This window comes from Uloborus diversus, chromosome 4 (genome assembly GCF_026930045.1).
Source record: "Uloborus diversus isolate 005 chromosome 4, Udiv.v.3.1, whole genome shotgun sequence".
NCBI classification, from domain to species: Eukaryota; Metazoa; Arthropoda; class Arachnida; order Araneae; family Uloboridae; genus Uloborus; species Uloborus diversus.
Genome location: NC_072734.1, coordinates 19,059,256 through 19,127,879, shown reverse-complemented (window position 1 = coordinate 19,127,879; position 68,624 = coordinate 19,059,256). Strand labels below are relative to the sequence as shown.

Genomic DNA, 68,624 nt, shown 5'->3' with positions numbered 1-68,624 from the left:
ACAAAAAATAATAATAATAATAATTGTAAGTGTTTCATTATCAGAAAATATTACAGATCAATATTTGAACCTGAGTAAAATCTTTAAGGCCAACATAGAATAAAGCATATGGGGACGAAAATTCAAATATTTATAAGCTTGTGTGGGAGCCATTCCTTTAAATTACTTCAAATATTCTTGTTTTCATGAATGAAACTAGATTTTGACAAAATTCGGAATGTATTTTTTACCATTCATCTTCGATGGTAGATTTCAGCTCTATTGATGAAGTAAAATGTCTCTCCTTTGCATAAACTCTTCTTGCTAAGTCACCCAATAAGTTCTCTATTGGGTTAAGATCTGGAGACTTGGTCATTTCAAAGTTTCAACATTGTTTACATGGAGCCTATTTTTTGCACTGTTACTCGGATGGATAGATGCATTGTTTTGCTGATATTTTCAATTTTCTCCATTTTTAAATTCAGCATTTGGTAAAAGATGACTTGGGAGGACATTTTGATAATGCTTGTGAGTTCATTTTACTTGAAACAAACACAACTGAGCACACACCATTGTATTCAAAGCACTCTCAAGTTCTGACAGAGCCTCCATCTAATTGGCGCTGATAGAATATTTTTTTTCTTTTCTTAAATCATGCCAATAGTACTTCCTTCCGTTTGGTCCACCCAAACTCCACTTCTTTTCGTTAGAAAAAAAATATTTGTATTTATCAAATGAATGTTATTATATGGTCATGATTTCCAAGCTAAAGTTGAAATGCTCTTTATTGTGCATTTTCAATAAATGAGGTTTAAGCAATTTTGCAGCATTAATAAAATTTCTACACTTTCTAATTGTGTTATATATCGTTTTTGACAAACATTTAAACCTATCGTCTGAATAAGTTTCCTGGTTGAGAACTTTTCAAGTAATGTAATAATTTCCAAACTCTTCTTCCATGACGCGAGGACAAAACTTTTAAGTTTTCCCGGGTTTTCTTTTTACCCTAATTGTGTTTAAAACGAACAAAAATGTTGACTTCAGTCTTCGATCTCCCTATTTTTTCCCAATAGTATGCCTACTTATCCTTGTTGAAGAAAAAGCTTCAATCTGCCCTCTTTCTTGAACAGTTGACTTTTTACCTTACCATATCATCAAAAGTAGGACAAAAACTTTGAAGAAATTAATCACAAAACTGCAAGTTGGAGGGTTTCCACAATCTTGTTAACTGAGGTGACATTTATTACAGTATAAGTATTTGCAGTTTTTAAAAAATACTAGTAGCCTTAAAGTTTTTACTCGAGCTGAAATGCTAACTTTGAATAAATCACTGCTTTTCTGGTTATTGCATGCTTTACAAATCCTGTCTGTTGCGTTATTTCTTACCAATGAACGTTAATAATTAATAATACAATAATATTAAAATCCCTTTAATTTCATTTCCCTTTTTTCAAAGAAAATTATGCTGGCCTTAAAGTTTTTACTCAGGCTGTAAGTTGACCGCTTTTTTTAGGCCCGGAATTAGCCCTTATTATATAAATCAATCTTTGTAAGTTGACCACTAAAGTAGTGCACCGCAAGTGGGCAACTTATACAGGTTTTACTGTATGAGCTAAATATCTCATTACTATAAATTGCATTGAATGAGTTACTTTTTTTTTTTTTTGTACATAATGTAAAACAAACATTTTAATACAGCCAAAGTATCTCATACATGCATATACTCCCAAATTTTGATGCCTTCTCCCGAACTTTCTAATAAAGTAAATATCTCCCAAATTTCACCTGAAATAATGAAATTTTCCAAAGAAAGGTTTTTTTCAGTCATTAGAATTAGAGGGCAAATCCAATGATAGTGATTTCAAAAACGAAACCTTTTCATACACAAGTATAAAAATTGTATGTGTCCGATTATTTTTGTAACATGTTTACTTCAATTTCATCATTTTTAAAACTTTTTGTTCCCCAATAATGTGGTAAAACTTTCCTTTTTTTTTTTTTTTTTTGAACTTTCCTAATTTTTACAGAAATGCTTCTTACAACTTATGAGACAATTTTTTTTTAAAACATTTTTTTTTTCAAACCTTTAAAGATGTAGATTTTTCTCATCTTCAAAGAAGTAAAAATTGATCCTATTGTTTGAAATTCAGGTCGTTTACAGGCTTAATTTTAAAAATTCCTACTTATGTTTGTAAAATCTATTTCACATTCAAATTTTTGTATTGAAATTTATTTATGCAAAGTCTCAGTAGTTTTACCAAAGACCATATAGCTTCTCATAAGACTGGACACTTCCGTAGAGAGCAATGCTTTCGCGTTTTCTCCCACTTTAAGGAAAGTTAGTTATCATAGCAAACAACTTTACAGGCGAGTTGGCGATTCAATTTTGGCAGAAAAAAGATTTTATATTGTGTGCGTCGATTATTCGCCAAGTTCTGCTACTGTGTGTGGTGCGTTGTATGCCTGGATCAGGTCCCTTTTCTTTTCCCTTTTGGCAAAGGGTGGTAATTACGTGGGTATTTAAGCTTCAGAGAGGGTTATCAGGAAAAAATGAAAGCAAATAAAAAAACAAAAGTAACATGGGAAGTTTGTTGTATCAATAACAGGCTGTTTACGAACATACAAAGAGTAAAACCAAGATCTCTTTCATTTATTTTTTTGCTATTTAATTTATTACTATTTTCCTTTTTTATTGCATATTTTTTTTTATTAAATTCATTTACTTTGTATTACAGTGAAGCACCGTTTATACATTTCTCTTTTATACGCTTTTATCAATTATACGTTTTTTTTAATTGGTCCCTGCGAAGTCTAATACACATTAACCTATACCTATTATAATTTTTTTCATTTGTACATTTTTTTTATACAGTCCCTTCAAAAACGGTGCTTCACTGTATTTATTTTTGAAGCTAGCTCTGAGATGTATTTTCATTTTTGTTACAATTGTTTAACTCGTAAGTTTTATTTCTCTAATCACATTTTGTAAGTTATTATATGACGACAAGTCATATGTTAAATTACAATTACGATAAAGGTGAGATAGTAGCAGAATGAAAAATATGTAAATATAATGTATTTAAGTTAAGGAAAAAGTATTCGAGCAAAACATGGGTTTATAATCTGTCGACGGTTTGGGAAGGGTCATGACCCTCATGACCCTCCCCTTGCATACCTCTGTTCAATACCAAATATTAATCCTGTGAATAACAAAATAATTTGGAAATAGAATGTTTAAGTATTTTGTCTTCAGTTCAGACAAAATTATCGACAAAACTAAAGTGTTATTAATGCACATTTTTAATTTTTCACTAATATTTTAGGTATTTTAATGCCTATTTGTTAGACCATGTTAATGATTTTTTTAATGCATATAACACAACTTACTCCATAAGCTTCTTGTGCTTACTATTAAGAAATTGTGTTCTATCGCGTGCTTTATCATCCTACTACTTTCTAAGTATAGCTTGAAAACAATGTTTTAAATAATAATTATTTCTGAAATTCGCAGCTCTTACGGTTCTTTATTTTCCTTCTGTTTATGTTTAATTCCTTACATTCAGTCGAATCGCATTTCAGATGTTTAATCAACAACCAATTGATTTTTTTTCCTCCTTTTATGGCATAGAATCAAGGCTACCTTCATAATAAAGTTTAGTAACCTAATTCCGTTCTTTAATGTTATGTCTCCTTTAACTTGGCAAAGGTGTTTCAAAAAATAAATAAAAGATAAAACAAAATACTAATAATAATCATTAAAATTATCGAACTGCTGAAAGGTTGTTATAAATCTCGTTAAATTAGGGTACATAAAGCAATAGAAACAGTTTTTGTTCTCATTCTCCGTCCATCTCAGCGCCCATACGTTGATATCTGAGCCCTACAAATTTGCATTCTACTGTAACAGTAAACCTAAATATAATTTCTCCCTTTATTTGGCCTACCTTTCATGAGTTTTTAATTGCAACTGTACGGTTAAGAAACTTTGTTCAACAGCTCTGTGGGACAAATGCAACACTTATATTGCTGAAAAGTATGAAACTGATCTCACGGGAATACGTTTTTAACGAACTAATCTTGTTACATTGCGCGTTTCAGCATTTTAATGTTTGAATAAATTTCCAAGAAAATTTAATTTTCAGGATAAAATGATGAAAAACAAAATAAATCTATACTAATATTATAAAGAGAGAGGACGAATTTTTGTGTGTTTATATGTTTGAGGTAATTTCCGGAACCACTGCACCTATTTGAAAAATTCTTTCACTGTATGAAAGGTGTTTTCTCATTGAGTAACTTGAGCTATAAATCGGAAAAAATCCGAAAAAGTTCTTTTTTTATTTCAATTTAGGCCCAAATTTCACGTAAATTGCCTATTATTGGCTATTAAAGGGGTGAAAAATTACTTGCACATATTAATATTATACATCGTTGGAAAGGGTAGAATTTTCCGCGTTCTAAGCAATTTGTTTCGATAATCTAACTTCATTACCATGGGAGTAATTTGCGTTTTTAACTCGAACTATTTTAGGCTTAACTGAAATTTAGACACTACTTTTTCCTTTAAATCTATCAATAAAAAGCGAAGGAATTATCCCACAGTTTTCTTTTTGACACCATTGAAAAAAGCGACATTTTTTACTCCAGAAATATCTAGACCTATGGTCGCAAAAATTAGCTTTTATCTTCAAAGGGAAAAAAGTTACAAGTGTTTTTAAAACAATTTCGAAATATGTCATTTTGATTCAGGTTGTCAACTATTTTATTTTCACGTTTCCACGGTTACGCTTTTTGAATCCATTGTTTATATCCTCAGTTTGCATTTAATATCTTAAACTTATGATATTTCATGTTTTCTTGGTTACGCTTTCAAAATCCATCTTTCGCATTTTAACTTCTTAAAAGTATTTTAATATCTGTCGTCATTGTTTGGAAGAGTGATTTTGCATGGTGTTTTTTTTTCTTTTATTTAAGTTATTTTTTAAGTTATTAAGTTATTCTTTTAATTAATTGTTGAATATATGTCACTTGACACAATTTTTTTTCTCAAGGTAGACCGGGCAAAGCCGGGAAACGCAGCTCTTAATATAGAAAGATTTGAAAGCTACTGTTAATGTGATTTTATACCTTTTAGTTTGTTTGGTGAAACATTTATTATTGCCAAAGAAAAAAACATCCGCTTCACTCCGAAAAGGGCTGGGTTCCGGTAGCGTGGTCGCTTGGCACGTTAGGCGCTGAGCAGGGTTCTGTCTAGGATTATTGTTTTAAGGCAACCGTTAATGTAATTCATTGTTTTAGCGATTTATTTTGAAAGAAAAGAAACTTTTGATTTGTTTTTATCCAAGTGAAATGTACGACATTTTCTTTTTTTTTCTGACGATTTTTGAATGGTCCACGGAATGTTTTTTCTTTTCATTAGACGGATGGATCATGATAGCGTGGTTGCTGGGCAAGTTTGACGATAAACAATAGAGTTATGGAATTATTTATACACTTGAAAGACATTATTTGATGTCTTTTTTTCTTCATTTGGGGAAATATTTTATATTGCAATAAAAACCGCTTCACTCGCTAAATAGAGTTTTGAAGCAAATGTAAATCTAATTTAATCATTTGAGAAAAAGTTTTAAATTCCAAAGAAACTTACATAGTTTTTTTTTTTTTTTTCTTTGAAAAGGTTAGTACGCATTTTATACAAAGAAAAATGATCATTTCACATCAGAGGGGGAGAGAGCGTCAATTTTTTTTAATTCAACGGACCTCCATTATATTTTTAGCACGGACATCGCTGTGCGGGTACTGCTAGTAAATAAATAGAGCATTTGTTATAAGAATAAATGATTAGAAAAGAATGTGTGTGCGTGTGCTTAACTGTTTTAATTTTTTTATGTATATAAAGATAAATTATTCAAAACGGTGACTACTGCTTATTCCAAGGGACTATAAATTCTATATTTACTCGATTATCAGCATTCAAATGTGTTATTCCGAACTTTATGTATTTCGCTCGCTCCTAAAAGAATTTGACCATCAAATTAACTACTCCGAAGGCCAGAGCCGTATCCTGAGGGGGGGGGGGGTATCCCCCCTCCAAAACCCGAAATGTTTTGTAACGTAAATTGTAATGAGCTTATGGATGAAAAGACATCCCACAAAAGCTTTTGTCGGATGTCTTTTTATCCATAAGCTCATTACTTTTTGCATTGAAAAAGTAATGAGAGTCCCTGTAACGCCAAAACACGTATCTGCAGTAATCTGCGAATTTGTGCTTTTCTGACGTCGTTATTTCTTACTTTACTATTCAATACGGTTTTTTTTATTTTTTTTAACACTTTTTAAACTCGACTCTTTCGAAATAGTTATTTTTATCGATGCACATGTTGCACTCAATATCTTTGGCCACTTACATTCCTTTGCATCCAACCACATTAAATGTTCTATGTGCCAAAAAAAGAAAAAAAAAACTTTCTACTTGAGATCTTAATGTCCATCTTTCAAATGCTCCATGTTTGTTTTTCAAAATCAGTTTTTAATGTAATATTACACTTCAAAATTTCTTGCTTACATTTCATAATTACCAATGGTGATACATCAGAGTCATAGTCATGTTTTTATGGTTTAATATTAAGTAAAAGAAATCATGATGACTTATTATGCTGCTTGGAAAAGCAGGTTCTCCGTTTTCCTGTAATAGAGAATGAAAAATATATGTACAGAATATAGAAACACTCATATCACAATTGCAAAGAAAAGTAACTAAAAGCTTAATTGCAAATAAGAAATTTCAATATTCATTCTTTTAACCAATTCCGTAGTTCATCTATCAAATGCATTGCGTGAATATGTAAAAACAAATGTTTCAAGTTGTATCATGCTCACTCTATTTGCAGGCGTGGGACATTTTTAGGTAATTGCACCTGATTTGCCAAATTTTTTAACTGCAATATATTGGGATAAAAGAAACCGTTATGTATCATAGTAAGAAGCATCAACTTTCTAAAAAAAAATTTTGTACTTGAAAAATCATGAGTTTTGCAGGCGTGACCATACGGTGATGTTTTCATAGAATGTAACTCCTGATTAAAAAGAGTCTACGAGAATAATGTTTCAGACTTAAATTTTGGCTGCCCTTAGTTAGAAAAATTACACTACAGATTCTTGGTTGCTCTTAATAATATTCAAACGTTGCTTTTTTTTTTTTTTATGTCTGAAATTGGTGCCCCTATTTCTAAAATATTTTTTTGGATGGGATTAGCACCTCATCTTTCCTGTTGATGCGGATGCTGTTTAAAGTTTTTTTTTTTCTTTTTAAATACTGGCGCCCTTTGGGTTTCTTATCCACCACCCTTTTAGATATTCCAGTCTGTCCTTGGTTAAGATCTCTCATGAAGCCCCATTGGAAAGAGTGAGGGAAAAAGTTCATTATGAACATCCATTGATGAACATTGTTTGTTCAAAAAAATTAAAAATTCTCGCGGAACAAAGTGAACTGTCAAAACAGAATAAACCTGGGCTGCGGAATCAGAAGAAAAACTTCAGACTTCGACTCCAGAATTTTAGAACCTTCAACTCCGACTCCTTTACCCCAAAATCAGTCCAACTCCGACTCTGCAACACTGGCAGAGTTGCCAATTCTGAGGCAAAATGATCCACTCCGACTCTTGGAATTTCGAAACGTTTGTCTCTCGACTCCAACTCCTCAGCCCTGGAATAAACGATACAATAACGGTAAGAATCTAGATCTTGCGGATATAGATATCTATCAATTTTGGTTTCAGAGAAATATTTCATAATGACAGTTTATCTTCATCTTTCACCAGGGTCGGGGCAACAATTTGGCACTCTAAGCAACATTAACAAGTTTTGTCTTAGATTTACAAAAGCTTAATACATTTTATGCCTTTATAGAAATTTATTTTCTAACAAATTGAAAAATTTAAAAGAACAGTAATAAATACTTACAAAGCATGTAATTTTGAAAACTTCTGAAACTATGAACTTCATTTGTGTTTGTCTAGACTTTCGGACACTGAAATTAAATATAGATATACATCAATAAAATACAAATAAAACATAGGTACCAGTGCTGCGATGCCCATATCCCCGTACGGATGTTTCCCGTTATTGCCATCAATGTCTTCATAGACCCTGGCTTTTGGAAGCGTGGAAAATTATTAAAATTAAACAATTCACTAAGATAATAATTTAGTTATAAAATTCAAAACCAGGTAGATAGGCTCATAAATTGCATACATGTCGAAATAAATCGCTTACTATTTTTCAAAGTGAGAAACATAAATAAAAATAAAGCAATGCTAAAAACCACGATTAACAGGCATTCTGGTCGCAGTATAAACTTTAAACACATGTATAATTTCAAGGATTTTTCCTAAATTCTCAGAAACTGATTTACATATCTCTGGGCCTTGGGAATAAAACCATTTGTAGTGGCAGAAAAAAGTTGGCAAATTCCAGTTATAAACAAGGTTCTGAAGTTATTCAGGGTGGCGACAGATCAGGGAAAAGTCAGGGAACTTTATCATTCGGGGAATTTAAAAAAAATAACAAAAATTCAGGGAAAATTGATCAAATGAAGAAAAAAAATTTTTTTCCTTGCAAAATGAAGTACTTTGATTCCCTACAAATTTTCCGCCAATTATTTGTTTTAAAAAAGTAAAATTAATGAGGTGCGATTATACAGGGCCGCATATTTGTGCATTTATTTTCCTCAAGGTCAAAGTATTCAATCCTGGGATGAGCTTCCTAAGATTGCTTCTGTGTAAAGTTGTTTATTTTACCTTGCTTGAATTTTCCTTCCAAGCACTCCAAGCTACTACATAAAATAAACAACCCTATAGGCAAAGAGGAAGCCCTTGCCTTTACTCATTGTCTTGAAGTAATTAGCATAGTGTTATCACGATTTCAATAAAAAGTCTTTGTTTAAATAAATACTGAAAAATCTTAACAGTTATCTCTGGGTGTTTTTAATTTAGTTGCTAAAATTGAATTTTGACTGAAAATCTCTCTCTCTTTTTTTTTTTTTTTTTTTTTTTTTTTTTTTTTTTTTTGCCATGGTATTATTTGCTGTCACTTCAGATTACACGAAGGTTTTTTTTTTTTTTTTTTTTTTTTTTTTTTTTTTTTTTTTTTCCCCAGACTTTGAAACTCTTTTATTTTAAAACCATATACATTTTGAAATTAATAATTGTTTTTAAATTTCAATGTTGTTTGTTACTAAAGTAATCCAAGATTTTTTTTCGGCAACTAATGAAATCAACTGAAATTGAGTTGTGTACATACAGTAAATATTTTTATTAATTTTAATAGTTAAAATGCTGTATTCATCCATTAAAACGTAAGTTCTTGATTAGATAATAGCTCAATATGATTTGTTGTTGAAGATTTCAATTTGTTTTACATAAATATGTCTATTCTGCCGGTGCAAGTAAAGGGCAATAACTGCACTTTTTTTTTTTTTTTTTTTTTTTGCAGTTTTGTCATCTATTACACGTTAATCTTTATTATACTTACTCACTTATTTGGTTTCTGCTGAAAAAGAGGTGCGAAAAAGACGTCTAATTCCAACATTTTCTTATTGTTAGTACTGAATCCTCCACACATTTCTACAAATTATCTCGAAAACTAATTTCTGCAGATACTACCGTTTACCTGTGCACGTTAGTATTATTTACATTAGTAAAACTACATTACTTTTATACTTTAACTATCAATTGTTATTCTTGCAGCAACAATTGTCCTGCTTGAAAATTCAGTTCAAGATTTTTTCCATTCATTTTTTTTTTTAGTTTTATCATGATTAGGTATCTCTTTAAAAATGGTTTTAATAATTTCTTAGAATTCTTATGTTAACTGATTCCTGGAAGAAAAATATTTGTTTTAAATTTCCTACAATATTTCTCTGTCGATAATTTAATATACTATTTTTACCAAAAAAAAAAAACGGAGCATCTTTTCAAAGTATATTCTAGAGATGTACCGGGAAGCACTTTGGCCGAGTTACCGAGTACCGAGTTCCAATTATGTTTTAAGAAGAACCACAAACACACAGGTGACGAATTTTGAACTCATTGGAATAGTAGTATAGACCCCCATGTACAAATAATATTTTTAAAACAAAATTCCAGCTGAAATTTAATTACGCATTATTTAAAAGATTTTGTTTGTGTCAATGATTTTACAAATACGTTTTTTTTAAGTTGAAAATTAAAAAAATACAAAAACGGTGGGATTAATCCAATTGGAATTAAAACAAATTATATCAAATCTATACTTCTAGTCCTTCAAACGTAAAGAATTTTTAAAAGCAAATGAAAGAAGGTTAAAAGCACAAATAAGCAGCACTGCAGACACGTGTTTCTGCGTTGCAATGAACATCTTTTTCAGGGCATAAAATGTAAGCTAATGAATGTAAAGAAATCCGACTTTTGTCGGAAGTTTTTAAATCCATAAGCTCACATTTTGTGCATTGAAAAAAGCAATCCTTATAATGGCAAAACACTTGTCTGCAGTGTTCCTGCGCATTTGTGATTTTAACGTTGTTTTATTTTTTAAGAAAAGGTATTTTTATGTTTCTTATAAATAATTTTGTTTGTGGCAATAACATAAAAATTTCATATTTTCTGTACTTACCTTTTCTGCCCCATTTTTAATAAATAAGTTTCATTGATTTCGGGGCATTAAAATATAAAATTTACCCCATTGAAGCATAACAAACTTCATTATTCTCAAAATTTGAATTTGACTTGTAAATTTGAATTGTAAATGATTGCAGTATATTATATGCTTGCACTTTTTTATTCATAGTGAAATCTGCTTTGAACAATATTCAATTTTGTACGACTACTCGGTATTGGCCGAGTACCTGATCAAAATTTGGCCGAGTACTTACCGAGTACTTACCGAGTACTCGGTATGTCTCTAAGTATATTCTTAACTAACAGCTTAAACCATTCTGAATACTGTATTTTATTTAATATGCAATGCTTTTCAGATTGGGCAAAGAAAAGGAAACCATTAGCATTGGTAACGTAAATCAGGGAAATTTGGTGAACTTAATCAGGGAAAAGTCAGGGATTTTTTTTTTTTTTTTTCAGTTCCTGTCGCCACCCTGTTATTTGAATGAAAACCAAATGAAGACGAAAAACATAATGTAAATGAATTCATTTTAATAACTTTGGTTTAACAAATTCTAAAGTTATAGATAAGAATTTAAAAGAATAATCATTAATCATTACCGAAACTAAGCGTTTGAAGTTAAATAATCTAATAATGCTGCAAAGAGCATCCATACCGAAAGAAATTGCTGAAGAATAAAAAAGAAGAATCAAGAAGATGATTTAGCTTCTGCAAATAATTGTAATAATAATAAACAAATGAAATTGAAAAATAAAAAACGAAAGAATGTCAATAAAAATAAATATTATTTTTTAAAAAAAGGCCGAGTAACCAATGAATTTTAAAGCTTAAATCGAGGTTGTAGTAATTATTTTTGTAGAAATTATCACATAAAATTCAAAATGATGATGTTACTCGTATCTACCAATCACAAAGACAAAAGATTGAGTGATATGAAATATATACGTCAGTCCACTGCCTAAGTGAGCTCAATTAGCAATCTCGATTGTTCAAAAGAAAAAAATTAGAAATTTAGTGAATCTAAAAAATACATAAACTCTATAACAAAAAAAAATTATAATAATAATAATGACGCACCTAGACGGAGTTTTAAGAATGAAAAGAAGTTTTACATATCTAAGGAGAACGTTGCTATAAGAAAATGATTACAAAATGAAAGCTAAATGACCATTTATTACTGGAAAAATTTTAAGTAAATGGAGGTTTTAGTCAGTGGCAAGCATACCAAGCACGGGTGACACCTGAAGTGGCAATTTGTGGTGTATCCACCAATCAATGGCAACGTAAAGGAAAAAAAAAACAGGGATTCCCTGTAGCGCCCTTTTTACTGCCATCGGGGAAATGGCTGCTTACAACTACGAAATTTGCATTAATTTCTAACGTTTAGTAATGATTCTTGAATTCTCATTTCTTTCTACGTGGGCCAGAATATCCACAAGACTTTAAAAATTGATTTAAAAAGAATAAAACAAAGAAGTCATGCATGCAAACAAAAATTACTAGGCTTATTAGCATTTTCTACGCTACGGCGTGCATTTGTTTTACCGTTTTCATCCGCCATAAGACGGTGGCTGGTGTGCCCCCAATAGTTTGTTCGAGTTGCGAATTAAAATCACTAGAAATACGCAGACGACAGTCTATTACGATTTATCTTTCTTATTGTTGCATTAATAAAGCTATTTTTATTCGCACAAAAAAAAAAAAAAAAAAAAAAAAAAAAAACAGTTCCTCTTGGAGCGGTTGGCGCCAAAATTGAACCAACACCTGTTTACGTATAGGTTCACATTTCTTCCAAATTTCTTCTAGAACGTAGCATTACTTCTTGAGATGGCGCTCGAAATGAAAAAGAAAGAACGATTGCGCCACCCCTTTTTCAGCTATTGACACCAAAATAGAATCAGCTCTTATACTTGCTTAATGGCTACTTGTCGATAAATTTTTGTTTGATTTCGTTCATTATTTCTTGAGATATAGCAGTCACAATTGATGACAAAAAACGTTCTTTAGCTCAGCCCGCGTTTCAGCTATTGACACAAAAACTGATCAGTACCTGTACATGTTAGAAGCAGCATATGGACCAAATTTTGTTTGACTCCGCCAGTTACTTCTTGGATAATAGCAAGCATTTTTAACTCAAAAAACGTCCCATTGCTCCACCCCCCTTGGAGGAATTCGCGCCAAAAACCAAAGGGCACAAATGCACATAGGGGCTTATATATGTACCAATTTTCGTTCGTTTTCACACGGTAAATTTTGCCGTACAGCGGCCACAAAAAACCGGTCACACACATACGGACACACAGACAGGCAGACATTTTCCAAAAATGGTCGAAATGAACTCAGCACACCTCAAAACGTTCAAATCCTTCGAAAATTCACATGAATCCAATACTTTCTTCTGTATATTAGATATAGAAGAAAGTAAAAAGGAAGTTCCCGTGCACCACCCTGTTTTACACTTCTACTTATATAGAGGAGACTGTTAAGTATTATACTACCTTGACAATGGTATACCTTGCGCCATGCACTCTAATCAGCTTGCTAGAGCTTTTACCTAGTGAGGAATCACGGTACTATGTCAGCCATAACAGTCTCTCCACCTGCCAGAGTGAGTTGTAAGTTGAAACTCCAGCTTTTATGTGGACAGTGATTGTTTTGTGATTTGTGCACAAACATAAATTACTTTTAAATTGAAAAAAACCGCCTTCAAAAAATACCCATTGACTAAAAAGCAAAAAATAATTGATTACACTTACATTCTATTTCCTACCCAAACATAGAAATGAATTTTTTTTACAATTCCAGTACAAAAATCAACTAAACTAAACATCGAATTATAAAATAAACACTGATTTAAATTACTATACGATAAATTATTTTAAATACCTAACTAATTATATTATATACGATCTCTTAATTTTTAATAACCTTTTGAAGTCGGAGCCTCCTATAAACAACTACATAACGTAACTGACAACCCACCGAATCCTGAATTAAACACTTATTTAACTATACGGGAAATTAGTCTTTAAAACTAAACCTACTCAGTTACGTTAGGTAGTAGTTTATAGGAGGACCCGACTTCAAAAGTTTATTGAAAATTAAGAGATCGTATATAATTAGTTAGGTATTTAAAATAATTCATCGTATAGTAATTTAAATCAGTGTTTATTTTATAATTCGGTGTTTAGTTTAGTTGATTTTTGTACTGGAATTGTAAAAAAAAATCATTTCTATATTTGGATAGGAAATAGAATGTAAGTGTAATCAATTATTTTTTGCTTTTTAGTCAATGGGTATTTTTTGAAGGCGGTTTTTTTTATTTAAAAGTAATTTATTTTTTGCTTTTTAGTGGTGTAAATAACACGGCGAGCGTCTCGGAGACTTCCGACGACTGTGAAGAAAGGCTTTTTCAAATGCGTATCGCTTTAAGTTTAAATTTGTAAAACTAAATTTTAGAATTGTAATATTGTAATTTATGTTTCGCAATACGCGTCATGTAACTCGTGAAAAAAGTCGCATGTTTCTTCCCATGGCCCCACTATTGATGAAGATTAAAAATTCCACTAGAATGAATTTTATGTTTGCTTCAGAGAATCCTTAATTCAAAATTTTCATTATCATTACTCTTAATAATATATTTTTTTAGTACTTTCTTTAACTATAGGTAAAGAAAGTATATACCTTTGTTTTATGGCCTTTGTTTATCAATGGATTTTATATTTAATCGTTTGTGAGGGAAATTGCATGAAATTTATTGTTTTACCCTTAACTTTTCCCTAAAGAACAAAAGGGTAAATTAAAGATTTGGAACCTAAGTTAGACCACCCCTAATCAAAACCACCACTAAACAAAAAAAAAAAAAAAAGCATAAAAACCGGTTCACTAAGTGAGACGATATACAAAGTTAATAAAGTACAACTCGATTTAAATGTGAGTATGATATTTGAAGAGTTCCTTCAATTTCATCAAACCTGAACTTGATTACCGTTAGACCGCCGAGGAGGTATACGGTTTCAAAGAAAAAAAGAATTTTCCTTATCGGTACAGGCAGGGGCGTGCACAGAAATTTTGGAGCCAATCACAAATGACTTTCCCGGGGCTCTCTCCATATTGTTCACCCCTATATTTCAACCTTAGTTATAAAAATATTGGGCCCCCTTCAGGCTCGGGCCCGGGTCAACAGGTTTCCCCCCTCCCTGTGCAGGCCCCTGGGTACAGGTGTCTTCGAGTATTTATGGAACATTGTGCAAAAGAAAAACAAATCCGAGTTTAGAACCTCCTCCTTTTTTTGAAGCCTGCTAATTAATATAACCCTAATTTCAAATTGAACTGGCGTCATTGTGAAATAGTAAATCTAGAATATTGGTCAAACTTCAGAAATCATACACAGTTATACTGTATATCATTAAAGAATATAAATTAAATCGTGGGGGAGGGATGTTCTATATTCAATTCCCCCTCAATTGAACACTAAATATATTTTAAAACTGGAATATTAAATAAAGAACTTTATATTTTAGTGCCTAAATAAAGTTATTTATTAGTAAATAAAATATTAAGGTAATTGATTCAACTATTAAATTTGCAAAATATATTTAATTTACTGCTTTGCTACGTAGTAATAAATACATTAGTAACACCTGTAATAAAAAATTAACAGGCGGCGCAGCGTTGAGAAAATTAATCATCCATGTGCCGCGAGAATTAAATATCGTTCAAGAGAAAGCCAAAAGTTTAGGTGTGAAAATACACCGATCACAACACCACGTGACCTATGACGTATGAAATTTAAAGTTTCTTGGATTTCTCCGGGACCCCTTATCAGATCCAGACCAAATTACAATGGGACCATCTGAGAAGTATACCCTTCCAAAAAAAAAAAAAAAAATTCAGATCGGTCCAGTAGTGTTGGAATAATTCGAAAACACACATAACAATACGAAATCATAACCTCCTTTTTTGAAGTCGGTTAAAAAGTAAGTAATTCGAATGTTACTTAAATGAAATTTGACTTTTAAAGAGTAGTGTTACCCAACTGATTGACCATTATATCTATTGCCTATCTCTCGGTAAGTGTATTCAGCATTTAGTCTTTACTTTTTACGTAGCTGTTATGTAAGGTAGTCACTTTTGTATAAACATGCACCCTCGTATACCTTGAAGCCAAGTTCCATCTTGTCTATTGAACCACTGGATCAAGGTACAATAGGTGCAATGGTTGTAGTGATTGTTTTTTTTTTTTTGTTTGTTTGTTTTTTTTTATTTATTTATTAATTTTTTTCTTTTTTTTTTTGTTATATTTTTTTTTAAAGTAGGATTTTATCATGCCTCGAAGTAAAACTGGAATCAAGAGGGATCCAGTAGATGTTGAGAAATTGCAAAATGCTATTAAAGCAGTAAAAAGTAATGATCCTGACAAAAAAAATGACTTTTAGAGAGGCTGAAAAAATATTCAAAGTGAGCAGGTCAACCATTACTAGGCATTTAAGAAAGTTGAATGAAAGTAGTGGGTCCAATAAAGTTGAATACAACGTAAGTTTTGCAGTTAAGCAAGTACAAGAGGTCTGTCTCAAGGTACACGAGCATCATGTACTATGGACCAAATTCAGGCGCGGATCCACGGGAGGGGAACTGGGGGAACGTTCCCCCTCCAAAATCCCAAGTGTACCTAAAAATTTTCAGAACAGAATGCAGCACAATTCTTCTGTTTTTTAAAACTTGAACTTCAAGAAAAGCGCCAGGAAAAGCGAGGAGAGAATTGCAAAAGCAGATTCAAATAGGAGAACTGTGGGAATGTCCCCCCCCCCCTCCTCAAAAAAAAATTCCAAGTGTGCCTAAAACAGTTCAGGAAACAGGAGTACAGAATTTTTTTCCCGTTTTTAGAACGTGAACTTAGATATCGGGAAAAGCAATTAGACAACAGCAGAAGCAGATCAACGGAGGGGAACTGAGGGAATGCCGCCTCCAAATCCTATATACCTAAAAATTTTCACAACAAAGTGCAGGAAAATTCTTCTATTTTATTGAACTTGAACTTGAAGAAAAGCTTCAGGAAAAGTGATTAGAAAACAGCAGAAGCGGATCCACGGAGGGGAACTGGAGGAATGTTCCCCTCCCCCAACATATCATGTGCACCTAAAAGGTTTTAGAACAGAGAATAGGAAGGTATTGTTTTATAGAACTTGAACTTGAAAATAGGCTCCAGGAAAAACGATCAGGCAATAGCAGAGGCGGATGGCAGATCCATGGGGGGAAATGGGGGAATGTTCCCCTCCCCCCAAAATCTCACGTGTACCTAAACATTTTCACAACAGAGTACAGCAAAATTCTTCTGTTTTATAGAACTTGAAGAAAAGCACAAGGAAAAGTTAAGAGAGAATTGTAAGAGCGGATCCAAGGAGGGGAACTGGGGAATGTTCTCCTCCCCCTTCAAAAAAATTAAATCCCAAGTAATCCTAAAACTGTTCAGAAAACAAAGTACAGGATTTTTTTTTTTTTTTTTTTCTGTTTTTTAGAGTTTGACGAAAGGCTGCGAAAAGTGATTAGACAATAGCGGAAGCGGATCCACGGAGGGGAATCGGAGAAATGTTTGCCTTCCCCCAAAATCTCATGTGCTGTACCTTTCTAAAAAGTTCTAGAACAGAGAGCAGGAAAATTCTGTTTTATAGAACTTGAACTTGAAGAAAGGCGCAGAGGAAAAGCGAAGAGAGAATTGCAAAAGCGGATCCAAGGAGGGAAACTGAGGAATGTTCTCCTCTTCCCTCAAAAAAAAATAAAAATAGAAATAAAAAAGAATCCCAAGTGATCCTAAAACTGTTCAAAGAACAACGTACATTATTATTATTTTTACTGTTTTTTTAGAACTTGACGAAAGGCTCCAGGAAAAGCAATTAGACAATAGCAGAAGCGGATCCACCGAGGGGAACTGGAGGAATGTACCCCCCCCCCCCCTCCCCAATCTCATAAGTACCTAAAAACTTTTAGAATAGAGTGCAGGAAAATCCTTCTATTTATAGAAATTGAACTTGCAGAAAAGCGCGGTGAAAAGCGAGGAGAGAATTGCAAAAGCGGATCCAAAGAGGGAACTGGGAAATGTCCTTTTCCAAAACACAAAATCCCAAGTAAACCAAAAACTGTTCAGAAAACAGGGTAAGGTAAAACCACCAGTAGTTGACATTTTAAAGATTATTTTTTCTGTTTGTTAACATAGCTTGGAGGGAATTCATACTAAGAAGAGCATTTAATAAGTGATAACTGTACCAACTAGTCCCCTATTATAATGCAATAAAATTAGATTAATAAAACGAATGCACATTTTTTTTAATAAAAAAAAAGACATTGGGTTGAAGTCAGGGGCGACAAATAGGGGGGTCAAGAGGGGGCGGTCGCACCCCCAAATTTTTGAGAGGAATGATAAAAAGTGATCAAACTCAATTTACGTAAATCGCCAATCAAAGTTGAAGAAAAACAATCTTGTTGGTTCTCCGTAATGGTTGATGAAACTTGACACATTTCCAGACAAGAGCAAGTATTTTTCGCTTTTTTTAAATTATTTGAAATTCATCAAGCCTTTACCAGCCTTTTCAGAACAGAAAAAAACCGATGAAGAATCATGGTTAATTTTAACGAAAGACTTAACTTCCTCATATAGGCTAAATATTTCGTTCTTGTGTGCTCAGAATAACGATGGTTATGAGAGGCCCGTGAAGTAGTGTTGCTGCATGATTTTCACAAGAAAATGCCTTGGTATTTTACATTCATTGTTACGCTCATACTTTAAATATGTCAATTTAATGAGTGTTCATCACTTTCTTCTGCTAGAAACACAGTGTTGCCAGATGGTCAAATCCAGATTTCCCCAATTCCCTACCAATTTTTCCCCAAAAAGTAATGTTTTCTACCAAAATTCCCCGAATTCAAAAATTATTTTTCCACTAATATTTTCAGAAAACAAATCGACTTCCTCTAATATTTTTGTCTCTTGAATTTTTTTTTTCCCAAATAGCCAAATTTTCTTAGAAAATTCCCCAACTTTTTTTTTTCTTCCCATTTTCGCTTTTTTTTTTTTTTTTTTTGTCTTCTTTATCAATATCTTTCTTTATCTGTACTAATAATAAAGCTGAAAGTCTCTCTGTCTGGATATCTCTCTGTCTGTCAAGATCTCTGTTACGAGCATAGCGCCTAGACCGTTCGGCTGATTTTCATGAAATTTGACCTTTAACACCTTTAAGCGATTTTTCGAAAATCCGATTATCTTCTTTTTCTATTCCAATTTTGAGAACATTTTCCTAAGCAAAATTATCATAAGATGGACGAGTAAATTATCAAGCTATCATAACGTGGAACCGTAACGTGGGCAAGCCAATTGGCGAGAAATTCATCATGCATTATTTGTAAATATAGAGGGGGAACCAAAAGACCTTTTAATTTTCTACTATGGGCAAAGCCATGCGGGTACCACTAGTCATAAATACAAGCGCCTGACCGAAAGATAAGAAATAGCCAATTTTTTTTTTTTAAACTTGTATTTATTACTCTGCTTCTGTATGTACATTTAAACTATGATTTTAGTATATATTTATCCAAGAATATTCTTCATCACATTTATTTTTACCCGTTTCACGTATCAACTAGTTACTCACGCAGAACATTAATGCGAATTCCGTAGCATAACATTCCGCATAATGCGAAATGCGAATTCCATAAAGTTCAGTAAAGCTAAACCAACGCTGTTTGATACAAACAATGTAACTACTACTTCTTGACGTGAATCTAAATACGAAAAAAATTATTTTTTCCTTGAGGTTTTTTTTCCTCCAGGTTTTCCCCAAGAAATAAAAATTTCCCCAAAGAATTCCCCTCAAAACCCATTTCCCCAAAATTTCCCCAGAGAGCACTAGATTTCCCCAAAATGGGGAAATGTCCCCCAATCTGGCAACACTGAAAACACACTTCAGCTGCACAATGCATAGTATGTTTTCATAGATACACTTTAAAAATACATACTAATTTTTAAAAAATTTTTTGCATTAACAAATATCTTTTCTGGGGGCTCTTTAACTATGCAGTCTCCTCACCCCCCCCCCCAACAATATCATGATTACTTGCTGTTAGCCGATATGTGTTTTATTTCCATACTGAGGTAATTCGTACTTAAAAAACTTGACCCCCCCAAATGAAATGCTGAAATGCCGCCCCTGGTTGGAGTTGACACTAAACTAAAACGAGAACATCTCATTGTTGACACTTTGTTTTCACTATTTGATACATGCTTTGATACAGAGAAACAGGAATTGCTTAATAAATGAATTCGTGCCTATTACTTGTGTGAATACAGGAATAGCACTGCCGGATCTAGGCAGCAGCAAGCCAATACCCTTGGCTTACCTTTTTTACATAGTCGATACTCTTTGTCACCCCCCCCCCCTCCCAGTTGCCGTGAGACAACTTCTAGGAAGATGTAAATTTACACTATTTCTGTTGTTTTCTCATTGAACCTCGATATAAAATTTCAACGAAGGTGGGTAAAGGTAGGCAGGATTTAGGTTTTGCTTCGGTTCTGAAAAGTTGAAGATCCGGCCATGGAGAAATTTAAAGACAATTATAGAAAAATATAAAAATTAAATGCTTGGGTCATAGGTTATAAGACTATGAGAAGTTTACATAAAAAATCGAGTTTGGGGACTGAGTAAATATTTTTCATCGTACTAAAAGGCTCATCGATATGGCACAGTACAGCTTCCCAGTAGTAGTTCAATTTATCGACTTTAGAGCTATTCCCAGTCTCCCAAATTTTCGTACTTGCTTTTTTGCATCTGTTTTCCAGTAATCTTTCAAAATAAGTCTTTTTGAACACAAACCTGTTTAAACTGTCTTTTGTATTCATTTGGTGTAGAGTTCAAAAAATTTAAAGCTTCTACAATTCAGTGGCGCAACCAGAGGGGATGAGGGACCACCCTAGAATGCTGATTAGAATGTTTCTCAAAACCATTTCTTACAATTAAAGAGAATAATAGAACGGACCTTGGAAAAACGAAGTTATTTTAATAAGTTGAAAAAAGAATGACGCGAAAAAATGTAAATTTCTTTGGAAAAGAACCTTGAAATAAAAATTTTCAATCGTGGCGGTTTACTGATCAGTCAATTATATCACCACCATTTTTTTTTCTTTTTCCTAGTCGGTCTAAAAATAAGAAAGTCTTCATAATTGGGAAGCCCCCTTTACCCCGCCGAAACCTTTAAATAGTGTCTCAAATCTCGTTTTCGGGGCTTGAATTCTGAAAAAATTCCCGGAGAAAACTACCAAATACCTCGCATTCTAAAGACATCGAGAGTCGTTTAATGTTGCTTTTTTGAAGCTTCAAATTTGAAAAATTGCCGAAATCCTAATGTTACCAAATATGGTCTGCAGTCACGTTTTTAAGACATCAGTTACGAAAAATTTCCGGACAAGGGCTCGAATGCTTTCGTAAGAGATCTAAAAATGAAAAAATTACAATGTTGAAAAATTTTAAGGGGGAGAGGAGAGCATTTAAATTCTTCGTCACCGAATATCGCTTAAAAGCTTCGTTTAATAGGATTTCAATTTCGAAATATTTTTTGGTAAGAACCCCAGAACCTCACTGCTTATAACATTATCAAAGTTAGTCTGTACCTGGGTTTGGGATCTTTAATTTTGAAAAATTGGGCGGTGGGGTAATCGATTTCGATCTATTTTACAAAAACAAAATCGATCTAGGGCAGCCCCCAAAAGTCCCGTCTCTTACCTTACCGTCAACAAATATCGCCTATAATCGCGTTTTTAAAACTTCAACTTCTAAATATTTCAGCAGAAAGCCCTTCGAATCTTTCCTCCCCGTAACACCATCAGATGCCATCTAAAACTGCGTTCTTAGGGCTAATAATTTCAAAATTTGTCCCCGGACCCCCGTAATCAGTTGGCGAAAATTTTAGGACTAAAAATTATACAAATATAACAATGAAAATATCAGCTTTTTTGAATATTTTCTGAAAATTATACTTGCAGAATTTGTAAAGCAAAAATGTTTTTTGTAAGAGCGTTAAAAGAGAATAAGTTGTAAAACTCAATTTCTACGGTTATTTTTTTAATGAGTAATTTCATATCCCCCATCCCCCATAAACATATAAACTGCTAAAAACGTTCCCCTCCCAAATCCATAGTCTGGATCCGCCCCTGACCAAATTACATAAAAATTGTGAAAAATATGCAAAAATAGAAAAATATTTTTTTATAATCCGAAATGTTTTTTACTTATGCAAAAAGGCTTGAAGTTAAGTTTTAATAACTGAAAACCATAAAAATCACACATTCTTTTTTAGAAAACCAAAAAGTTTTAGAAGTGGTCCAAGGTACAAGTCTCCCCTAACGAATACAATTGTAAAATAATATACCGCTAAATTTAGCACGGCTGTGTTAACACTCAAATATCAAAATATTTTTTTGCTTCGTTACATAGAAAAAAGTGGGGGGGGGGGGGGGGGGTAAGGGGGGCACCAAATAAATTTCGTGCCCAGTGCCTTCCAAAATCATAGTCGGGCCCAAGACATCGTGCAATATTTTTAAGCCTCAATCCTCGCCATTACCATCTCGTGCGTTCATACTAAAGGGGCCCAACCATAGACTAATAATAAGAGTAGACCGTTCTCTGGTAGACCTGGCTTTCCCAGACTTACTGATGAAAAAATTGGTTCATGGATACATCATGTGACTGGTGGGAGGCTTGGCGAAAACTTTGGCAGCATGGTTGCTAGATAGCAACATTATCTATAGTTTGGCACTCGACATGTATTTTAAGACGTAATGTGTTTTCATTATAATTTTTTTCTAGGTGCAGAGCTTGAACTGTTTTTCTTTTAGTTATGCAGTATTTTGACATTAGTAATTAGGCTTTGATCACAGTTTTCAATAACTTTTATTTCATTTGGAACTGCTACGTCAGCGTTGGCGTGAACGTAATGGCGTAAACGTTTTCCGTTAACGCAAAAATGTACTATAAATCGGTATCTTAAATTGAAATTGTAGGTAAAAATCTTACCGTTTGCGATTCTTTTTGGGCGCTTGCATCTTTAATTGCTTAGATTGTTATTGAAATTGAATAAAGAAAATGCACAGTACTATCTAAACGAAAATTTCACAATATTAACAAAATATTTACAACTTAGAATAACAAATTTACAAATCGGACTCCATAAAAGATCATTCTTCCGTGTTCCATTAATTCTATTTATTTTATTTCTCGCGGGCGTTGATCGTCTGCTGCGATCAACGCTCGCTTTGCTAGGATATTCGGAACTCCAGCGCTCGAATACGCTACCTTACGGTGATTTACAAAACTGCCGATGAAACTAAAACATTGCCACGTTGCGTTCCACGTGTGTCTGTTGACGTAAACACAGGCAGTTTGTTCTGAGTATTTATTAACGCAATCGATGAGTCTTAGTTTGCTTTCAGCTACAGAAATTAATTCGTCCCTTAGTAGTATTCTCGAGCTTCTCAAAATAATGTTAGTTTTCCTTATTTCCTTCTAAAATATGAGTTGACCGAAAATGGTGAAAGCGAAAACTGGATTAACAAACTTGGATAACGTTATACAAGGTAAAAAATTTTATTGTTTTGTATGAATTTGTAAGAATATGAGTTTTTTTAAATCTTAAATTAATTTAACTAACCATCTTTTACAACAGCATTTAGTTGGAATGGACGGTATGCAAAATATTTTCTTGAATATATTATCGTAGAACAAAATGAAAAATGTTTCACCGAGAAAGAATTTACTTTATTCCTTTTATTCTCAACTGAAAGGTTTCGCCAAATTTGTTTAGGGTTATAGTTTTAGTATTGTGCGAGCAAAGTAGCCTTGGCGAGATTTCGCGTTTTTAGTTAAACCATTTTTAATTTTTATCATGAGTGGAATTAAATGGTAGTAAGATTACAGAATTCGATAAGTAAAAAGAAATAATGGTCAATCAACTGAAAAGAAAACTACCACCATATATCCGTAAGAATTCTGTAGATGATTTGCATAACTTGACATAATTAAATCGTAACTCAGAAATTAGAAAAATCGAAACAGAAAAATTTTAAATTAACCGATTCGGGAATTCGAGAGAAATAACTCAGCAACAAATGCAAAACAATAAGCGCTAGCCAAGCAAGGCAAAGAAGTATCATCTTCTTTCGATAATAATTTGTAATGTCATATTGAATTTTCTAGCATTAATTGTTATTCTTGTCAGGCCACAATTATTATTTAGTTTTACCAAGAATTGATAAATATCGAATTCAACATCGTGGAAATAGCTGCTTAGAACTACGAACTACGTAGTTTGCATTAATCTTTGACGTTTAGTAATGCTTCTTGAATTCTCATTTCTTTCTACGTGGGCCAGAATATCCACAAGACTTTGAAAATTAATTTAAAAAGAATAAAGCGAAAAATATCAGACATACGAACAAAAATCACAACACTTTTAGCATTTTCTTCGTTACCACATGCGTTTGTTTTAGTTTTTAAGTCGGCCATTAGACAGTGACTGCAGTGCCCCCTATAGTTCGTTGGAGTTGCGAATCCACCAATCACATGGTTTGGTTTATGAGCAGCAAAAGGGTTGCCATAGCTCAGTCTATTCTTATTATTAGTCTATGGACCCAACAGAGTACTAAAACCTCCATTCATTTGAGATTGTTCCTATAATAAATGATCCTTTAGCATTCAATTTGTAATCACTTTCTCATATGTCATTGTTTTCCTCGTTATGCAAAATTTCATTTTATTCTGTAAATGTTTTCTTTGTGCGTCGATTTATTTTTGTCATAGACTGTATCCGAGTTTTTGCTTACCACACAATATCCTTATACAGAATTTTCGACATCAAAATGTAGGGATCTACATTGTCCTCATACTGGTTTAAAGCTCCTCCCACGCACAGGTGAGTAAAAATTCTGAAGAGAAACTCATCTCGTTCATTTTCACTGTACAAATCGAAGTTCGTCGATTCTTCAACAAACAGCATGTTTCTTAATTCATCGGCCACAAGGATGTCGTCAACATATTCCTCGAGACACTTTCGTATTGTGCCATCAGCCAATACGATTCTTCTTTCAATCATTCTGTCGAAAAGCTCAGTCGTCATGAGAGTGCAAGGAATTTCTTCAATTTCTATGACGATGTTCGCTTCGGATTTGATGATGTGTTCGAGGGGTATGCCATATTCCAAAAAACTGGTGATGGATTCACATTTAAACATGTCCTGAATTCAAAGAAGGATTTTTTTTAAACGTTACATACAGGGTTGTCCAAATTAAAGTTCCCCAACTCAGAGGCCTGTGCAGGATGTTCTATGGGTCATAATGTGATGAAATTTTGGAAACAGACACTTCAAATCATGCGCTCGTGATTTATTTAAAAAAAAAAAAAATAGTATGCAATTATACCAAATGTCGAACATTTCAGCGGAATCTGTTGCGAAGCATTTGTTTACATACATAAGTATTTTTGGGAGACCCGCTGTAAATTTAACAGATTTAGGCTCACAATTTACAGCTGAGATGTGTGAGACCTTGTCAAAAACATTGGGTATTAAACTAAGACACACTTCTTCAGGTAGACCACAAGCCAACGGAAAAAGTGAAAGGATAAATACCGGAATAAAGGCCACTATTTTAGCAATGCAAGAAGAAGGGTATAATTTTTCACATGCGCTAAAAATTCACCAGAATTTGTATAATGGCTCTGTACACAGCTCAACGGGTTTTACTCCTAATTCTCTTCACTTTGGTAGGGAATTGGCTTTGATTTTTGACACATATAACCCTGATATAAAATGTGTTCAATTGGACAAAACTCAATATATGGCACATGTCCTTGAAACCTTACAGAAACAGTATACCAAAGCCTTTTCAAATTTAGAGAGAAAACAATATGAGCAAAATGTGAAGCAACATGAAAATGCTAAGCTCAGGGATATTAAGGAAGGGCAAATAGTGTACTTAAGATCTAAGGACAAATTTAAACCAAAATTTACTGGGCCATATCAGGTTATTAAAAGATGTAACGCAGTGAATTATTTAATTAGGTTTGCCAACAACTCTTTTGCAAATGCATTTAAAGTTCATGTTGATAGATTAAGACCTGCAATCCACAGGAAACAACATTATCAGGGAAATAGCTCTAATGTCGAGGAACAAACTCAAGTGTATAAAACAAGGTATTACTTAAGAAGTTGTCAATAATTTTTTTCACTTTTCTTGAGTCAGGGTGCACACTGATCAGGTTAAGGTTTTCTCTTCAATTCAAACTTTATTTGTTTACGTTTGTTATTTTGATGCTGGCATCATATTTGTTTTGTTTACAGATCTTGTTTGTTTTGAATTTTGGTCGTGTTTTTTTTTTATTTTAAATTTTTTCATTGGTGATGGCAGCTTAAATTTTCATTATGAAGGTAATTTCTTGGTTTTTATTTGGTTTAATATTTGTTTCATACACTTTAGTTTACCTCTTTTGCAAAATTTTTAAGGGGAGGATATTGTGATGTTTTCCAAAGGATTGAAGTGATTTGTGTTCACACATAATCAGTTTGAACTTACAAATACACATGGCTGTGTTGGAGTGATCTGAAAACTGGTGTCTTCGAATATTTTGTACATAGTTTTTTTCAATATTTTAATTTGCTTTGTTTGTATAATTTTTAATGTGTCTTTACAAAATTTGTTTGAAGTACAGTGTGTATAAAAAAAAAATTGGTAATTTACAATCAGATGACAGTTTAATTATGAGCAATTGTGACAATCATCTTTCAACATCAAAGCCAAATGAACTTTTCAAAAAAAATTTTGTTTTCTTCAAAAAAAAATTTTAGTGACTGAAACTAAGAACTTTTTTGGTGAACTGTCAAGATAGTGTTTGCCACTGATGCAAATTTTGCAATTAAAATGAATACAAAGGAGGAGTATACATTCATAACAATTGTGAAGCATAGTCGAATATACTTTGATTAAATGTTAGTTAAACTTATACACTATTTTACGTACTATTTTCACCATTTGAAAATGTTTGGTTGTGAAGATTTCAAAAAAAATTTTCTCATGTTTTTTTTTTAAATTGAAACTAATGTTTTTTATATGGAAGTATCAAAAAAAAAAAAAAAATCAGGATTAAGATTAAGTACAACGAGTTGAACCTTCTTGAGTGAAGTACTCGAGTTATCACTTGAGGGTATATGCTTGTGGAAAAATAATAATAATAACAATTTGTCATCAACAAATTATTTTCTGACATACTGTTCTGATGCATATAAGTATGTATGAATTTCTAGATACTTCCTTTTTGTATATCATGTATATTTTTATGATTGTTTAATCAAGCTTTTTCAAAGGTACCGTCTGAGGTACTGGTTTATGTAAGTGACTGGTTGATGCGAGATGTTGGTTAGTGATAGGGTTTCATATACAAAAAATTTTTTTGGGGTTTTCGTTTTTTTTGTTTGTTTGGCTTTAAATTTTTCTTAACTGTGTCAGGGGGGAGAATATGTCGTGAAGCTCGACATATATTTTACGGATCTCCTCTCTTTCTCCACTATCCTTGATCTCTATGTACGCAACGCTGACCTCCATTGCTCTCGGACAGAAGAAGAAGCACTTCGGTCGAAATGTTTTAAAAAATGTGTATGGCAACACAGAGTTGATCTCGGCTGTGGCGCACGTGGGAAAAAGTCAGTTGAGCCACATCCGTTGCCTGTATCGTCGTGTCTCCTTTTTTGTCTTCAACAATTATCATCACCCGTCTTTTTTTTTTATAAAAATGGAATCTCCATGAAATAAGTTCTACATCAGATGACCGGCGGACATGTAAGAATCGCCTGAACGCTCCACTACGGTCCTGAATAGTGATAAAAGATGATCCGAGAGCGTGGAATTTTTCGCATGGACTCTTCAACTGCCCTTCGTGAATGAGAAAGATGTCCTCTAGGAATGGATCGTGCAGGGCTGCCCGCTGCTCACCGGGATCAGAACTGTGATATACGAACTGAACCATGCCCAAAGTGATGATATGAAGCGTTCCATTGTGTGATCGACCATTATTTTCTGGAGTCCGGATATATGTGGAGTTAATGGAAGGAGATCGCCGGCATCCGCACCAGCCAGTCATGTCCCCAAAGTAACAGTAAATGAATCGTCTTTTTATCTACAATTTGTGTCCTCATTTATCCAGGTACCATTTTTATATCTCCAATCCCAGATGATAAGTCACCATGGATACATTACCTTTTTCTATGCACGTGCACAAACTGGGGAGGATCGTGATACGAATGGGTTATACATACATATTGTACACAACGCAAAAATCTAAGTCCTTTAACAATTTCATTTAAAAATTCTACTATAACTTCCCCATAGTACTAAAAGTTGCCACTAGATGGCGCTGTAACACAAGTAATTGGGAAATTTGCATATTTCAACAACGTGATTTGCAGAAATAAAGCTTCTGCGCAACGTATTCAAAAGATGAGCCCTACAAAAGTGGAAGGTGGAAGACAGGCGTTGCACAGGCAGCTATTTTCAACCTCGCTGGTACACAATGGAGACTTTGAAAGACAAAGCTCTATTGGTCAAACTTTTTTACCAGAATGACGAGAACTCATGTGCTGCTTTAAGAGCATTCCGTCGGCTGAAGAACATGCGCCGAGGACCGATGTCACCACGCGCTTTAAGAGAGATGATGAGGAAGTTCGAAAGATCTGGGCAACTGGGAATTTTGCCAGGTAGAGGACGCCATGCTGTGAATTCTGAACGCGTAGAAGACGTTGCTTTGGCGGTCGTGGATACCACTAGACAATCGCCATATGGTGTTGTCAGTGTGCCACGTGTTTCTCGTGCTGTGGATATGCCCTATACGACCGTCTGGCGTGTGATGCGTCGAATCCTACGCTATTTTCCTTACAAAATCCATAGTCTTCATCAGCTGTCGGACGGGGACCCTGTGGTTCGGGAAACATTTGCGCTGCAGTTCCTTGCCAGTCGATGCTGCGTGGCCGTGGAATATCCTTTGGACGGATGAGGCCCATTTTCACCTGGATGGTCAAGTGAATGCGCACAACTGCCGCATTTGGGAAAGTGAAAACCCGCGAGCAATTCATCAAGTGCCCTTGCACCCTGCAAAGGTTACGGTATGGTGCGGTTTCACTGCAACATTCATCATTGGGCCTTATTTTTTTGAAGAGGTGACTCCAAGAGGATTCGAAACCTGCTCTGCCACAGGAAGACGATATCAGGACATGTTGACAACGTTTGTGATTCCTGAACTGCAACAACGTGACCACCTCCGGGACACGATATTTATGCAGGATGGTGCACCTCCCCATATTCTTCTGGGCGTTCAACAGGTGTTACGGGCAACTTTCACTGATGCACGTGTGATCAGCCGCTGTTTCCCAACAGCTTGGCCTCCTCGCTCGCCTGATCTCACCCCATGCGACTTTTGGTTATGGGGATTTTTAAAAGATCAAGACTACCGAGAAAATCCAGCAACCTTGGCAGATCTGAAAGACTCAATTATTCAGAATGTGCGTGGTATTAATGTGCACTTATTGCGTTCCGCTGTGGAACACATTGCTTTACGGATGGAAAAAGTTGTGGAGAACCACGGCAGACATATAGAACATCTATAGAATGTCTTTTTGATCGACAACTTCATGTACTATTTTTTTTTTTTTTTTAATAAATCACGAGCGCATGATCTGAATTGTCTGTTTCCAAAATTTGATCACATTATGACCCATAGAACATCCTGCACAGGCCTCTGAGTTGGGGAACTTTAATTTGGACAACCCTGTATAATCATTTTTTATTTAAATTTATTAACTTGACAGAGAAGCATAAGAATAAAAAACAAATCAACTTTACAGAGAAGCATAAAAGAAGGAAGAAAATAGTAGCTTTAAAAGATGTATAAAAAATATTTTTTTTATTAACCATACAGGGAAGCATTAAAAAAATTGAAAAAAAAAATAGTAACTTTACAGAGAACCATAAAAAAAAAAGAACTTTTTTCCCTTACCCTCGACATAAAAGTATTTTAAAAAATGTTTCAATCTCAGAAATGAAGTTGACCGTACACTAAAAATAACATCAATAATTTCCGGAAAAAGAAAAGTTTACCTTTTAAAACATAGATTAGCTTTTATCTAAGCTGCAAGTCAAGACCCGTGTCCAGGTTTTCATAAAGGGAAGAGTTTTAAAGCTTCTACGTCCTTACCCGAGGGGTAGGAGGGGGGGGGGGGGTTGAACCCCCTCACAAACTTTAGTTTTACGATGAATTTCCGATTTCCGTATGGCGTTTCTTCACCTGTAAAGACTGCTGTAACCCTTCCCCACCCGTGAAGGATAATTCTGGCTGTGCAAGAGACCGCAGTATGCCGTAATTTTACAGTTACTTTTTAATCGAATCTTGTTTGTTTCCTTAAAAAAACCTCTACTGCTTTTTAATCAAATCTTTTCAGAATGTGGTATATTACAATAAGTATTAACAAATGTCCACAGATTCCTAATAAACAAAAGAAGATCTTATTGCAGATGCAAATTACATTTCCAAACTCAATCACTAACGGATTTTCATAGCAACAACATATGCCAAATTCATCATTACCTCATCCTTTAGCAATATTAACGCAGTTAAGGCTTTGTCTTGACAAATCATTGAGCTATTCTTGAATCATAATTTTTTTTTCTTTACTAATAATAAAGCTGAAAATCTCTCTGTCCGGAGGATGTCTGTAGGATGTCTGGATGTCTGAATCTCTGTAACGCGCATAACGCCTACACCGTTAGGCCGATTTTCATGAAATTTGACAAAGTTAGTTTGTAGTATGGGGGTGTGCACCTCGAAGCGATTTTTTTGAATATTCGATGTGGTTCTTTTTCTATTCCAATTTTCAGACCAAAAATTTCATAAGATGGACGAGTAAATTACGAAATTATCATAATGTGGAACCGCAACATTGGCACAAGCCAATTCGCGAGATACGAAATTATAATAACGTGGAACCGTAACATGGGTACAAGCCAATTGGCGAGAAAATTCCCCATACATTATTTGTAAGAATACAGGCGAACCAAAAGACCTTTTAATTTTTCTATTACGGGCAAAGCCGTGCGGGTACCACTAGTTTTAAATATTTTTCCAGTTGGTAAAGCTCTAACAGTCGTAAATAGCAATTTTCCAAACAGGTTTTTTTTAAATTTTTTTTTTAAATGTCCGATTTTTGAAACAACGCGTGGTCTTTATGACGTCACAAATGATGCACTTTGCCGCATTTTTCTACTACGTTTCCACGTTATGATAATCAAGAAGAGAATTAAAATTGCGCTCTACACTTGCTATCAACCATATCGTTGCCAATACACGTGAGTAAAGATTCGAATTAAATATTTTGTTCTGTGAATGGCAACACTGAATGGCATTTCATTATTTGTGATGTCATCGGCAGAAGTATAAAGTATAGACAATGAAAGCATACCGATTTAAGTAATTTTTTAAAAATATTAAATTGAGGTCTTGGACGCCGAAATTTAAGCTATCTTTTGTAAGGCATGGAGAAATGATTCAGAGGTAAGAGCTGGTATTTTTTCCCGAAAACTCTTTGGAACTGTTAAAAACGTATTAGCCATCCTTTAGGGTTGTCAGGAAGAACTACAGCTAATTTTGAACTGAATATATATATTTATTCCGCTAATGTTTTCTTTTCTTCAGTGTTTTTAATAAACCACATCAATTCTAAACTGTCATTTAATAACCTTAACATTTAATAACAGAATCAGAGTTATTAAGTAAACCAAAAATAATTTTTTAACATGAAACGTTCATGAAAATTCACATGGGGAATTAATTTTGAATGGGGTCGTTTCTGAAATTTAAAAAATATTTTTTTCTAAAAGAGCATGCTTTAAAACAGAGGATTTGACCATTTTAAAAATAATTTGACAAAGTTGAAATTTTTTCAACTCTTATTTTAATTGGTGCGCAGATTCAGTTTCATTTTTTACTCTTCTACACATGACATCACAAGTGATGAAATGCTAATCACTGTTGTTAAATTAATATTGCGCAGGGCGCAATATTATTATTAATAAATATTGCGCAGGGCGCAATATTATTATTATTAAATATTGCGCAGGGCGCAATATTTAATTCGCTTCGCAATAATCATAATCTGGAAACGTGGTAGACAGCAAGCGTAATCATTCAGCGTGCCGGTGAAGAGCGTGACCAAAATTCATAACTTGTGACGTCATAACGACCACTTCTTGTTTCAAAAATACGACAATTTAAAAAATTAATTAAAAATTAAGCGTTAGGAAAATAAAAGGTTTTTTCTCGCTGCATGTTTTTTTTTTTTTGCTTTTTTGCTTATTCTGTCAGTTTCAGTGACTAAAAGTAGTACTTTTGACTGATGGAAACAACCCCATCACACGTAATTTTTAAGGTTTTCAAATATGTAAAAAAAACTAGAGGATGCTTACAGTTAGTGGGTTTCGGTCCCTTCTACCCCCCCCCCCCCCAATTACAAAAAGTACTGTCGTCCTCGTTTTTTTGCTAAATTTAAAAAAAATTTAAAAAAAATGAATTTCTTGCTAATGTTGTGAATATAAATTACTATAAGATCTCGAATAAGGTAAACGTTATCAGTTTCAATATTGATGATGAGATTAAATTAATATGAATTAGCAAACATTATTCAATATATCAGAGTACGAACAAATATGATTGATGTTAAAGATGCGTAAATTCAAACTACCATCACAAAAACAGAAAAGTAAAGAAGCTAGACAACTTTTTAATTGGTTCCTCCGACACCTCTAAACTGGCGATGAAAAACAACCAACTTCAAAAATTGTCGTTTCCAATTCTTCTATGGCGCTCATCGTAAATAATGTTGGTACATTAATTTTTAAATTTTCCTACTTAAAATAAGAAGTACAATTGATTCGGTTACATGATTTTAGACGATTCAGAAAGAAAATATCCTGCGAATTTTAACTATAGTACAAAAATTAGCAATGAAGTTGTTTCCATCAGTCAAAAATACTACTTTTAGTCACACACAAGTTGATAAAATGAGCGAAAATAAAATAAAATAATATGGAGACAGAAAAATATTTTATTTTCAAAACTTTTAATTTTTTAATAAATTTTTTTAAACTGTCCGATTTTCAAACAAGGCGTATTCTTTAAGACGTCACAAGTGATAAACTTTGACGCGTACTCCACTGGCGCTCTGACGTTTCCAGCTTATGATATTGGGGTTGTTTCCTTCAGTCAAAAGTACTACTTTTAGTCACTGAAATCGATAGATTAAGCAAAATAAATAAATAGATGGAGCGAGAATAAACTTTCATTTTCCCAACGCTTAATTTTTAATTATTTCTTTTTTAAATGTCCAATTTTGAAAATAAGGAGTGGTCTTTATGACGACACAAATGATGTACTTTGGCACATCTGTCTACCGCATTTCCACGTTATGATAATCAAGAAGCGATTTAAATATTGCGAACTACGCTTGCTATCAACCCTATTGTTACCAGTACATGTGAGTAAAGATGCGAATTAAATATTGCGCTCTCCCCTAATGGCATCAGTGAATGGCATTTCATCACTTGTGATGTCATGTGCAGAAGCTTAAAAAATGAAGTTGAATCTGTGCACCGATCAAAATATATTTTTTTACTATTAAACTTAGTCAAAATATTTTAAAAATGGTCAGATCCTATGTTTTTAAGCACGCTCTTTCAGAAAAAAAAATACTTTTAAAATTTCGGAAACAACCCCATTATTCATTGCAATAAAATTAATTGTTGGACAAAACTGTATAAAACTATTTTTTCTCACCCCAATGATGCTTTCCACGTCTTGTAATTCAACATTGCCTTCGACTTTATAACTGCACATTTTAAGATTCTGGTCCATGTTCCTAAAAATAATTAAGAGAGGTTTGTTTTCAAAAGAATAGGAACTTCAAACAATTAGATAATATTTTTTAAATTTCAAAAAATGATATTACCATTTGATTAGATAATCTCGGAACTTTTTCTCTGAGAGAACTTTATAATCTTTAGGAATTGAATGAAACTCATATTGTCTTTTTGATTTGAATATCGATCCAGAAATAAGTCGTTTTTGTCCCATCTTTTAAACACGAATTGTACGTCCTCACTGCACATAATCCCAATAAGAATTCTGAAGATTGTTTTCACTAGTTGCCATAGTTACAGCTTTCATAATCGTTTGCTGCCAACAGTGATTCATTTTCGACAAGCGATCTTTTCCAATAATAAAAATGGATTGAACTAGAAGTTGTTTTATTATTATTATTTTTCAGTTCATGAAAACACTTCCGGCATTTTGGAGGTCTTAAAAGTATCAAATTTTTGAATAATGGAAAGCAAAGGACAGCGCGCGGGTGTGTGTGTGTGTTATGTTAACAAATAAGTAGTACGAGTGCGAGTTGAAAATTTTATAATTTTAAGAAATTTAATTCACTAAAATTTCGCAGAATATTTCGAAAAGATCAGCTGTTATAGAGTGGGGGTTGTTTCCTTCAGTCAAAAGTAGTACTTTTAGTCACTGAAATTGGTAGAATAAGCAAATAATAATAATAATAATAACATGAATCCAGAAAATACTTTCATTTTCCCAACAGTTATTTTTTAAATTAATTTTTTTAAATGTCCAATTTTTTAAACAAGGCGTGGTCTTGATGACGTCACAAATGATGCTATTTGGCACAACTTTCTTCCGCGTTTCCACGTTATGATAATCAAGAAGCGAATCAAAATTGCGCTCTACGCTTGCTATCAACCGTATCGTTGCCAATACACGTGAGTAAAGATGTAAATTAAATATTTTGTTCTGTGAATGGCAACACTGAATGGCATTTGATCATTTGTGATGTCACACGGCAGAAGCGTAAACAATGAAAGCGCACCATTTTATGTAATTTTTTTTTTTTAAATATTAAACTTATACAAATTATTTAGAAAATGGTCAGATCCTATATTTTTAAACATGCTCTTTCAGAAAAAAAAAAAAAAAAAAAACTTTTAAAATGTTGGAAACGACTTCATTTTGTTTTGTGTATATCGTTGCCTCAGAGCAACAGTAAGATATCTAATCCCAGAAATAACACTAAGATATCTTACTGTTGCTCTGAGGCGACGATATTTCCTTTATTTTACCGCCCCCCTTTCTTGTGTTTCGAAAATCAGTTTTTTTTTTTTTTTTTTTTTTTTGACATTTAATTTTATTTCAAAAACATTCTTGTGTACCATTTTGTATTCATTGAATCGGCAATAATACATACAGGATTAGTCAATAAACATATAACAGGAAATATTGTATTGCAAACAAACTAACAAACCGTATAATGGGCTTGTTTCTTTTAGTCAAAAGTAGTACTTTTAGTCACTGAAATTAATCGACTAAGCAAAAAAAAAAATAAATAAATAAAATAAAATAAATAACATGGACCCAGAAAATACTTTCATTTTCCCAACAGTTATTTTTTAATAATTTTTTTAAAATTTCCGATTTTGAAAACAAGGCTTGGTCTTTATGACGTCACAAATGATGTACTTTGGCACATCTGTCTACCGCGTTTCCACGTTATGATAATCAAGAAGCGATTTATATATTGCAAACCACGCTTGCTATCAACCCTATTGTTGCCGTACATGTGAGTAAAGATGCGAATTAAATATTACGCTCTCCTCTAATGGCATCAGTGAAGGGCCATTTTATCACTTGTGATGTCTTGTGCGGAAGCGTATTGTCTGACCACGGATTGTATGGAACGAAAAACATCCGCTTTACAGCCGGAAATGGACGAATCTATTATTTTTTACCGATGTCAGCTTTTGAAGAAGCAGAGTTTCATTCAAAGGAGCAGAATACGCGGATCAAATTTTTATTTTTCCCCCTTATTCAAATAGATTCGTCTTATCAGGACGCTTGAAAATTCCATGCAATCCGTGGTTAGACAGTAAAAAATAAAGTTGAATATGCGCACCGATTAAAATATATTTTTTTAATATTAAACTTAGTCAAAATATTCAAAAAATGGTCAGAATGGTCAGATCCTATGTTTTTAAGCATGCTCTTTCAGAAAAAATATTTTTAAAATTTTGGAAACGACCCCATTGATCAACTTGGCTTCGTGACGAATCCAAAAGGCTTTCACGGAAAAAAACCACCCAAATAAAATAAGTGAATGCGTGCGTATGTAAAGGTTTTTATGTTCCTAGTAAAAATCTAAATTTTACTTTGAACCTCTACAACATTTAGTGATTTTGATTTACAGAGATCGTCAAAGTGAATGGTGTTTTCGAAACTTTCAACAGTTCCGAACAATTTAAATTTATAAGAACCATGTAACTAATAAAATTGATGAACAAATCCAAGGTTTCGAATTTTTCAAAGAAAAAAAAAACCTATAGGGGATTTTTTTTTCGAAAATTTCGCCAATTGTCTCTCGTCAAATCTCGCCAAAACAATTGTCACAACTGGAGTCAGAAAACAAGTCTAAAGCTGGCTTAAATGTTAAATCTGTTGTACAATGATCTGCTCGACAAAGAAATTCCAAGCGCAAAGTTGATTACTGTCTAACTCGTTTTTTACGAACACAAAAAGACCGCGATATTTGCATGTTTTACCAAGTGCTCGCAAAAAACAAGTTCGGGAAAATAATTACAAAAATCATGCATCCTTACTCTTTTTTTTTTTTTTTTTTTTTGAGCAATCACGATTGCTTATTTTTCTCACTTGACTGTTTTTGGCGTTCCTATGATTTTATTTTTCCCACCAGCACCCTCCGCAGCATCACCGTCGACCGGCTCCTCACGATTCTGCACCTCTAGCGAAAACCGTCTCCAGGTTTCGTCAATATCCGACAATATATCGACTTGTTTATCAGTTGCTCCAAGATTAAAGCATTGCTTTCACAATCAATCCATTCAATTATATTAGCGACATCGTTATTTTATCCACCAGTAAATTTTCAAAAGCATCTTCCAGTATCTTTTAAGAATACACCCAAAATTTTTCGTGTTCAAATGGAATTATGAGTTTAGTAAAAAATATAAAAAAAATCTTCTTTCATAGCGGAAATAAGTTCCATATAACGGATATTTATGATGATAACAATTTGAATTGGAAAGAAAAACGAAAATGAAATTTCGGTTCTGCAAATAATATAACTTGCGAAGCGGATAATTCTCTTACGGATAATCGGGAGACAATACGATACACAATGGTTCTGCAGCTAACCAAACAAGGTGTAGAACTACGTTATAAAAGTAAGCTTTAGAACTGGTGAATAATTTCTTTCTTTTTTTTTTAACTTACAAAAACAATGAAAATTACTTCATTTTTTACTTTTAGAGGAGTCTATGCGAACAGTAAATGCTAATAATGTACCTTTTGCTCTTGACAAAAGCAGCTCAATACACAGGGTGTCCGAAAAGTTCTTGACACATTTTAAAACTTGACAGAGAAGCAACAAATTGTCGAATGAATATGCGACATACGCCATTATCTGTCACAGGCTCAAAAATTTTTTATGACATCGTAAAAAAGGAAAAAAAAAAAAAAAAAAAACAAAAAATCAAAAAAAGAAGTGGAATTATAAGTAATTTACTTTGACTGTTGTATCGCCACTGTAAGAAAAACAAATCCTTACTGATACGATACAGCGATTAATTGGGTTGCTTCCGAAATTTTAAAAGTATTTTTTTTCTGCAAAAGCATGCTTAAAAACATAGGCTCTGATCATTTTTTAAATACATTGAAAAAGTGTGATACTTTTTAACAATTATTTTAATCGGTGCGCAGATTCAATTTCATTTTTTTCGTTTCTGGTCATGACATCACAAGTGATGAAATGCCAGTCACTGATGCCATTAGCGCAGAGCGCAATATTTAATTCACATCTTCACTCACATGTACTGGCAACGATATGGTTGATAGCAAGCGTAGAGCGCAATATTTAATTCGCTTCTGAATTATCATGAGCTGGAAATGCGGTAGGCAGCAAGCGTTAGCATTCAGTCGTCAGTGGAGTAGAGCGCCAAAGTTCATCCCTTGTGACGTTATAAAGACCATGCCTTATTTCCAAAATCGGACATTAAAAAAAAATCAATCAAAAGTTAAGCGTTGAGAAAAAAATGAAAGTTTTTCCTCGCTCCATTTTTTTTTTTTTTGCTTATTTTATCAATTTCAGTGACTAAGAGTAGTACTTTTGACTGAAGGAAACAACCCAATTATAGTTATAATTCCAATACTTATGGTAATTTTCTTTTTTTTTTTCCTTCCCTTTTTTATGATGTTATAAAACAATTTTGAACTTGTGAAGTATTATCGCTCAAACAGCATACTAATACGACAATTTGTTGCTTTTCTATGAATTTTTAAAATGTGCTAAGAACTTTTCGGACCTGTATATTTCCATCCATTATGTTTTCTGCAATTCATAATCTGAAAAATATCAATGATTCTAGTGATTCTGATCTTTATAAGAATAGCATTTTCGTTCGATTTTTGTAATAATGAACATCGCGTTTTTTAAACACCAGGTGTTCCATGCAGCACATTTTGTGGAGCTATTCCGGAGCATAGATAATGTATTCTAACAAGAAAATCGTATCTGACAGAACTTCAATTGAAGCACCTAGGAGAAAAGGGGTGTAAGAGCAAAAATTATAGATTTGAAAACAACTGGTACAAATGGGATGTCTTTTCATCCATAGGCTCATTATTTTTTGCATTGAAAAAGGCGTTCCCTATAACGCCGAAACACGTGTCTGCTGTAATTTACAAATTTGTGCTTCTTCTAACTTTGTTTTGTCTTACTTTACTGTTCAGCACAAAGGTATTTATTTATCTTAAATTGTTGTCTGTTTCGGGGCAAGAGGTGGTATTAGTAGCCCTAGTAGATATTGCTTTTCAGATTGATTTACAAAAACTTTTCAATGAAAGATTACCTGCAAATTTTACTTAGCATGTATTTTAGTCAAATTTTAAAAAGGTCCACTTGAATCGCTTTTCTTCTAACTGCCTCAATTCCATTCTCCTGGTTTCGATTAAACGAACAAGTTCAACAATGCCGGAAATTATTTTTTTCATTTTGATGACATTCCAAGAGGAGTAATGGACTCTTGATTCCGCGATCAATCATCCTGTCTTCTCGCATTCTACCTCTTTTTGCGGAAAAGGAAGTGAAAATATTCCAAAACAAATGGGATGAAATTTGTCCGTTCGCAGTTATAAAAAAAAGACTACAACTTTAGTTTCTTGAACTTGAAAATTGGGAAAGCAATCGTAAAAGGAAAGTCTAAGTTCCAAGAACATTGTCTTCTGTTCCATAAAAAAGCAGCGAAGCGTGGATGTTCAAAACATCCTCGTGGCTCTTTGATTTATGCTGCTGTGAGTAAAGCGTCGTGAGAACAAATACAGCTTACCATTGTGTTGTCGATTGGCTGGGGTGGTGACCTGTTGGAATTGCGAAGAAAGGGTTAAGTGGCAATTTTCTTCCATCCCTCATGATTCAGAATACCATTGTGAACATCTTCAGCGAGAAAATCCAATATCCAGTTCCAATTGTATTGATTCAGTAAAAGTGGTTTGAAAACTTTTGAAATCGTTTAAAATGTATCTGACTTTACAATGCACTGGAATAGAACACTAGCAAAATTTTGCTTTTTTTTACGAGCCTCATATAAGGCCAATATTTGCATCCCCCCCTTTTGTTTTTACGATTTCCGCGGTGACAAATTTTTGTTCATAATACAAAAGCATGAAAATACCACAGCTCCACTGCGGATTCGGAGCTGGAGTTGCGGAGTCAAAGTTTGACAGAGTTTTGAGGTAAAGTTGTCTCGAAGACTAAAATTTCAAGAGAAGAAGTTGGTCATTTTCTCTCCGAGTACACCCCTCTGCCTGTGCTGTGTAGTCCGAGTGGGATTCATACTGATTTTGGGGTAAAAGAGTTCGAGTTGAAGGCTCTACAATCCCAAGAGTCGGAGTCGGTCATTTTCCCTCCGAGTCTGCAATAAAGTTGTTTCCGAAATTTTAAGTATTTTTTTCTGAAAAAACACGCTTAAAAACATAGGATCTGACCATTTTGTAAATAATTTGACACCACACCACAAATGATGAAATGCCATTCACTTATACCACTCACAGGACAAAATATTTAATTCGCATCTTTACTCACATGTGTTGGCAACGGTATGGTTGACAGCAAGCATAGAGCGCAATTTTAACAGTAAGTTACCGCCCCTAAGCCAGAGCTAAGGCAGAACTACATGCAATATACCAGACATGTAATACATCCAATATTTAATTCGCTTCTTGATTATTATAACGTGGAAACGCGGTGAACAGATGCGCCAAAATTTATTTGTGTTGTTAAGCTATTGTTTGTGACGTCTGAAACCACGCCTTATTTTCAAAATCGGACAATTCCAGTTTTTATCGCTTTAATATGCTTGTTAGCGAACCGTTGAAAGTATTTCCTGTATACTGTTGCCTTATTATGTACCGTCATTTTTATCTATTTGAAAATTTTAGAAAACATATTTGTAAAAAACTGAATACAAAAACAAAAAAACTGTTCTTCCTTCAACTTTGTACGCAACTTTTTCTGGGATCTGTAATCCAAGCGTTTTTTTTTTTTTCTTTTTTTTTTGAGCAATCACGATTGCTTATTGTTCTCATTTGACCGTTTTTGAGGTCCGTGCCTTTTTCAGCTTGAACCAGAAGCCTCTGGAGCACCACCGCCTACCATCCTCTGCAGGCAGCGCGGCGCGGCGCGGCTGCTCCGATCCTGAGCTATCCGCTTCTCCTGGTCGGAGGCGTCCATGTCCTACACACACACACACACACGCTCACACATATACACACGCCTACGTGCATACACACAGGTCTACGCACACACACAAGCCTACACACTTACACACACAAGCACACGTAACCGCCTAATAGGAGAGGCAGGCTTGCGGGGGGGGGGGGGGCAGGATCTGTTTTTAGAAACAATAACTCCAATGAGTAGGGTCCTGTCTCAGTTCGTGATTGCGAAAAACATAATTTGAATTCAAAATTTCAGAATTAAAATTAATTTTCTTTTTTATTATTATTATTATTATTAGTCTCCATTCATCATTTGCGTTGAGAAACACTCATGAAACAGATAAAAATTTTCAATGGGGTGGTTTCCTTCAGTCAAAAGCACAACTTTTAGTCATTGAAATGGATAGAATGAGCAAAAACAGTAACATGGGCCCAGAAAATACTTTCATTTTCCCAGCAGTTTTTTTTTTAATTAATTTTTTAAACTGTTCGATTTTTCACACAAGGCGTGGTCTTTATGACGTCACAAATGATGCTTTTTGGCGCATCTTTCTACTACGTTTCCACGTTATGTTAATCAAGCAACGAATTAAAATTGCACTCTACGCTTGCTATCAACCATTTCGTTGTCAACACACGTGAGTAAAGATGCGAATTAAATATTTAGCTCTGTGAGTGGCAACACAGAATGGCATTTCATCATTTGCGGTGTCATCGCCAAGAAATGTAAACAGTAAAAGCTCACCGATTTAAGTAATTTTTTAAAAATATTAAACTTAAACAAATTATTTAAAAAATGGTCAGATCTTATGTTTTTAAGCATGCTCTTTCAGAAAAAAATACTTTTGAAATTTTGGAAACGATCCCATTATAAAATGGAAAAACTACCTTGACTATTCAAATTAATTTCATTTCATTCTTTCAACCAAATAATAACAACTTGAAATGGTAGCAGATCCATCAAATCCTTTCCAACACAAGACGTAGGACACATTCTTTTCTAAACAATCGCGAGTGGTGGTTTAACAGATCGATTTTCGCCATGTCAATGTAATCATCGGAAAGTCAATGCCTTTTGCCAATGACTTGTAGGATCGAGGGATTGTTGAAAGATAATTGGGGAACATGCGCACACACATAGAAACGTTCGGAATAGTGACCGATAGGTCACTTACATGTTCAAGCCCCTTTTTACGAATCGTCGCCTATTTGAGGTAAAAAATATTTTCTCGATAATCGAATACAGACTTCACAATGGAGGCAACCAAGTCAGACGAAGAATTTTCACACTTTGCCAGAAAGACGATAGCACAATGAAAGTGATGGGGCATGTTATCCATCATTATTCTATGTCACGTTTTATGCAGTCGTGCTTTATGTAAAAACAGAAGAGTAATGCTTGCAAACAATTGCGATGTAATAAAATAGCCAGGGGCGCTCTGATGGAAGGTGGTGGGAGGTCACTGTGACCTCCAGAAATTTTCTTATTCGAAAAACTTTGTCAGACGATTCGACAAAATTATCATCATTCGGCGAAATTTGGAGCTCCATTAAGCGGAATTTGGAGTTCCATTCGGCTTAATTTTAAGCATTCTACGAAATTTGGAGTTACATTCAGCAAAATTAACATAATTCGGTAAATTTTTCCGCCCTTCCAAAAATTTAAGTTCGGGGCAGAAAATAGCTTTCCATTTTTGATATAGTACCAAACGGGAAATATTAAGTAACTATGTAGGTAAATATTAAGCTGGAGCCTGATCCAGAGGCTTTGAAATTCTAGGATTCGGAGTCAGAGTCTGTCGTTTTCCCTTTGACTCCTCAGCCATGGCCTTTAGCCATATTTTAGCACAATGATTTATTTGTCGCAATTCATACAAAATGTCTTTGTTTGAGATCTTTTGGTTGTGAACTTCACAAAAAACAATTGTCAATAATATATTAGTCGCACCATATTTGATAGTCACACCATATTAGTCGCACCATATTTGATAGTCACACCATATTAGTCGCACCATAATGAAACAAGACGTTGTTCTATTGTTGTCTGTACTGCAATTTTGCGTTCTGTTCTATTTTGAAAAATAGTTTGTTTGCCTCATACATAGGGTGCTAAGGTACTTTTGATCAAAAATCACGGCTGTTTTCAGGAAAAATCAGGGCTTCTGAGAACAACCTTTGTTACACCATAAAACCAATATTTGGAATTAAATGATATCATTTTTAGCAATTTTTTGTTACCTGAAATATTTTTGCTCATTTAAAAAGAATGGCGATGTGTTATGCAGAAGGTGGAAGACAATATCAGCATGTTACAGACATTAAAATTGGACCTGTACGTTAAGCGACGAAAAAATGCATTCTGTACGTCATGGTTTCCAATTCAATAAAATTTTCCGCATTACCTTGACTGATCTAATATATAGTGTATTTAACTTGATTATCTTAAAAATTTGAAAAAGTTCAGGACAAATTAAGATGACAGCTCAAATGTCCGGACAAAGTCATAACATTTGCAGAATCAGGGCAAGCTTCTATTCTGGTTTCCTGATCGAATAGCTTACATTTGTTATTTGATTGATGAAGTTCATATCTTTATTATGGTACTTTCAAGGACATCCAAAATTCGAAGAAATTCGTAATTCTTTGAATCACAATATTTCATACCTATTTTTTTGCAGAACAGCTGAAATTGGCATTGTTTAGACATGAAGTCAAGGATGATTCCTACCCATACTTAATCTTTGTTCTACAATCAATAATGAAAGAAAAGTCATTTTTAAAAGGTCAAGGCTGATAGAAATAGGGCTTGAAATTTTAAGTTTTCTTTGTTTGAGATTGCACTCTTTCTTGCGAACATTTTCTACACTTTGAATTCCTCAAAGCTATTGTTTAATAATTTCCCTCCTCCGTTCCCTCTTTAAAGGCATGACAAGGAAACATGACGTCGTTGTAAGCGATGTTTTTCTATTTTCGCCAACGTAGAAAGCCAACATGTCAGCAAGCTTCAATGTATCCTTATTCTATTATTTTCTTCTAAATAATAAAGCATAAAGTTTGGATGTCGGGATGTCTGTCTGTAACACGCGTAGGACCAAGACTGTTGAGTCGATTTTCATGAAATTTGGCTCAAAATTAGTTTGCAGCATGAAGGGGAGCACCCCGGAACAATTTTTTCGAAAATTCAATTTTGTTCTTTTTTTTATTCTAGTTTAAAGCTCATTTTTCACATAAATTTGATAATGGGGGGGGGGGGGATATCTTATGCACATTTTAAATTTTTAGTTTATTCGAAAGCTTGGAATTATCTGCTTATGATGAAATTTGTTCAAAATTTCTACGAGCTTTAGGAGAACTATGAGAAATGTTTTTAGAAAACCGGAATAAAAAGCTTAACTCAAGCAAGCTAAACGATTCAAAATGATTGAGCTCGAGAATAAAATTAAAAATGAAAGATGAATAAATTGAAATATTTTCACTGCAAAATAAATGTCGTCTGCTTTTGTTTTTCTCAATACGTTTAGCAAATCAGGAAAAAAAGTATGCCTAATTCGCTACTCCAATAAACTATAGGGGGCGCCACTCTCTCATGGCGGATGAAAAAGGTAAAACAAACAAATGCTGTAACTTATAACTTGCTTTGACGCTTTGTGAATGACAGTAATTTTTTATTGTGTTTGTGGGAAGCTTTCTTTTCTAATCTTCTGAAATTATATTACACCGCAAACTGTCTGAAGCCTGTAATTTACCCCAAAGAAAACACGTGGAATGGAGTGTTTTACCTTTTTTGGTAGTATTGTTAATCACCGCAAGGTAGCGTATTCAAGCTCTGGTGTTGCGAATAAACGCATTTAAAATTGTCTTTCTAGATCTTTAAATTTCGCAATTTGTTTGGTTCTTTTACTTTCTTTTGTCTTACTTTTATACTTTAATGAAATGCAGTCAAAATATACCTTTGCTTGGAAATTCTTTATTAATGTGGTATCGGTTTATTACTGCTGATTCAGATTTATAATGTGAATATTTCTTTTTAAATAATAAAACTATTTCTACTTTCAATTAATTGCAAAAAGAAATGTCCACTTTAACACTACGTTAGTGGTTTGCTGCTTGATTTATTATTAACTAAATGCGTTAATATTAAATATTATATTTCCCTATAATTGAACTGTTCTAATGATTTCAAATTCAATACGTAAAACGAACGTTTTTGAAATTCACAAATCTAAAAGGTATACTAATTTTGGTCCGAAGTTCGATGAAGGTAAAACTTCTACTTTCATTGGTATAGTAAAATCGCGGAAGTAATGGACGGAAGTGACGTCAAAAATGAGCATTTGACGACAACTTAGAGACATTTCGAAATTTTTGAAGTCGAAAATGATGTTTCAAATTCAGTGACAAGCGTACGTGAGTACACCATAACCTGATTTTATGCGGTGGATAGGGACCGCATGAAAAACATCGCCAAAAAAAAAAAAAAAAATGTTCAAAACTTCACGAGTAGCTATGAAAAGTTGTTTTCGCAACACAGTTAAAAACTTTTTTTGTGTGGAGGATAGAGACGGCATAAAGAAAGTCTCAAGTAGAAAATAACCCAAGATGTTATATTTAAACAAAATGAAAATAAACCAACTGATGATAATTTTGCCGACTCCCGAAAAATGTCCCGAATAAGGAAACTTTTGGAAGGTCACAGTGACTTCCCATCGGGATGCCCCTGTCGTCACTTGAAGACACTACTTCGCACTCGTTTCATATACCGCACAAAAAAATTCACACGAAAAATTGCACAAAAAAAGGCGCCAAAAAAAAAAAAAAAAAAAAAAAAAGATCGCACAAAAACAGGTTTGGGTGTACAGTAGAACCTTCTTTTACGCGGGGGTTACGTTCCATGGAAATGTCGCGTAAATCGAAGAAACCGTGTAAATAGGGAAGTTGCAACCTATTAAATGTTCATATTTTGACTATTGGATATTGTTAATTGACCCTCAAAACTAAAAAATTCACCATCGCCGAATTTTAAAACACCGTGATTAAATTTTAATGAATTTTTAAAAAAAATCCACGCGCAAAAGTGCGCTCTTCTGAAACGTCACGAGCTTACGTCACAGGGCACTAATGGGCAGCCTTCCGCCGAAGATCCCTTGTTTTCGCTACGGACATTTTGAGCGCGCTAATATTTTTATTTTTTAGAAATTCAATAATCTTTTTGAACACACTATGGAGGCCGGATTCGTTAAAGCACAATCTAATAATCTTCTTCAAATAACATCAATGATGGTATTTGAATATTTCTGAGAGGATGAGAGGTTTAATGTTCCAGAAACGCGAGGAGTTAAATGCGAAGAGAGGTAAGCCTTACGTTTCGTCTTCAAAGCCAACTGCGCGTCCTTCGGCTTCTCCCGCGGCGGAAGAGCGTCACTTCCTGTGCCATTTGACGTCACAAGCGCTTGAACTTTAAAAATTAATTTAAAGAAAACTACTTATCGTATCGCAAAAATTTTTTCACCTATGATGTTCATACATGGTACTCTATCATATAAAAATATAATTGAAAAATCGAAAACTTCCCTATTGAGACCTAATGTTAGTGTTAAAATAGGGGTTTGGTTCCGTAGATAACAAAATACTTCATTCTAGTAATGACAGTTAATATTCGCTATTTGTTTGGAGCTGATTTGTGTCCACCAAGCCAAACACATGTTTCAAGTCACCAAAAGGCGTATTTCTTCCATTACATCTTGTACATTTTTTCTGTGAACGCAATAGTTTCTCAGTTACAAAATTTAGAAAAGTAAAAAAAAAGTTTTCGCTTGGAACCATGGGTGCCCATATGCCCATATGGTGGTGGTGGGGGGGGGGAGGGGGAGTGGGGGCTCAAGCCCCCTCCTTAGAAATTAGAACTTCGATGATTTTAGTACTTTTTTCTTTGCAAAAATACAAATACAAATACAAATACAAAAGTGACGACCAGCAACAGGCTCTGGGCCCAGCTAGACTGGTCCTAATCAATAAACAACCCCCAGTGAAGATCGATGGCCCTCTTACAACTATCTACTCCCTTGCTCATTACCACCTCTTCCGGTAAGCTGTTCCTAGGTTCCACTACCCTGCTTTAATAAAAAATTTTTCCTAATATCCATGTTAGCCTGAGATTTAAATAGCTTAAAACAATGACCCCTTGTCCTGTTTTCAGTGCTAAACTTCAGCCCCGTAACATCTTTCATTTTAATAAATTTAAACAACTGAATCATGTCCCCTCGGTCTCTTTGCTCAAGACTGTACATTTTTAGCCTTCTAAGCATGGAATCATAGTCTAAATGAGAAAGTCCATTTATTAACCTTATAGCCCGCCTTTGAACCCTTTCCAATACATTAATATCTTTCTTAAGATAAGGAGACCAAAACTGAACAGCATACTCCAAATGAGGTCTTACCAAATTTCTATAATAAAAACTTCTAATGTAAAAACATTTCTTCTCCAGCCGTTAATGAATGTTATTAAAAACTAGTGATATCCGCACGGCTTTGCCCGTAATAGAAAAATCAAAAAGTCTTTCGGTTCGCCTGTATATTTACAAATGATGTATGGTGAATTTTCTCGCCAGTTGGCTTGTGCCCATCTTACGGTTCCACGTTATGATAATTTCGTATCTCGCCAATTGGCTTCTGCCCATGTTACGGTTCCACGTTGTGATAATTTCGTAATTTACTCGTCCATCTTATGATATTTCTTTTCTTAAAATTGGAAAAGAAAAAGAACCGCATCGAATTTTCGAAAAATCGCTTCGAAGTGCACACCCCCATGCTACAAACTAACTTTGTGCCAAATTTCATGAAAATCGGCCGAACGGTCTAGGCGCTATGCGCGTCACAGACATCCTCCAGACATCCTACAGACATCCAGACATCCTCCGGACAGAGAGACTTTCAGCTTTATTATAAGTAAAGATGTCAAATTTCGATAACTCTGCTCTGTACTGAAATCGGTTTCCATGGGGGAAATTTCGTGCGAAACCATGGGGAAAATATCTGAGCCCCTTCTTAAAATTTTGTATATGGGCTGCCCATGCTTGGAACAGATTGAACGTAATTAACAAATATTTAACTGCCTTCAAACTGTATTTTTCAAAGAATAACTATTTAACTAATGAACGGAAAAATTAAAAATTGTGTCATTCAAACAAATTAAGGAAAGTGCTGTGTAATCTACTTCAGTTAATGATTTCAAATAATGTGATTTATTTCCAGAATACTGCATTTAGAATGCGTCACGCTGAGATCAAATTGTGTAGAAATTAAAAGCCGCTTCCATATCAGATTTCATCAAAGGGCTGCGCCATTTTTAAAGGCCATTTTAAAGTGGATCTCTTAGCAGCTGTGTTCAAAGGGGGAAAAGATGCGTCATCTGATTGGCAGATTCATTCTTTGTCTTTTAAGAGCTACACGTGTTTTTCACATAGAAAACACACTTAGCATTTCTTTTTTCGAGAAAATGAAGGAAGGTTTTGTTCTTCGGCAATTCAAAAACCACATTTTTTAGCAAGAAAAGAGCGATATTAACTGGTTATGGGTGTTAGCTGAAAGCTATGAAATAAAAAGGAAATTACTGTGAAACTGCACAGAAAAGGCTTGCATAATTTTTTATTTCAGAAATGAAAATATTCTAAATCGAAAATCTTTTATATTGTATGTTATAAAATACGTAAAAACACTTATTTTTGCGATCTTTAATATTCGCGAAAATGAAAGTATCAGTGATTTCGCGAATTTTATATGAATAAAACCAAGAGTTTGTCAAAAAAAAAAAAAAGTATTTAACGCGGCTTTAATTTTCGTGATTTCGACGGGCTCACGAAAATTAAACTTTCGTAAAAGTGACTGTTTTTACAGTAATTAAAAAGAACAGAAATTCAAATATTCGTAAGAAACGTATTCATATTGCAGTTGCGTATTTGCATTTTGTGTAGCTTTTTCACACAGCACAAAGTCAGGGGTGTTCACCTAGGGGGAGGGGGGTTAATGGGGCAGACTGCGCCATTGAAATTTTTAGGGGGGTTTGAGGGGTATTTTTCACTTTTTGAAGGGTTTTTGCTTTTTTTGGAGGGGGGTTCGCGATTTCGGGGGGGGGGGCTTGCGTTTGGAGGGCACCCTTGATAAAATCGCACTACTAACTACTTCACAACTTTTTTTAAGGCACAAATAAGAAACAAAGGTTTTGACGAAGATATAATTAATTTTATCCTTCAATAATACGAAGAGAAACAATCTGACGAAGAACAAATTTAGATTTTCGTCGCATTAGATTATTTTTCTTTGATATATAACTGGGACAAGAATGATTATTTTAGATTCACTTTTCTTTTTTGCTGCCAAACGTCAATACTAATTTAAAACTTGGAAAATACCTTTTGCTTTTGGTATTATTAAGTACAAAGGTCAACAAGTCCATGTTTGGATGATTCAAAATATTAGGTCTACAAACGTTTCTAAAAATTACGTGAAGAGAAAATGAACAAAAATTCAAAGTAGAAGATTTTTTCTTTTGTGCTTACCTTAACTTATGCATTACCTTGAAATTTGCAGTGAAGAGGTGAAACTACCCGTCCCTCTAGAAGATCAAGCTATGCGTGACTCTGATTCGTAAAGTGGCCGTAATACGGAAATTTGTTTATTTCTGAAACAATTTTAATGCCCTCAACTACTTATTTCTCACTCAGCAAAAATATTTTCCTGCACAAATTTGCTAGAGTAAATCCAAAACTTCGTTCTTCTTTTAGTCCAAATACTAAAAATTATTCCAGAAAATAAAACTGTTAGTCAATAAAAAAAACCTTAATTGTACACCTATTAAATATGGATGATATATTTTTAATAACTCAAAAGAAATAGGGTTGTTGTGAAACTCCTGTATATGCGCGTTAGAAGAGAAGTAACACTTCTTTTGCGCATATTTAAAAAATGAATTTTAAGTTTCTTGTATGAATACTTATACACTTTCTTATCCCTCTAAAGCCAGTTATGTATAGAGAATAGCACTTGCAAATCGAAAGAAATTGACTTCTGAGATCAGAACTTGCTACAGTTAAAACTCAATATAATGGGTAAAGATACCAAATGTACCATGCCTTAGAGTGAAGAAAAGATCATTTGAAATACTCACATATCTTTAGTTTGTTCGGAACCAACGCAGAAAATACTTTAACAGAGATTCATTGCACAAAAAAAAAAAAAAAGTTCTAACAGGGCTACAGGCGGGAATTTTGCTGAACGTCGAAATGTAGCCAAACTGACCCCAAATTCGGAATCTCATTTTTGGAACCGAATTTGTCGCAACAGGAGTAATGTATCACCATGTGTGACAAACAATGGTCAAAAAAAGCTTGGCGATATACCCCAAATAGTCTCCAACTAATGGCATTTGCAGTTTGCATTGAAATTGACGTTTACTCGAAACAAAACACGAGCACAGAGCGCTTTTCGAACATTCGACAACAACGAGAAAAGGAGGTACATACTGATACAAATCCTGTAAATAGTAATTATTGTAGGAACGTAACCTGTAAATAGTTTCCCGTAATGAATATACAACCCCTTTTCATATGGCTAAAGTATACGACCCCTATTTCCTTTTTGTTCATTGATAAAATTTGATAACGGTCTACTACTTTACAGAAGCGTGTGGAATATTTGAGAAATTTCTTTTCGGTGTCTATATAAGCCGTTAGCGATGGATAAACAGTTAGTTTCGATTGAGGATTTCGAACTGAGAGTGTATTAGCTCTGTTTATAGCGAAGCATTTCGCTGTGTTGTTTTCGTATTTGGAAGTAAATACGTGCGTAAACGTTGAGTTTACGGTGTTGTGTGATAGTTGCTTAATTGCTGATGAATAATTTAGCAGTTGTTGACAATCTTTCCTGTACATAGTGTAAAAAAATTTCCTGTGCTTTATCAAGAACTGTGTCTTCATTTCAAGAAAGTGGAAGTCGCACCGAATCCGTTACAATTTGGCACCCAACGTGGGGCTACTTCTGGACTTTCTCGGAGTAAGTGTGACTTTGGACATTTTTTTTTTCATAAAGACTTTTTAAATTTGGACTTTGTTTTTATGGTGATTACTCGCGCAGTGGATGAACAATTAAAACAACTTCTTGACGCAATCACCTCTGTGAAAAGTGATTTGACTGCAAGTTTTACTGCAAATCAAGAACAATTAAAAAATGATATGGCGGCTAATCAAGAACAAAAAAAAATGATATGGCGGCTAATCAAGAACAATTAAAAAGTGATCTGACTGCAAGTATGTTGGCAAATCAAGACCAGTTAAAAAGCGATTTAACGGTGCTGAAAAAGGACTTAACGTCTAACCAAGAAGAAATTAAAAACGACCTTGTTTCGGTAAAGACTGTGATGGAAAATAAATTTAATGACATAGAGCATCGAGTTGATGCTATTGAAGAAAAATTTGATACCGTTGAAAGCCGATTCAATGCTGTAGAAAATAAATTTGAAGATGAAGATAGAAGATTTCATGTACTTAAAGAAGAGATCTTTAAGGACGTGGAAAGGAGATTGGCGACCGCGGAAAGCAGCTCTGTACAGTTTGGCGCTCCCACATCGGTTGCTCGACCGTCCATTAAACTTGCCACATTTGATGGGAAAACTTCGTGGCAGGTTTACAAAACTCAATTCATGATAGTGGCGGAAGCGAACGGATGGGACTCTGCTACCAAGGCCTGTCATCTTGCGGCATCCCTGAGAGGTGACGCAGCGGACATTCTCCAGACCCTTCCGGACAGCCAGCGCCTGGATTTCGCCGCCCTCATATCTGCGTTGGAGCTACGCTTCGGTGAGAAGTGCCAGAAAGATTTCAGCCGACTCCAGTTGAAGTTCCGTTTCCAGAAAACCAGGGAAACCCTGCAAGAGCTAGCGGCGGACGTCGAGAGATTGTCTCATCTTGCTTTTTGTGACTGTCCTGCGGATGTTCGAGACAACCTGGCACTCAACTACTACATCGACAGGGTTCGAGATCCGGAAATCCAGAAAGCTCTACGGATGGCGGATGTCAAAGACCTGAGTTCTGCTGTTGTGTATGCGATGAAGTTGGAGGCCGCCCAGCAAGCAACCCGCAAGGATCGCCATTCAATCCGCGGCGTGAAAACTGATGAGCCTGATCCGGTTTCGTCACGTTTTGCTGAACTGGAAAAGCAAATAAAAGAAATTGCAGGAATCCTCAAAAGGACTTCGGCTCCCAAGAACCATAATGGACAATCACTTAAGTGCTGGAAATGTGGTGGCGAGGGTCACTTACGAAGAAACTGTGAAGCTCGTCAAGAAACCAGAGGGAAGAGCACCTCTCCCTCGCAGGTCCAGGAAAACTAAGCCATGGCAATCTCGCGGGGCGGAGGTCGCCAAATTGGAATAAGCCCCATCTTAAAGTTTTCCAGATTTCATCGACGAGTGGCGGCAGTAATGGACTGTTTGTTTACGCATATGTAAACGGGTTTCCCTGCGAACTGATTATTGACACTGGAGCCAATGTTACGATCATTAGAACAGATGTGGCTCGTCAATTTGGATTCAACATTCTGTGGACGCCGCCCTGCGTTACCCTCCAAACTGTGACAGGTGACAAGATCGAGATTGAAGGTAAAGTGAACTTAAAAATTGTGTTTGGAAATGCCATTTACCATCATACCGCATTCGTTGCTGCTATCATAGACCCCTTCATTCTCGGATTGGACTTTTTAAAGAAGTATGACTTCAACCTCGACTTCAAGACTAACGAGCTGCACTCGACGAGAGAAGACATAGCAGTCTTTCCCGCAGAAAGTGATGTAAAATCCGCTCATCAAATAATTGCCCAAACAGATTTATCAATTCCCTCAAGGTCAGAATCATTAATACCCGGCTCCATTGAAGAAAGCAATAGTTTTAGATTTGGACTCATTGAATACCCCAACTTAAGCAATAACCCAAAAGGAGTGCTGGTAGCATCTACGCTTGTGGACCTTTCTAAGGATGTAATTCCTGTGAGAGTCGCCAACGTGAGCGAAAGGCAAAGGAATATCCGGAAAGGCGAAGTGTTAGCAACTTGTACTCCCGTAAACTGCATCATTAGAAGAATCAATTCCCCCGAGACTGTGTCTTCTGAGTCCTTGACATCGAAGTTAATTGGGAGTGCACCCTTATCGAAGGATCAAAGAACTGCTGCGGAACAATTGGTGGACGACTTCAAGCATCTGTTTTTATCTACATCGGAGGATGTTGGCCGTACGAATTTAACGCAGCATAGGATTTACACTGGAGAACACCCCCCTGTTAAACAGCATCCAAGACGACTACCGTTCGCTAAGAAGGAAGAGGTTGAAACCCTTCTGAAAGAGATGAAGGAGAATGATGTAATCGAACCGTCATCCAGTCCTTGGGCCTCTCCCATCGTCTTGGTCCGAAAGAAAGATGGCTCCACCAGATTTTGTGTCGATTACCCACGACTGAATGAAATCACCAAGAAAGACAGTTACCCTCTTCCACGGATAGACGACACCTTGGACACTCTTTCCGACACAAGTGGTTTTCGACCCTGTACTTGAAGAGCGGCTACTGGCAGGTTGAGATACACCCTGATGACCGAGAGAAGACAGCGTTTACAACTGGACAAGGCTTATGGCAGTTCAAAGTGATGCCCTTCCGCCTCTGCAATGCACCAGCTACGTTCGAGCGTCTTATGGAGACAGTGTTAAGAGGACTCTCTTACGAATCCTGTCTGGTCTACTTAGACGATATCATCATCGTGGGACGCAGCTTCGAAGAACATCTGGCAAATCTTAGGAAGGTGCTGCAAAAGCTTAAGGAAGCCAATCTGAAGTTAAGTCCGTCCAAATGTAATTTGTTCCGCCGGGAAGTGAACTATCTTGGTCACATCATCTCTTCTGAGGGTGTGCAAACCGATCCAGAAAAGGTATCTGCGGTCAAGAGTTGGAGTCGTCCCGAAAACATCCATCAGCTGCGAAGTTTCCTGGGGCTCTGCACGTACTATAGGAAGTTTGTGAAGGGTTTTTCCAACATTGCACGACCTTTGCATAAGCTGACGGAGAGCAAGCAAAAGTTCGAATGGTCCAAAGAATGCGAAGATGCATTTCTACGACTGAAGGAGGCTTTAACATCAGCGCCTATCCTCGCCTATCCTCAGCCTGAAAAACCCTTCATCCTGGACACTGATGCGAGCAACGAGGGCATTGGAGCTGTTTTATCCCAAGAAATTGACGGCAATGAACATGTCATTGCTTACTGGAGCAAATGCTTATCAAAGTCGGAGCGAAATTACTGCGTCACCAGAAAGGAGTTACTGGCCATAGTGAAAGCTGTAGAACACTTCCATCATTACCTCTACGGCCGAAAATTTTTGCTTCGGACAGATCATGGCTCATTAACTTGGCTTTTGAACTTCAAAAATCCGGAAGGCCAGATAGCCAGATGGATACAGCGGCTCCAGGAATATGACATGGAGATCAAGCATCGAAAAGGGTTATCTCACGGGAATGCTGACGCTTTATCAAGGAGACCCTGTCCTGAGAACTGCCACTATTGTTCTCGAATCGAGAAACAGTATGGAACGACTAGCCCTACCGCCTATCAGGTGACAGTGACTCCAATTTCATCAGAACCTGATCCATGGAGTGATGACCAAGTTCGAAAAGATCAACTTGAAGACCCGGACATAAAACCAATTTTAGAGTTCATGGAAAGTGACAGTCGACGCCCTAGCTGGCAGGACGTTTCCATCTTCAGTCCTGCAACAAAAAGATACTGGACTTTATGGAACTCACTCCATTTTTTGGAACGGCGTGCTACACCGAAAATGGGAATCTGACGACGGCAAAACATCTAGGTGGCAGTTACTACTTCCCCGATCAAGGATTTCAGATGTTCTGAAAGAAATACATAGTAGTGCGACTGGAGGACATTTTGGTGTCTTGAAAACCCTCAATAAAGTTCGGGAGCGCTTCTTCTGGAGCAAGGCGAAGGATGACGTGGAGAAGTGGTGCCATTCTTGTGACGCCTGTGCTGCTCGTAAAGGACCGAAGAAGAGAAGCAGAGGGAAGCTACATCTGTACAACGTTGGAGCTCCTTTCGAACGAATTGGGATCGACATCCTGGGTCCTCTACCAAGAACTGCTGATGGGAACAAATACATTCTTGTTTCCATCGACTACTTCATCAAATGGCCGGAAGCATATCCCATTCCAGATCAAGAGGCTACCACCGTAGCAGAGACTCTAGTCCAACATTGGATCTCGAGATACGGAACACCTTTGCAGATTCATTCCGATCAAGGGAGGAATTTCATCTCTGCTGTGTTTAAGGGCCTATGTCAAATTCTCGGAATTGAGAAAACTAGGACAACAACACTACACCCACAATTGGACGGCATGGTGGAGAGATTTAACCGCACAATCCTGAATAATCTCTCGCTTATGGTATCCAGAAATCAACAGGATTGGGACAAGAAGCTTCCTTTGTTCCTGCTGGCCTACCGCAGTGCTGTCCACGAAACTACCGGATATGCCCCATCTCAGATGCTCTTCGGACGAGAGCTTCGGCTACCATGTGATCTCGTCTTCGGTCGTCCTCCGGATGCGCCTTCATCGCCTGAGGAGTACATCCAGGATCTCCAGGCCCGGTTGGAAGACGTTCATAACTTCGCACGAGAACGAATCAACATCGCGGCGGAGAAGATGAAGACCCGATACGACACAAGATCTACTGGACATGAATTCAACGAAGGCGACAAGGTTTGGTTATGGAATCCCATCCGACGGAAAGGTCTTTCACCCAAATTGCAGTCGCATTGGGATGGACCCTACAAAGTCCTTAACCGACTGAATGACGTCGTAGTGAGGATCCAAAAATCACCTAATGCAAAGCCTAGGGTTGTACATTATGATCGGTTAGCCCCATACTATGGCCATAGTTCATGAGTATTACGTAAACAACAATGGTTGATAACATGAAGGTTGTAGATAATTTTTTTTGCTTTTAATGTTTAGTAATATTTCTTGTTATTATTGTGTTTTCTGTATCTGTTAGTTATTAATTAATGTGTATATTTGTAAACTTGTGATAGAAGTTTGGCACCCTTTCTGGGGATTGTACTGCCCGGGACGTGCAGTTCTTGGGAAGGGGGCAATGTTACAAATCCTGTAAATAGTAATTATTGTAGGAACGTAACCTGTAAATAGTTTCCCGTATAATAGTCCCCCTTTTCATATAATAGTCCTCCTTTTCATATGGCTAAAGTATACGACCCCTATTTCCTTTTTGTTCATTGATAAAATTTGATAACGGTCTACTACTTTACAGAAGCGTGTGGAATATTTGAGAAATTTCTTTTCGGTGTCTATATAAGCCGTTAGCGATGGATAAACAGTTAGTTTCGATTGAGGATTTCGAACTGAGAGTGTATTAGCTCTGTTTATAGCGAAGCATTTCGCTGTGTTGTTTTCGTATTTGGAAGTAAATACGTGCGTAAACGTTGAGTTTACGGTGTTGTGTGATAGTTGCTTAATTGCTGACGAATAATTTAGCAGTTGTTGACAATCTTTCCTGTACATAGTGTAAATAAATTTCCTGTGCTTTATCAAGAACTGTGTCTTCATTTCAAGAAAGTGGAAGTCGCACCGAATCCGTTACAATACGTATATGCGTGCCCGTGCATCGATCTTTTGAAACATTTTTTTTTTCAATACATGATGTACATATGAGGAGTCATGCACACATGAGGAGTGATTTATTAAAATGTAACATGCTCAGTATTTAGAAAAAATCATTTTATTACATTTTCTAAATCTTTCAGATGACCTTTATCAAATCCCTTACTTTCAAGAAGTCCAAACGTGAAAAATCCTATTTTATTTAAAGGTCAAGTGTGGCTTTTTGATCAAAAGGTAACAAATCCGTCCTCTGCGCGTTTTATTTTGAACAAAAGGGGACATAAAATGAAAGAATCTGTAATACGAAGACTTTTAGATCCAAAGGAACACATGTCCAAAATCCTCAAATTTTAATCTACTACTTTTAAGGTTCATGTACTTCGATAAGAGAATATGAGAAGGTGAAATATAAAAATGATTGGTGAAATTGGAGTTCTCAACATTCAGGTTTTCGTTCAAAAGGGCACAAATTCAAAATTAAGATGGCGATATCTCCTTATTTATTTATTTATTTTTCTTATTATTACTATTTTTTTTTTTTTTTTTGCACAAACATTTCTTACTCTTGGCCTTGATTTGCTGTGCTTTTGTGCTCAATTCTGTACCCAGAGAATTTGATAAGACTATTTTGCTCTTACCCTAATACGTTTTTTCACCTCTTTAACATTTTTGGAAAATGGATATGTTCCCTTTTGATAAATTAGTCCTCATATAATAGTAAACAGATTACAAATATTTCTATGGGAGCCTCTGTGTAACTTTAATTTTGACTGTAGGTGGCACAAGAGAAAAAAAAATGTTTACCTTAATTTAAGTGCTCTTCGATAGGATTTCAGTTAGTCCTTTTTTTTTTTTTTTTTTGACATCTTGAATTAAGAATATGAAATTCAATTTTGTTACAATTATTTTTCTGTTCTTATTTTATGTTGTTAAGTTAAATTAAATGTGTTTTAAGGAATTTTGAATTTGTGAGAGATTTAGACAAAAATTTTTTTTGATCATGAAAAACATATGAACTTGAGTTACATTTTGGTAAACGCGGATGTGATATACTTGAAAGAACTTCCTAAAACAATTATCTGCAGCCAAGGCAAGCAGTTTAGTGATTTTTTTAATTACGGAAATTTAGTTTGATTAAAATTGAATCAGTTGACAAGTTAAAAGCTAACAGCAAATATGTACGAGTCAGTTGTGCAAAATTGATTACAAAACTAGACAGTTTTAACTAGTGATATTGAAAAAACTGATGTTAAAGAATATTCTTAAAAATGCTACTTGTTGAAAACTTGAGATTCAGAAATAGAAAAATTTCTGACTCAAACTAAGGATTTTGAAAAGAAATTCGAAGCTAGGGAGAAATATTCAGAACTATTTTTTTTTCTACTAAATTAAAAATTGAAGGTGAGATTAAGAAGTTCAACGAGGACAATTATAGCAACAATTGTATTTTTTTCAATGGGGTTGTTTTTTTCAGTCAAAAGTAGTACTTTTTGTCACTGTAATTGACAGAATAAGCAAAAAAAAAAAAAAAAAAACATGGACCCAGAAAATACTTTCATTTTCCCAACAGTTATTTTTCAATTAGTTTTTTACAATGTCTCATTTTTCAAACAAGACGTGGTCTTGTTGACGTCACAAATGCTGCACTTTTCCGCATCTTTCTACCGCGATTTCACGTTATGATAATCAAGAAGCGAATTAAAATTGCGCTCTACGCTTGCTACCAATTATATCGTTGCCAATACACGTGAGTAAAGATGAGAATTAAATATTTTGCTCTGTGAATGGCAACACAGAATGGCATTTCATCATTTGTGATGTCATCGGACAGAAGCACAAACATTGAAAGCGAGTCGATTTAAGTAATTTTTTTAAAAATATTAAACTTAAACAAATTATTTAAAAAATGGTCAAATTCTATGTTTTTAAACATGCTCTTCCAGAAAATAATACTTTTAAAATTTTGGAAACGACCCCATTCTAGAGTGTTTCGGACACTACTGCTTCGAACATAAAATTATCAAAACTAAGTATTGAAATTTTTTTTAGTGATCCTAGTTCATGGTTAGAATTTTTCAACACTTTCCCGACGTCGATTGATCAAAATCAATCTTTGAGTAAAATTTAAAAGTTTTCTCATTTGAAATCACTGTTAACTGGGCAAGCTCAAAACGTTGTGAAAAGATTTCAACAATACGAGGAAAATTATCATACTTAGATTGTGTGTGAGCTTTTAGACCCGCGTTCGGTAAAAACCGAGCTTATAATTACTTCTCACATAAGTACAGTGGCGTCCCAGGAGGTCATTGTGACCTCCCAAAAATGCTCCATATTCGCCAAATGTGGGGACCCAATTGCAGCTTTTAAATGCCCGTATGTCCTTTTTCATGTAGGGGGATATGGGGCAAAGTGAAAAGATGAAATATTGACTCTGCGCTTAGCTCCGCCTATCTGGTAATATTTTAACCACTGTAGTTGCACATATAGTCTATTCCCAGCCAGGAAAAGAAATACCGCCGAAGATTAAAGCATTCGATTATACAGGAAATTTTCAAGAAACAATACTCCTTTTGTAATATTTGTTAGAAGTCCAAAATTATTTTTGACATTATGAAATTATAAAGTTCTTGTTATTAACATTTTAACTATAAATTTAGACCTTCTAATATGTGGTGCAATATTTATTTAGTTAATACTAGTGGTACCCGCACGGCTTTGCCCGTAACAGAAAAATTAAAAGGTCTTTTGATTCGCCTGTATATTTACAAATAATGTATGGAGAATTTTCTCGCCAATTGGCTTGTACCCATGTTACGGTTCCACGTTATGATAATTTCGTATCTCGCCAATCGGCTTGTGCCCATGTTACGGTTCCACGTTATGATAATTTCGTAATTTACTCGTCCGTCTTATTATAATTTTGTTCTTAAAATTGGAATACAAAAAGAACCACTTCGAATTTTCAAAAAATCGCTTCGAGGTGCACACCCCCATGCTACAAACTAACCTTGTGCCAAATTTCATGAAAATCGGCCGAACGGTCTAGGCGCTATGCGCGTCACAGAGATCCGGACAGAGAGACTTTCAGCTTTGTTATTGGTAAAAATCGGCCGAACGGTGTAGGCGCTATGCGCGTCACAGAGATCCTGACCGACAGAGTTTCAGCTTTATTATTGGTAATAAAGATAAAGATTAGGCGCATTTGTATTTTAAATGTTTTGTTCAAGTAGGCGAGTACATGCGGGGCAAAGTGAAATAGCTTATTTCATTTACTCACTTAATCATTTACTAAAACACTTACGTATTCCTTTATTATTTAATCCATTTACATTTCTTTATTTAGTAATTTACTTATTTTCTTATTCATTCACTCGTTTACTCACTCATTTATTTTTTTCATAGATTAATTGATAAATTAATTTAATTACACCTTTATTGTTCTATTTTCTTTTCATTTGTTCATTCGAAATTTTATTTACAGATTCATTTGATAAAAAATACTTTTTATAATAATAAAAAAAAATTACAATTGAAAAATATTTCATTTTTCACTTTGCCCCATAAAAAAAAGTGAACATTTTCCACTTTTTTTTTTTTTTTTGAAGGCTTAAAATTATTGCCAAAAATAAAAATTATGTTTCAACGAAAGTTTTGTTAATTTTCAAAACAAATTCCAATTTGTTCATTTTGAAAAAGCTCAGTCATCTTAGCCATTTCACTTTGCCCCACATTCGCCTAACTTACGTGTACATATACGTATTTTATTGCTCTGCAAAATTTGAAATTCTATTAGGCAAATTGATAATTTTTCTACCTTCCCAAAAATTTAAGTTCGGTGCCCCCTGAACAAGAGCCTTCTTGGGCCTTCAAACTATCAAAAATTCATTCAATCTAGTTGAACTTCGAAAATAGCTAGATCAGGGAATAGTTAACATTAGAAGTTTGATAAATCTTAGAGTTCATCTGGTTCCAGTGGACACTTGTGAAATCTAATTCCATGGATATTGCTACCTCAAGATATGGTGTTGAAATTCCATCGGAAGTTTTATGTTAAAGAAGTTAAGGGTTTTACTGAATTACACTTACATTAGTAATTTTCAAAAGCGAAATTCCTAGATATGAAAAGGTGCAAGCTGCAACAATGACTTAGAGCAAATCTCAAAACGCAATATTCAATAAATTGTTTCGTCATAATAATCATAGCTCTAATAATTGTGACATTGTAGCCCATTACATGAAAATGCAAATTCTAAATAATTCATGAAGTCGAAATTTTTTTTAATTAACCATGTTTTTAAAACGAACTAAAAATTATAAAATAATTTCTCTTAACATTACGTAGCCCCATACATATTCAAAATTTCTAACAGGTTTTCCGTAAAACATGTAATTGAATTTTTAATAGCTATCAAAATATTTCAAAGGAAAATCGTGGGGCACACTTAATAGATTACTCTCACATTTATTATTTAACTAACAAGTTATAATTGCACTGTAAATAAAAAAGTGATACGTGAATTCTCATTGATACCTATGCACTTTGCGCTACGCACGCATTTTATGTTTTTCTTTTTAAATCTTAGAAGTATTTTGATGGATAGTAAAAATTAACAATGACAAATTTTACGGACAATATGTAAGAAATTTTGAACATGTATTGGTGGGGGGGGGGAGGTTACAAATACTCTACCTAAATAATCACGCAGGGCACGCCCCGAGCTGATATTTTTGGGAGTGGGTATTTTCTAAAATTTAGAAATGAAATTCTGAATTTTAAAGAATGATAAAATAAGAGCATGCACTACATTATGCCTGATGATGACAAAATTAAAATAATAATAATAATAATAATAATGCTGCAATGTTGAAATATTGTCTTGAAATTTCCCAAATCGTCAGCAAAATTTGCCGAATAAGTATTTTTTGGGGGTCACAGTTAAGGGCACCCCAATGAGAGGTCACTGTGACTTCTCAAAAATTTCCTCATGTCGGCAAATTTTGTATGACGATTCGGCTAAATTATCATCATTCGGCAAAATCTGGAGTTCTGTTCTAAAAAATTATCATCATTTAGCGAAATTTGGAGTTCTATTCGGCAAATTGAGAATTTCCACCTTCCCAAAAGCCCAAGGCGAGACGAGTGACCTCCCATCGGTGCGCTTCTGCGCTTGCGTTACAAAAGAATAACTTCACCAGTTCTGGGTTAAAGTAAATGTCAATACTAATACATCGATGTTAAAAACATCGATATTTCGAAAACGTGAACATCGATGCCTCACCCTTAATTAGGGGTTTTAGCTAAAGACAACAACAAAACGAATACGTCAGCTAAATAACTGTTCCACACAAATTCTGTTATATGTTCCATTCACTACCTTTTTGTCTAAATGTATTGTGAAACTGTGCAACTAATATTTATCTGTAACAAAAGGCGTCTGAATGTGGACGATTGTGAAAAAAATATTTATCTCCCTTTTTGTATCGTCACACCATCATATTCATGTTTCCAAAAGCTTTCTCAAACCTTTGAATAAAATTCGCATTCATGGCGTGTTACATTCCAATATTAGAACACGAACACCCAGATGTTTCAAGGTTGGGAAGACAATCGGTAGAATTTGTCAGTGAAAAGTATTTTCCTGGAAACATTCTCTAAAGTGGACGTCCGAACTCAGCATTCCGTAAAAAAAGTTAACAAAGGAAGCGCCTGAATCAATATTTTAGAAAAGTAAAACAAGGTCATATGCTCGGACAATATGTGAATGATGCTTCATTACCAACCCGTTTTTTGTATGTCTGCTGTTTTTAAGTTGTAATGATTTATCTTAATTTGCGGTTGAATTCTTTGTCTTCGGTTGCTACGATACGAAGAACTAATAGTGTGAAGTTTTTGGAAGTATGCTTTATTCGAATTAAGATTCTGGAAAACTCTTTCGGTGCTTTTTTTTTTGTGAGCGTAGTGCATTAGTTTGAAAAGAACTTCATAAGTCTGTTCCATGTGTCTTCTTTATAAGTTTCTTGATATAGCTTTCGTGTAGATATCACATCCAAGGGGAGATACTGACTACCATTTTAGGAGGGGGCAGACTGAAGAATACCCTCCTTCCCCATAAACGAACCTTCGGTTCTGGTTACGAAATATCTCTGAAACTACTTGGGTGTCAGTAAAAAGCACCAAATCATCCAGAAATAAGGCATCTAATAGGGCATAAACGTTACCATCCAATTTCATAAGCAATGAAAAGAAGTAAGGTAAACACACCAGTAGTGGCCAGTGCTTTAGTAGTGGCCACTTCAAGAAAGAAATGAACAATAATAATGTGATTATTATATTGGTACATCATGTAACTATCATATTGAATCAATTTTACTCATCAGTTATTTGAATTTAAAGTTCGTCCTGTAAATTCTTCGGATGGGAGAATGTTAGATGGCCAATGCTGAAATTTTCAGATTTTGGAGTGACCACTAATGGATCGAATTTGAGGTTTGTAAAAAAATGGATACAAGATTTAACAAATTGAAATCATGGATTGTTAGAAAGTGGGACGATTAAGGAAGAGTCGGGCTATGATACTCTCATTGAGTTTCAAGAAATGTTGTTGTTGTTGTTGTTACTGATGCCACTCGGGAACCTGAGCCCGAGTAGCAATGCTGCTCGATTTTAAGGCAGAGGGGTTACGGCTTCCGTTTTCAATCGAGCGCCTATTTCTAGATGGAAGTCCGATTTGACTCAGGGCAATACAATAGATGGCAGCACCACCTACGGACAGTTCGATAATTTAGAACCAAACCAGAAGTCGAATAACTTTCTGGTCTAGCAAACCCCAGAGGTATCGTTTCACTTGGAGGACAATGTGACCTCGAGCATATTTAACGTCGCCCAGTCACCATTAATGACGACGGTGGATCTTCGATCCAGCGAGGATCGAACCCGAGACCCTCCTGTCAAGGGTCCGATGCCTTACCGATCAGGCCACCACGGCCAGTCAAGAAAATTAATATTGTAGACGCACAGTTTAAAAATATATTTCACTGTGGCCACTGCTAGTGACACAGTGACGTTTTGAACCTTGAAGTGGCCACTACTGAAGCACTGGCCACTACTGGTGCGTTTACCTTAGTATTTCAAATATTTACTTCCAAAAATAATTAATGAACTGAAAAGACTACAGAAATCGTTTAAATTTATTTATCAAGTGTTTGAACACAATGTGGACGGATACTATTGTCGACGGTTTAGGGGGAGGGGGGGAGTGATGACCCTTATCATCCTCCCCTTGTATTCTCTCCTGACCGCATCAACGAAAAATTTACGAAGACGAAAATGCATTCACGATTGGGAGAAATTTAGGATATAAGGGTAACGTCAAGTGTGCCAATCAGGGCTGCGGATTCGGAGTCAAAGTGTTGGAATCAGGCTGAATAAGGGGTAAAGGAATCGGAGTCGGGAGTCGGAGGCTTAAAATTCCAAGAATCGGAGTCGATCATTTTCCCACCAGCCATTGCTTGTGGGGTTGGAGTCAGACTAATTTTTGGGAAAAGGAGTCGGAGTCGAGGGCTCGTAAATTTCTGGAGTCGGGTATTTTTGCTCCAATACGCAGTCCAAAGAAATCATGCATTACTTTGAAAAAAAAAATAGTAAATAATGAGTTCATTATTTAGAAGTTTGCGCATCGTAGAACGAAGATGTTTTAAAATGATAAAATAGCAAACTTTTATTTTCACATATTCATTATTTTCAGAAATTTCATTAAATGCATGCTTCGGAATTCTAAATAATGGCAGTAGAATTGGATAGAGTTCTTGTCTCTCTGTAGGCATTGTATCAAATGCCGGCGTTTCAGATATTGCCGGTAACATATATACCGAGTGATGAATAAGTTGCACGCGATAAACTGTAGGAATTGTATTACGCTATCAAAAATTACAAAGATTTTCCGTGTGTTTCGCATGTGTTTATTTGTATTTTTCTACATTTGAGGGGTTTTTTTTTAACTGTATCATTACTTCTTCCTCTTTATGCTATATGCACGCAATGAATGCTTTTTTTTTTTTTTTTTAGTCAGTTTTGACTGGATCAACCTTTTAGTTAAGCTTTACGAAACGAATTCCATTTCGCTTCTGAGTTTACAAGCTATCAAGGTTGTAAATTCAGGTATGAGGTTGTAAACTTTTCAAAATGATGAGGTTTAAATAAATGATACTTTTTAACAATAAATGTAACACCACAATCTTTCCATTTTTACTTTCTTCTATATCTAATATATAGAAGAAAGTATTGGATTCGTGCAAATTTTCGAATTTCGAATTTTGACGGATTCGAACGTTTTGAGGTGTGCTGAGTCCATTTAGACTATTTTTGGAAAAAGTCTGTCTGTCTGTGTGTGTGTGTCACGTCTGTGTGTGACCAGTTTTTTGTGGCCGCTCTACAGCAAAAACTATCGCATGAAATCGAACGAAATTTGGTACAAATATGTGCCCCTATGTGAACTTGTGCCCATTGGTTTTTCGCGCGAATTCCTCCAAGGGGGGTGGAGCAATGGAACGTTTTTTGAGTTACGCGTGCTTGCTATTCCTCAGGAAGTAACTGGCAGAATCAAACAAAATTTGGTCCATGTGTTGCCATTAAGAGGAACAGGTGCTGATTCAATTTTGGTGTCAATAACTCAAACGGGGGTTGAGCTATAGAACGTTTTTTGTCGTCAATTGTGACTGCTGTATCTCAAGAAATAATGAACGGAATGAAAGAAAAATTTATCGGCAAGTAGCCCTTAGTGGGTATAAGAGCTGATTTTATTTTGGTGTCAACAGCTAAAAAGGGGGTAGCGCAATCGTCCGTTCTTTTTTTCCATTGTGAGTGCCCTATCTCAAGAAGTAATGCTACGTTCTGGTTGAAATTTGGAATATATGTGAATCCATAGTTAAACAAGCTTTGGTTCAATTTTTGACGCCAATCGCTCCAAGAGGTGTTGATTTTTTTTTTTTTTTTTTTTTTTTTTGCGAAAAAAAAAAAAAAAAAAAGCTGTATTCGGAACTCCAGCGCTCGAATACGCTACCTTGCGGTGATTTACAAAACTGCCGATTAAACTAAAACATTGCCACGTTGCGTTCCACGTGTGTCTGTTGACGTAAACACATGCAGTTTGTTCTGAGTATTTATTAACGCAATCGATGTGTCTTAGTTTGCTTTCAGCTACAGAAATTAATTCGTCCCTTAGTAGTATTCTAGAGCTTCTCAAAATAATGTTAGTTTTCCTTATTTCCTTCTAAAATATGAGTTGATTGAAAATGGTGAAAGCGAAAACTGGATTAAGAAACTTGGATAACGTTATACAAGGCAAAAAATTTTATTGTTTTGTATGAATTTGTAAGAATATGAGTTTTTTTTAATCTTAAATTAATTTAACTAACCTTCTTTTACAGCAGCATTTAGTTGGAATGGACGGTATGCAAAATATTTTCTTGAATATATTATCGTAGAACAAAATGAAAAATGTTTCACCGAGATAGAATTTACTTTATTCCTTTTATTCTCAGCTGAAAGGTTTCGCCAAATTCGTTTAGGGTTATAGTTTTAGTATTGTGCGAGCAAAGTAGCCTTGACGAGATTTCGCTTTTTTAGTTAAACCATTTTTAATTTTTATCATGAGTGGAATAAAATGGTAGTAAGATTACAGAATTCGATAAGTAAAAGGAAATAATGGTCAATCAACTGAAAAGAAAACTACCATCATATATCCGTAAGAATTCTGTAGATGATTTGCATAACTTGACATAATTAAATCGTAACTCAGAAATTAGAAAAATCGAAATAGAAAAATTTTAAATTAACCGATTCGGGAATTCGAGAGAAATAACTCAGCAACAAATGCAAAACAATAAGCGCTAGCCAAGCAAGGCAAAGAAGTATCATCTTCTTTCGATAATAATTTGTAATGTCATATTGAATTTTCTAGCATTAATTGTTGTTCTTGTCAGGCCACAATTATTATTTAGTTTTATCAAGAATTGATAAATATCGAATTCAACATCGTGGAAGTAGCTGCTTAGAACTACGAACTACGTAGTTTGCATTAATCTTTGACGTTTAGTAATGCTTCTTGAATTCTCATTTCTTTCTACGTGGGCCAGAATATCCACAAGACTTTGAAAATTAATTTAAAAAGAATAAAGCGAAAAATATCATACATACGAACAAAAATCACAACACTTTTAGCATTTTCTTCGTTACCACATGCGTTTGTTTTAGTTTTTAAGTCGGCCATTAGACAGTGACTGCAGTGCCCCGTATAGTTCGTTGGAGTTGCGAATTATTGCAACAATAAGAAAGATAAATCGTAATAGATTGTCGTCTGCGTATTTCTCGTGATTTTAATTGTATGGAAATGATCAGAAATATTCATAGACTAATAATAAGAGTAGACCGAGCTATGGCAACCCTTTTGCTGCTCATAAACCAAACCATGTGACTGGTGGATATCCCAGCAACAGCGGGCGTTAATCGTAGCAGACGATCTACGCCAGCGCGAAATAAAATAAATAGAATTGATGGAACACGGAAGAATGATCTTTTATGGAGTCCGATTTGTAAATTTGTTATTCTAAGTTGTAAATATTTTGTTAATATAGTGAGTTTTTCGTTTAGATAGCATTGTGCATTTTCTTTAGTCAATTTCAATAACTCTCTAAGCAATAAAAGATGCAAGCGACCAAGATGAATCAGCAAACGGTAAGATTTTTACCTACAGTTTCAATTTAAGATACCGATTAGTACATTTTTGCGTTAACGCAAAACGTTTACGCCATTTCGTTCACGCCAACGCTGACAGCTCCAAATGAAATAAAAGTTACCGAAAACTGATCAAAAACTATTACTCATGTCAAAATAATGCATAACTAAAAGAAAAACAGTTCAATCTCTGCACCCGGAAGTTTTTTTTAATGAAAACACATTGTCTTAAAATACATGTCGAGTGCCAAACTATAGATAATGCTGCCATCTAGCAACCATGCTGCCAAAGTTTTCGCCAAGCCCTTCCACTAGTCACATGATACATCTATGAACCAATTTTCTTTATCAGCAAGAATGAGAAAGCTCGGTCTACTCTTATTATTAGTCTATGGAAATATTATCTCAATGATTTAAAAATTTTAACTGTTGCTCTATCTTATGTTTGTTAACAAATAAAATATTTGTAATTAATTCAAGCAATGCTTTTAAAATAACTTTCAATTTTTGCTCTTTGCTTTGCTTTTGCAATAATTCAGACATTGGGATGGTCGTCAAGTTTTTGCATGTGTATTTTTTTTGGGGGGAATATTGCTTCCTCGTCAAGCGTGGGGAGGGATCAGAAAAAAAAGAAAAATATAGAAGAAAGTTTCGTGATGGCCACAACATACTAGTTTGTTTTTATTTACGAGTTTGTTTGTAATTTTGCGTAAGGATTGAAAATGTGACAGTAAAATGAAGCTGTAGTTACTTCTATATTTTGTTTCAAATGCCATTCTCATACACTGTATGACCAAAAGTTTTGGGGCACTTTCAAAAACTCACATTTTTACGGATTTCTCGAGAAATAAAAGACCAATTGCTCTGTAATATTTTTTTTCACATAAAAGGTATACTCCAGCCACGATTTTAAAACAAAAATTAAGTCTACTACTCATTTGGGGGACGAACAAAAAATTGAGGAAACAAAAAAGGGTTTTTGATCATTTTTCATTGTAAATAGCTGGGAATAGGCTATAAATTTCAGAAATAAGTTAAAAACATATCTAGAATTTATGTTTATATTTTCGTGAAAGCATCTCTTATACCCACGGAGATATAAGCATTTCTTTCAGAAATGCAAATTTTAAAAGTTTTTCACTCATATCTCGCAGAGTTTTCCGTCAATCGTTACTAAACTTCCAGAATAATTGACAGCATATTAGAGAAACATAATAATAAAATTCGAAGTTAAAATATTGAAAATTTAATGAAATATGAACGTTTAAAAAAATTATTTTTCACCGCCCATGCGCGAAAGATAGCAATTTATAACCTTCGTAATCGGAAGCCCAGATATATCCTACATCTCATTAAAAAAAATTACATCTTAATATCTTTAAAATCTAAAAAGTTATCATCTAATCGATCTAATGAGCCGAATTTTAATAATTCTTGGCTGGACGACGAATCGTGAGGGATCGTTCGCAAATAATCCGTTCTTATCGTGAATCACTCTGCAACGATAGCAGGAAAGTGCTGCCAATTTGCGAACGACCCCTTACCATTCGTTTATATCCAAGAATTATAGAAATTCGTCTCATTAGATCGCTGATAACTTTTTAAATTTTAAAGATATTGAGATG

The 68,624-nt window shown here is 34.8% G+C and overlaps 1 long non-coding RNA gene across 1 annotated transcript; it reads right to left on the bottom strand.

Annotated features, from left to right (window-relative positions):
* Positions 1 to 7,937: 7,937 nt before the first annotated feature.
* LOC129221434 (uncharacterized) lies at positions 7,938 to 33,828 on the bottom strand. The gene is made up of 3 exons (XR_008580513.1): positions 33,715 to 33,828; positions 33,543 to 33,624; positions 7,938 to 8,008 (listed from the first exon to the last, which is right to left on the bottom strand). It is a non-coding gene; the product is annotated as an uncharacterized LOC129221434 (long non-coding RNA).
* Between the last annotated feature and the right edge of the window lie 34,796 nt (positions 33,829 to 68,624).